This window comes from Suillus fuscotomentosus, assembly GCF_016647785.1.
Source record: "Suillus fuscotomentosus strain FC203 chromosome Unknown F5891scaffold_101, whole genome shotgun sequence".
In the NCBI taxonomy this organism is placed as follows: domain Eukaryota; kingdom Fungi; phylum Basidiomycota; class Agaricomycetes; order Boletales; family Suillaceae; genus Suillus; species Suillus fuscotomentosus.
The window spans coordinates 1-66,581 of record NW_024539613.1 but is presented as its reverse complement, the minus strand read 5'-3'; the positions used below and the strand labels follow the sequence as shown (position 1 = coordinate 66,581).

The 66,581-nt window shown below is 46.2% G+C and overlaps 18 protein-coding genes across 18 annotated transcripts in view; 9 read left to right on the top strand and 9 right to left on the bottom strand.

Annotated features, from left to right (window-relative positions):
- F5891DRAFT_1176486 (uncharacterized protein) overlaps positions 1–984 on the bottom strand; it is a gene marked incomplete at both ends in the record, with an annotated part of 1,910 nt that extends 926 nt beyond the window's left edge. Inside the window, 5 exons of the mRNA XM_041365765.1 lie at positions 1–35; positions 88–192; positions 247–635; positions 682–706; positions 767–984. The exon at positions 1–35 is cut by the window's left edge and continues 139 nt beyond it. Of these exons, the coding sequence (XP_041218937.1) occupies positions 1–35; positions 88–192; positions 247–635; positions 682–706; positions 767–984 (772 nt within the window). The remainder of the gene's footprint in view (positions 36–87; positions 193–246; positions 636–681; positions 707–766) is intronic.
- F5891DRAFT_1066861 (uncharacterized protein) lies at positions 924–2,225 on the top strand. Its single transcript, XM_041363122.1, has 2 exons — positions 924–946; positions 997–2,225. The coding sequence occupies exon 2, from the start codon at positions 1,346–1,348 to the stop codon at positions 1,727–1,729; it is 384 nt and encodes a 127-aa protein (XP_041218936.1). The 5' UTR covers positions 924–946; positions 997–1,345; the 3' UTR covers positions 1,730–2,225.
- Positions 1,803–2,230, top strand: F5891DRAFT_46105 (uncharacterized protein). Its single transcript, XM_041371906.1, has one exon. The coding sequence runs from the start codon at positions 1,920–1,922 to the stop codon at positions 2,172–2,174; it is 255 nt and encodes an 84-aa protein (XP_041218935.1). The 5' UTR covers positions 1,803–1,919; the 3' UTR covers positions 2,175–2,230.
- A 419-nt stretch (positions 2,231–2,649) lies between these two features.
- F5891DRAFT_1207551 (uncharacterized protein) lies at positions 2,650–3,294 on the top strand (the record flags this gene model as incomplete). The annotated part of the gene is made up of 3 exons (XM_041369074.1): positions 2,650–2,899; positions 2,951–3,177; positions 3,229–3,294. Coding segments are annotated over 3 exons (543 nt in total), but the record flags the coding sequence as incomplete, so codon positions are not given.
- A 28,325-nt stretch (positions 3,295–31,619) lies between these two features.
- On the bottom strand, positions 31,620–32,095 carry F5891DRAFT_985941 (fungal hydrophobin; the record flags this gene model as incomplete). The annotated part of the gene is made up of 3 exons (XM_041377672.1): positions 31,620–31,667; positions 31,727–31,888; positions 31,940–32,095. 3 exons carry the CDS (start codon positions 32,093–32,095, stop codon positions 31,620–31,622), a joined length of 366 nt encoding a protein of 121 aa, XP_041218933.1.
- Positions 32,096–32,398: 303 nt separating this feature from the next.
- On the bottom strand, positions 32,399–35,084 carry F5891DRAFT_46041 (general substrate transporter). The gene is made up of 13 exons (XM_041371904.1): positions 34,913–35,084; positions 34,783–34,855; positions 34,561–34,733; positions 34,345–34,510; positions 34,253–34,296; positions 34,155–34,198; positions 33,982–34,105; positions 33,553–33,928; positions 33,382–33,496; positions 33,277–33,331; positions 33,069–33,229; positions 32,934–33,013; positions 32,399–32,885 (listed from the first exon to the last, which is right to left on the bottom strand). The coding sequence occupies exons 1-13, from the start codon at positions 34,924–34,926 to the stop codon at positions 32,703–32,705; spliced, it is 1,608 nt and encodes a 535-aa protein (XP_041218932.1). The 5' UTR covers positions 34,927–35,084; the 3' UTR covers positions 32,399–32,702.
- Positions 35,085–35,809: 725 nt separating this feature from the next.
- On the top strand, positions 35,810–37,247 carry F5891DRAFT_963091 (MAGE-domain-containing protein; the record flags this gene model as incomplete). Its single annotated transcript, XM_041375966.1, has 5 exons — positions 35,810–35,995; positions 36,063–36,156; positions 36,209–36,403; positions 36,453–36,710; positions 36,769–37,247. 5 exons carry the CDS (start codon positions 35,810–35,812, stop codon positions 37,245–37,247), a joined length of 1,212 nt encoding a protein of 403 aa, XP_041218931.1.
- A 109-nt stretch (positions 37,248–37,356) lies between these two features.
- On the bottom strand, positions 37,357–39,199 carry F5891DRAFT_963108 (PLC-like phosphodiesterase; the record flags this gene model as incomplete). Its single annotated transcript, XM_041375967.1, has 6 exons — positions 37,357–37,525; positions 37,577–37,763; positions 37,814–38,438; positions 38,486–38,870; positions 38,924–39,006; positions 39,059–39,199. 6 exons carry the CDS (start codon positions 39,197–39,199, stop codon positions 37,357–37,359), a joined length of 1,590 nt encoding a protein of 529 aa, XP_041218930.1.
- Positions 39,200–39,535: 336 nt separating this feature from the next.
- On the top strand, positions 39,536–40,337 carry F5891DRAFT_1207546 (uncharacterized protein; the record flags this gene model as incomplete). Its single annotated transcript, XM_041369073.1, has 2 exons — positions 39,536–39,632; positions 39,850–40,337. The coding sequence occupies 2 exons, from the start codon at positions 39,536–39,538 to the stop codon at positions 40,335–40,337; spliced, it is 585 nt and encodes a 194-aa protein (XP_041218929.1).
- A 186-nt stretch (positions 40,338–40,523) lies between these two features.
- F5891DRAFT_1196492 (uncharacterized protein) lies at positions 40,524–43,108 on the bottom strand (the record flags this gene model as incomplete). The annotated part of the gene is made up of 9 exons (XM_041368308.1): positions 40,524–40,686; positions 40,733–40,775; positions 40,833–41,567; positions 41,623–41,700; positions 41,743–41,947; positions 42,006–42,332; positions 42,434–42,675; positions 42,727–42,810; positions 42,865–43,108. 9 exons carry the CDS (start codon positions 43,106–43,108, stop codon positions 40,524–40,526), a joined length of 2,121 nt encoding a protein of 706 aa, XP_041218928.1.
- Positions 43,109–43,801: 693 nt separating this feature from the next.
- On the top strand, positions 43,802–45,563 carry F5891DRAFT_1131296 (uncharacterized protein; the record flags this gene model as incomplete). Its single annotated transcript, XM_041364652.1, has 9 exons — positions 43,802–43,826; positions 43,883–43,997; positions 44,049–44,184; positions 44,226–44,556; positions 44,611–44,863; positions 44,914–45,013; positions 45,062–45,130; positions 45,195–45,224; positions 45,246–45,563. The coding sequence occupies 9 exons, from the start codon at positions 43,802–43,804 to the stop codon at positions 45,561–45,563; spliced, it is 1,377 nt and encodes a 458-aa protein (XP_041218927.1).
- Positions 45,564–46,811: 1,248 nt separating this feature from the next.
- On the bottom strand, positions 46,812–48,013 carry F5891DRAFT_1196490 (uncharacterized protein; the record flags this gene model as incomplete). The annotated part of the gene is made up of 2 exons (XM_041368307.1): positions 46,812–47,566; positions 47,617–48,013. 2 exons carry the CDS (start codon positions 48,011–48,013, stop codon positions 46,812–46,814), a joined length of 1,152 nt encoding a protein of 383 aa, XP_041218926.1.
- A 199-nt stretch (positions 48,014–48,212) lies between these two features.
- Positions 48,213–50,589, bottom strand: F5891DRAFT_1066834 (uncharacterized protein). Its single transcript, XM_041363121.1, has 7 exons — positions 50,502–50,589; positions 50,377–50,448; positions 50,260–50,329; positions 49,892–50,210; positions 49,492–49,840; positions 49,250–49,440; positions 48,213–49,197 (listed from the first exon to the last, which is right to left on the bottom strand). The coding sequence occupies exons 1-7, from the start codon at positions 50,548–50,550 to the stop codon at positions 48,424–48,426; spliced, it is 1,824 nt and encodes a 607-aa protein (XP_041218925.1). The 5' UTR covers positions 50,551–50,589; the 3' UTR covers positions 48,213–48,423.
- An 84-nt stretch (positions 50,590–50,673) lies between these two features.
- F5891DRAFT_1196488 (Prefoldin subunit-domain-containing protein) lies at positions 50,674–51,294 on the top strand (the record flags this gene model as incomplete). The annotated part of the gene is made up of 4 exons (XM_041368306.1): positions 50,674–50,766; positions 50,815–50,917; positions 50,968–51,080; positions 51,127–51,294. The coding sequence occupies 4 exons, from the start codon at positions 50,674–50,676 to the stop codon at positions 51,292–51,294; spliced, it is 477 nt and encodes a 158-aa protein (XP_041218924.1).
- Positions 51,295–51,937: 643 nt separating this feature from the next.
- On the top strand, positions 51,938–52,138 carry F5891DRAFT_963123 (uncharacterized protein; the record flags this gene model as incomplete). Its single annotated transcript, XM_041375968.1, has 1 exon — positions 51,938–52,138. A coding segment is annotated over one exon (201 nt), but the record flags the coding sequence as incomplete, so codon positions are not given.
- Positions 52,139–52,160: 22 nt separating this feature from the next.
- F5891DRAFT_1066832 (uncharacterized protein) lies at positions 52,161–53,478 on the top strand. Its single transcript, XM_041363120.1, has 7 exons — positions 52,161–52,255; positions 52,311–52,428; positions 52,492–52,619; positions 52,674–52,687; positions 52,736–52,803; positions 52,853–53,028; positions 53,078–53,478. Exons 3-7 carry the CDS (start codon positions 52,520–52,522, stop codon positions 53,182–53,184), a joined length of 465 nt encoding a protein of 154 aa, XP_041218922.1. The 5' UTR covers positions 52,161–52,255; positions 52,311–52,428; positions 52,492–52,519; the 3' UTR covers positions 53,185–53,478.
- A 1,627-nt stretch (positions 53,479–55,105) lies between these two features.
- Positions 55,106–55,927, bottom strand: F5891DRAFT_963076 (uncharacterized protein; the record flags this gene model as incomplete). The annotated part of the gene is made up of 5 exons (XM_041375965.1): positions 55,106–55,264; positions 55,318–55,398; positions 55,446–55,493; positions 55,541–55,671; positions 55,729–55,927. Coding segments are annotated over 5 exons (618 nt in total), but the record flags the coding sequence as incomplete, so codon positions are not given.
- Positions 55,928–59,798: 3,871 nt separating this feature from the next.
- Positions 59,799–60,419, bottom strand: F5891DRAFT_1196485 (uncharacterized protein; the record flags this gene model as incomplete). The annotated part of the gene is made up of 3 exons (XM_041368305.1): positions 59,799–60,026; positions 60,086–60,190; positions 60,246–60,419. 3 exons carry the CDS (start codon positions 60,417–60,419, stop codon positions 59,799–59,801), a joined length of 507 nt encoding a protein of 168 aa, XP_041218920.1.
- Positions 60,420–66,581: the final 6,162 nt, after the last annotated feature.

The following is a 66,581-nucleotide window of genomic DNA, read 5'->3' as shown; positions in this document are numbered from 1 at the left end:
TCTCAATTTGCCCCGGAGTGTCAAGAATTATGTGACTACGTGAGCGCACGTAAGAGCGAACATAAAATAAAAATGACAAGCACATACTCAACTGTGTCAGCCCTCTTCTCGACCAACTCCAGAACCTGATCAAATTTCGTCGTAAAAAGATTCAAGGCAGTCAAAATGCCACCGTTCGGTCCTAGGTTATACCTTTGATCCATTCAGTCATTCGTGTACTCCCGTTCAAACGGAGACGGCACGCACTGTTTCATGACTTCTTTGTAGTTTACAGTATCCCGGATATCAATGTTGGCCTCGAATGGCACATGAGTAACCGCTGGGTCAAGGTTTAGGATGTATGGCGGTTGTGGAGGATTTTGCGAGTGGAGGTAGGAGGTAATGCGCTGCACGAAGGTGGACTTGCCAGCCCCCGCCATCCCGATCGTGATGATGACATGTGGTTTTGTTTTCGAGCTCGTGCCCGGTTGAGCGTTCAGAGACGCGCTCATGGTGGTAAAAGGGAAGTCTTCCCTGGGCAGACCAAATCGAATTAACTGTAGAATGGCATATGCTGAGTAAGTAGCTATCTTGACGCGGCGTGACACGCATGTGACGCGGCATTGATGAGCCTTAGCTTCAAGTTGACGCGGCCACTGGAGAGATCGTCGTCATCCGCAAGCCGACTTGGGTAATACCAACCGTCGCGGTGTTATCAACCATACACCTAAGCAGCGCCCATCTTCAGGCAATAGGTCTACGAAGAAGTCTGTCGCTGAAGCTGTACCTGAAAGAGAGCACAGTGAGGCCAAGGTGCAAAAACCCAGAAAATCGAGCCAGGAGGCCAGGGGTGACAAGGATGCAGATATAGTAGTGGTCGATTCGAGCGTATTGGTACACGCCCTCCACCAGGTGAAGAAATGGTGCAGAGATGGACGTGATGAAATCGTTATTGTACCCCTTGAAGGTCAGTCGAGACGTGCGAAATGTTTTGTCGTCTGACATGAGGTGGCTTAGTCTTGAATACTCTTGATTTACTCAAGAAGGGAACGAGTCCTCTCGCCCAGCGCGCGCGGTCAGCTTCACGAATTTTAGAGGCTCAAGTTGGCACAAATCCTCGTATCCGTGTCCAGCGGGATGATGCCTTCGTTCCGTGGGACTGCATCGAGTTCAAAGACATGTCAGCTGATGATACTAAGGACAAAGCTACGTTACAGTCACTGCACCTCTCTGGTTCTCCAGAGTGGGTTCGGCGCATGATGATCACGTCGCTGAAACTTGTGCTTCAACGAGCGACAAACTCATAGTCGTTCTTGCTATCCTTTCCCCTTCTGCTACTCCAGCTCAGGTCTGTCGAACTAATGCAATGCCCGAAGTATCATCTCCGGTACCCCTTCCAGCTCCGAGTCCACACACTCACAAGTACGAGCCTCGTTTAGCTGGCCTGTTGATTAGATACTGGGCTACCCGAGCTGGTATCACTCTCTTAGAAGTGGAATCTTCCGCAGCACCACTTGTTCCACCTTCATCGAACCACCCTCGTAATCTTGATGATGACGATAGAGGAAAACGACAGGCCGGTCGAGGCAGATGTCATTCTCATACCGCTCAGGGGGGTCTTCCTGTCGCTCGAGGCACCGGGCTAGTGGAGCGCCCTGCTGCCGTTATGCAAATGATGGAAATGATCTTTCAGCCTAGCAAGGTCGTCCGCGTTCTTGCTTTGGGCGAGAAACTAGAACCAGACCCATAATCCTGATTATGCGGCATCCTTGAGTAGTTCAGTTTAACTCGTGGATGTTGACTACTGACCAATACAGTCGAGATATGACTGTTCTTCGGTTCCAAGGCTGTTCCAGCTCCGTCTCGATCAACGACGTCATGGAAAGTATTGGAAGCCTCACAGATCACGCATATTCGCTCTGCCTCTCATTCCTCAGAGCATGGATTCTGCAGGAAATGTTTCCAGGCATCTTTGTGTGGTCTCTTTGCTTCGAGTGTGCGGTCCTTATGAAGGTCTAACCACAGCAGTTACGGAACTAGTGTTCATGATAACTTTCTCTTGGTTCTCTATCATCCTACAAACACTTTGTTTCACTGTCTGCGGACTGTCCGATGTGCCCCTACTGTGTATGTTCTATGTCCTTATGGTCCCATTTCTCGAAATAAACTATATATTCATTTCCGTGGCGGTTTGATTCGACATCTGTTCTTTCGGACTGGTTGCAAGGGGTGAAAGATAGTTCTTTTTTTTTAGACAAGCGATATTCCCGCTACCTTTAGGTAGCTGGGTCTTTGTCGACCGTTCAAATGGAAAATAACACAGAATTTGCACTTTTGCAAATTCAATCGCATATAAATGGCAATATTTTCTCGTCTTGATTCGATGAAGTATTCTTTTCTCACGTTTCTCTAGGGTGTTTCCGTTTGTTTGTATCTGACCGAACTTCGAAATTGATTCTTTTAGCATTAATGCATCTCGTATTGCATCCAAGTCCAATGTCGTTGCTGTGCAGCTCTACCCACCTTGTTTAGTAACTGTTGGTACAACACCATCGTGGAGATCAACAACATCATCGAGACAGAGAAAGAGCGTGACGAAAGAAATGGAGAGGTACATCATATTACAATTCTGCTCACAGACACTCTCACTTGGAGAGTACACAGAGTTTCATCGTCAAAGACTGTCTCAGACGCTCGAGCTCTGACAACACCGATCCAGATGTGATCATAGTCCACACCCAGCGACTTTATGATGTCCTGCAGGACCTGTGTGAGCACAAGAAAAGTGTGGGGAAAACTTCAAGGATGCAAAAAATGACCCTTGACCCAGTTGCTTCGACATCTACATCCAGAAAAATGGCCATCAAAGGAGACTCGGCCATGATGCTGCAAGATGCAAGCCACAACAAACAGAACACAGGTGCGTTGTCATGTCCCATACAATGATCAATGATACTGACACAGCACACAGTCATTAGCGCTGACACCATGCACTCACTGACACTTCTGCCAGACTATGGAGGTCCAATCTTCCGTCACCGCCGAGCATCTCTACATCAACTCAACATCCGCGATAGCACCAACAACCTCATCACTCCTGACAAATGGTACAGTGAGCTCCGACAAGGGATGCTTGTCCTTTTTGCAGCCACGATGCATGGCTACATACAAAAAGACCCCGGACAGAAAGGGAGAAAGGTATGACATCATCTCAAACATCAACTCTACACCGAGGACACACCACCGCAGACTTGGCAACTTGTCGCGAAATCTATCAAGGTGATAGATCGATCGAATGAGGTCATGGAGCCTCGCTACAAAGTGGTATTGCCCACTGCCGAAAAATGCAGGGCAACGTCTTCAGCAGCACTAACAGACTTCAAAATTGAAAAGAAGGTCTGTGCCAAATGACAGTCGACTATCACCGTGAAAAAAAAAGGAGAGGCGCACACAAGCAGTAAACTGCCAGCCAGGTAATCAGTAGTACTAGGACTCGCATGTCATTCGAATGATATTAGTAATGAACGCATACCGACCACAAAGTAAAGACCTTTGTAAAGCCAAAGACGCCATACACAAAGATCAAAAGACCAAGAGTCAGATGCTGAAAAATAAACTCGAAGCGATCCCTCCGTCGTGACTGCAGGGCTTGCAAGACCACAGTCAGGTCTATAGAAAGCACACTGCACATGGTCAGCACACCTTTTCAGGCCTGAGAAGCTAGGAAGGAATCACAGAGTAAGAAAAGGACTCATCGTACACTGACATCTTATATATCTTCGCTACTAAGCAGTCAATCCGCTCAGCACGCAGCCTGGGCCTGATAAACATGGCAGTAGTTTGAAAAAAGAAACACGAGAAGTGAACCACACCATCCATTCCCACACATGAGGTAGCAGGCCCTGCCATGGATGTGGTCCTGCGTGACTTATATTGATGTAGCGACTGACAAAGTCTAGTTCTACAAGAATGCGCTATAGCAGGGTTCGGGGAACTCCAGTCCGAGGGAAAATGCACTTATGCACTCTCATTCTCATGGGGTGTGTGGGACTCTTAGACTACCTGGGGGCCTCGTTCACAGAGGGCCTGGGTGGTTTGATATCCACTAAAACCTCGAGGGTGGTGGCCCAGTTTTTGGTATTGGTTTGTCAGATGTTAGTACTTTAGTCCACGTGGCCGTTACCAGTTTTTCAAAGGATGGGGTACAGTCTATTTTTCTTGCTGTGATTCTGTCTATTTGCAGCCGTTTGTTTATTGTTGTTGTCCAGTGTTTTGTTATTGCTTGTGTCGTAGGTGAGGCACCATTTATTGTTCTGTCGCATCGCAGTACCCAGATTAGGTATGCTGATTCTGATATTAGTATTCTCATCAGCCTTGAGGCTCCTTTTGTGAGGGGTCTATTCCCTAGATTTGTTTGTTTGTCATCATTTGGTATTGGTGATCGCACGCTAATGTTTCCGCATCCTAGGATTGTGCCTATGCCAATCTGGGGCCAGGCGCCAAAGCTTTCAGGCCATATCTCTTTCGTTAGGAACCATATCGTGGTGTGTGCGTTATTGTTGCATTATAAAAGTATGTGTTCCATTGACTCCGAGTTGATGTTGCAGTGTGTGCATTTGGCGCGTTGCTCGTATGTGGGGATATTCAGCCAGTAGTCACCGATTCTGTAGGCGCCATGCATTGCTTTGAACAGGAATTGTCTTATTTTTTTGTTTAGGTCCTTATTCCGGCATCTGTTTCAGATGTTCATGTCGTTTTCTAAGTGCCCTGTCAGTTCTTTTATGGCGTATCTAGTTATTTTGAGGTTGATCGCTGTTTTGCGCCTTTGGGTTGAGTCCTTTCATTCTCTTATTCCTTTGTAGGCCAGGGCTTGCATGATAGCTGATAGTTTCGCTCCTTGTAGGTTGAATTCATTGGGGACTGATAGGTCTATGGGGTCAGTAGTCTGTTTGTTGGCTCCCTCTCTCACAAGTTGGTCTGCCTGTTCATTTCCAATTTGGCTGCTATGTCCCTTCACCCAGATGAAGGAGGTTTACGCTGAGCGTCTTCATAGGTGGTATACTGTTGCTTTGATGTATTTGCTGTTTGCTATACCTATCCATCCAGCATCTTCCCATCTCGCTAGGTGTTTGGTTAGGCTGTCTATGGCGTATTTTGAGTCTGTGACAAAGGTGATAGGTATGAATGGGTCAGTGTTTTGTAGGGCTACTAAGATTGCTGATAGTTCTGCGATCTGGTTAGATTGTTCTTCTCCAGGGATTTGGACTGCTCGGTTTTTGGGATGGTCTTCTGCTATCCAGATGCCACTGCCGCATCTTGCGTCGTGTTTTCCGTTTTCCAGGCAGGATCCATCAGTGTATATCATCAGTTTTTCGTTGAGGAGGTTAAGCCCTCTTGTTGGAGTATGTAGTTGATGAGCTGGGGTGAGTGAGGTGCATTTTGGGTTGGTGAAGATCCTGAAACAATCAGAGGTGCGTGATCTCACCGTGGTGGTAGGATCAAATAGGATTTCTCCATGGCATTGTTCGTGGGCTTGTTGGTTCTTTTCTTTCCGCCGGTGGGTGAGTGAGAGTCCATCTTTCTTTGGTTTTGATTTTGGATTAAATTTTGGGGCGATCCGGTGTAGGATTACATTGGCTATTTGCACACATTTTGGGGGGTTTGTGCACCCCTTGTTTTGGTCTCTGTTGCAGGAGGAGCAGCTGCAGTTTTTGGTGGGGAAGTGCTGGTTGTCTGCATTGATGCATCTCAGATGTTTGCTTACTTTAATCAAGTGTTTGATGTTTTTTGATCTGTGTGTTTCATTCAGACATCGGTTTTTTACTTTATTGTAGGTGTTTTTGGGTGCGCCTAGGTGGTACCATGCCGGGAGGCTCTTTTTGAGTTCTTTTGAGATTTTGATTGGGGCAAAACTTATGTTGAATTGTCTGATGGTTTTCAGGAGTGCTTGGGCTTCTTGGGGTAGTGAGCTCGTTCTTTTGCCTCTCGTGGGGGGAGTCCAGGAGGTTAGGAAGGGGTTGACATTTTCTACAGGCTTCCCGTTTGGACTTAGGTTATATAGGACAAGGTCCATTATTGATGCCCATATTGGTCTGGATGGGGACAGGTCCAGGTAGGCTTTGGCCCAGGTAATTTCTATTGCTTCATTTCTCATTCTGATGTCAAGTAGGTTGATTCCTTCCTCCCTCTTCTTTCGGGCGGTATAGTTGTTCCAAGCTGATGGGTGGGGATTTGACGTTGTCCCATAGAAACTTGCATGTCATTTTGGTGAGTGCCTGTTTGATATTCTTCAGCATTCCTTGAGCTTTTGTTAGAAATTGTGTCATTCTGCCGACAACCATCTGTATGATCAGTCTTTTTCCGTCTAAAGTTGGGTGGCTGGCTTTCCATCGTTTGAGTGAGGAGTTGACTTTTTCTAGTATGGGTTCCCATGGTGTCGTATTGTTTGTTTTGTTTCCAATCCATGCGCCCAGTGACCTGATGGGGTGTCCGTCAAGGGCAATTTTGACGGTAGGGTCTAGGGGGTTGTCTCGTATATTTAGTTGTCTGGTTAGTATGACTTGGTCGTGATGGGTTTTTGTTCCAATTGGGACCATCTCTGTTTTTTCTAGGTTAAACTTTGCCCCAGATGCTGAACACCATTTATTTAGGATGTCTTTGAGGTTGCCATAGCTGTCTGTTTCATTCAGGAAGATGGTGGTGTCGTCTGCATAGAGGTTCACTATGATTCTATCTGTGATTCCTGGTACGTGGTATCCGTTCAGTTTTTCAGAGTTTCTTAGGGTACATGCTAATGGCTCAATGGCTAGGTTGAACAGGAGGCAGGAAAGGGGGTCTCCTTGTTGGACCCCTCTTGATACCTTAAAGGGGATGCTTAACACACTGTTTATCGCCACTCTTGTGTGGGCATTTTTGTAGAGGGCTTTGACTGTGTTTATGAAGATTTATGGTAGTCTGAAGGTTTCCAGGGTTTCAAAAAGGTAGTCGTGTTTTATTTTGTCATATGCCTTTTCTTGATCCAGAGCTATCAGGGCGCTGTTCTCTTCGGTAATGTCGGCATAGTCAATCATCATTCTGGCTAATCTTATTGGGTCAAATATAGAGCATTGGGGGATAAAGCTGCTTTGGTCGGGGTGTATTAGTGAGTGGGATTCCCAGGCTAGTTGCATCGCTAGTGCCTTGGTGAGTAGTTTATAGTCAGTGTTTAGTAGCATTATCGGTCGGTAATTTTCTATTTCAGTATGTTCTTTCTTTTTATAGATTGGGCACATCCAGCCTAGGGTAAAATTTGTCCCTTCATTAATGCCATATTGTTGGATGTCATTTATTATGCAGGTGAGAGTTTTTATTATGTCGAAGCTGGGTTCTTCTTTTTTCTAGTCACTAATGTGTTTTTCGTGCAGTGTCTTCCATATCTCATATGGTATTCCGTCTATGCCTGCCATGTTCCCTGCTTTCGAGGTGTATAGAGCTTCTTGTATGTGATGCTCGTGTAGGAGGCTGTGAAGGGGTGAGTTGTCGTTCTGTAGCTTTTGTTGTTGTGAGATTTCCATCATTGTTTCTTGTCTTGTCTCCTCACGTTGCTCTTCCTCATATTGTTTGAGGTTGTCGTTTTGGATATTCTCATGGTGGTTACATGCAATTTTGGCTATCTTGTCTGAGCGGGCACAGAGTCTATTTGAGGTTGGATCTCTTAGTCTTTCTATTATGTCTCGCGGTTTTTTGTTGCTGTTGATCTTTGACCAGTACTTGCTCATGGTTTCGCCTGTTGCGGCCCATTTTGCTTGTGACTTTAGTTGTTTGTGTCTAATTTTTTTGTTTTCTAGGTGGTTCATTTCACACTCAATCCAGGCTTTATGTCTCCTGGTGTCGTCGTTCATGTCAATGTCATCCATTTCTAACATTTTTTCTAGGTCTTTTTCAAGTCGTTTGATATGTGATCTGATTTTGTTTAGGTGTTCTTTTGCAGCCTTTCTCACTTCTTGGCCTATTTGGTTCTTAAATGACACCCAGAAATGTTGGGGGTTCTCTGTTTCGTGCCTTGGGAGTTGGGGGGTAAGGATCTTTTGTTGTGCTTGCTTGCTGAGAGTGCTAATTGTTTTAATAAGTTTCTCGTTGTGCAGTAGGCTGATGGGCCAGGTCCAGTGTCCTTTCCCTATATAGGGAGCGTTTACAGGTGCGAATCTTACAGAGACCATTCTATGGTCCGATGGGATTGCTGACATACATGAGTCCCAGTTGTGTGTATTATGTTCGTGTGATGGTGCCATGTAAATGTGGTCTAGTCTCAATAGTGAGTTTGTATTGCTGTTGAATGTGAAGAGTCTTGACGTCGGGTTGTTTATCCTCCAAGTGTCTTGGACGTTTAGTTGGTGCCGCAGGTCTCATAGAGCTTCAGTTGCGTTATCGCTGTCTGGTCTTGCTGGGGCTCGGTCTAGGATATCCTCTGTTATGTTAAAGTCCCATCATGAAGTCTGGGCTCAGTAAGTTCTTCTCGTGCCACACTTGTGATATTTTGTTCCAGAACTCAGGGTGTTGTGCATGGTTATTTGGGGCATAGATGTTCAATATTAACAATTTCTCATGGTTATGCCATTTTGTTTTCAGGACCATGGCTCTGCCTGGTATTAATTCAATGGTTTCTATGTCTGTAGTATTTGCTAACTCTTTGTTTAGGATGAAAGCGATTCCTGCGGAGCTTCCAGGTCGGTGCGGGTCTTTGGAGTTGATGATTTCGAGACGTCGGGAGTATATTTTGTCGATTTGGGACTCATGTTCGGCTGTGAGGTGCGTTTCTTGGACGCATAATATACCTATCTTTTTTTCTTTCATTACTTGTTGGACAGCTGCCCATTTGGATATCTCGCTATTCCCTAGTAGTGGTGATGCGTGTCCTTTCATATTGAGGGACGCGAGGAGGGTGTTTGCTCTTGTTTTCTTTGTCTTTTGGGGGTGAGTGGTCTCGCTTTGGGGATCATTTGCCTGGTAGGGCATCTGTGGGACTCTGCCTCCAAACTCCTGTTCAGTGTCCTCTAGGGTGGCCCCGGCGGTTTGAGGGCTTCCCCCTCTGCTGCTCAGGAGGCTCAAACCATGGCCAGGAAAAAAACCATAAGGAGAGTTATTTTTTTGGAGTTGTTGAGTGGTCGACATACTACACCTCCCGAATGACCATCGGGGGGGTAAGGGCTGTCATATCCCGGGCAGCCACGGTGGATACATGTTGGCACATTTCAAAAGGCGAGTCCTGTCTTCGCTGATTTTCGTGCGGTCACTTCAGCTTCTCAGCATGGCTAATCCTTGGCCTAAATAGGCCTCCGTTTTGGCTTGCGCCTTTGAGGCTCCCAGTGGCTTTCCTGTCTTGCAGCTGCAACCAGTATATTTGGGCCATGGGTGGGGGGTCAGTAGATCCCGCCTCGTGGATCTAAGTGTGCATTTTGTGAGACTTAGTCAGGAACGAGCTCACACTGCTTTAGGTTTTTCGGGGTTTGGGTTGTGTTCAAGGCTTCTTTGTGGGGTCAGAAAGGACTGGGATTTGGTGTATGTAGACTGGGGTTGGACACTAGACTATGTAGGCGGCAGGGTACATGTATAGGCTGAGGGGGGGTTAGGTTTTGTTACATTGAGTTACAGTCAGGTGGTTAGGTACTTCAGCATGGCATGTATTTATGTGATGTATCAGAAGTTGCGTCCGGGCCTTCCATCTCTGCCTCTGGCCCTCCCAGGTTGGCATAATGTGTTTCCAGTGGCTCTATTTCCTACTTTTGGGCCGTTCCAGAGGGGGACGAGCGGGAATGGACATAGTCCTCTTGGGTGGGCAAGGGAATGGCATAGTTGGCATGTGGAGAGGGCTGTTGCTGCTCTGCAGCCGTCGAGGCTTGTTGGGTAGTTGAGGGCGCTCAGGAAGCATTGCAGGTTTGTCCAGGTTGTAGCGTCATTGGTGGGGCTGGAGGCAAGGACATTAAAGTGTGGGACAGATAGTCCTCCCATTATCTTAAAGTTGAGGAGTTCGACACGAGCAGACTCGATGAAGTTATGGGTGGCTATGTAGATGGGTGCACCATCGGGGAGGTTGCATTTAGAGAAGAGTTCTTTGATGCGGGAGCGGTTATCCTCGTTAGACCAGGTGTCATGGACAGTCTGCAGGATGGTTTCCACGTCTAGTGTCGTGAAGCTGGATAGACAGAACAGTAGTTCTGGGGGGTGGTTACAGCTAAACGGGAGGGCTTCGAAAGTCAGGTCTGTGGCGGACCAGATACGCTGGTTCAGGATCAGGTTTTGGGTCTCATCTGATACTTGGTGGATCAGGAAACTGGTCGGGAGGTACTTCACTTCTCTTCCTCCCTGGGGTTGAGGGGGGGAGACACGTACAGGGGGGGCGTCTTGTTGGATGAACTCTGCAATGGTGGATATGCTAGCGCGAATGTGTTCTGCAATGATGGCCGACGCTCCACTACATCTTTTCCTGAGTGGTCAAACACTCGTACTAGGAACTTAGGGTGTTCGACTTGGAACCAGGCAAGGAGGACTCTGTTATCCAGGTGATCAAAGATTTGAGCTGAGTGGGACATATGTACTGTTGGGAAGCCCCCGTTGGGTATCGGGTGAATTGGGGAAGGGTTGTACGATGGGTCAGGCCATTTTGGCTGAGTACAAACCTATTTGTGTCAGCCAAGGCTAGATGGGCTAGGATGGCTTGTTCTTCAGCGGTAGGTACATGTCCAGTGGTGGGACTTGGCAGGGTGCTCATAGGTTGGTCTCCTGTGGAGTTACTAGGTGCGTGGATAGAGCTAGCGAGGCCACTACTAGGTGGTTTGTCACCATCAACATTGGACGTTGTTACTTTAAAATCCTGGAATACAAGGAGGTCAGGTTAGAGTGGGTGTACGCGATCTGCCTGGGACGTGGGGGTGGGCATATCAGGGGGGGAATGCAGGCTTAGGGGGGAGGGAGGGGAAGGTGGGTCAGGTTTATATGGTATTAAGTCCATGGCTCTTTCTAGGTCATCGTCTTCCTGTAGAACGTTGGGAGGGAAGTACTGTGGTCCAGATTGGAGGGTCTGGGAACTAGGATGAGGAGTGGAGGGGTAGGGGCAGGTGGCTTGGGATATAGCCTTGAGGGAGGTAGGTTCCTTGTCTTTCATCGCTAGTTGGATGGGGAGAGTGAGTGGGGGCAATGGGGTTCTTATACTCTTATTTCATGCTTAGCTGATTGGGATTGGAGCTGTTGATTGGTTCAGTGGGGCCATCATGGCCAGGCTCATGTCTGATTCAGCTGTGGGGCATGTGTCTCATTAGGGGTTGTTAGTGTTGTGATTTCCCAAGGGAAAGGTTAGTGGTGCTGAGAGTCATTGTGAGGTATGGTGGGGAGGTGGTTTTTTATGTGTGGGTGTGGTGGTTTTTACGTGTGTGTATTCCTGATGTTATTTTTTTTGCAGTTTTGACGTATGTCAGCTGTTTGCAACGTTCAGGTGTTGTGTTCATTGATGGTTGGTGTTGTGCGTGAGGTGTGTTTTGAGCGTGTCTGGGGTTTTATTTTCTTTGTGGTTGGTACATTTGGTTGATTGGGAGGTGGGTATTCATATTCATGTTCATGTTTACTGAGGATGTTATATGTTTTTTGGCCAGTTTTTGCTGTGAGCTATGACGGCTCGACCTTGCCCGCAGTTTTTCATGTGTGGGAAAATCTGTCCATGGTGGTGGTACAGGATCAAGGGCCCCCCAAAGATAGTTCTTCCAACCCTACTGGAGCTCACATCTTTTCACATCTCAAGATCTCACCGTCCACCGGTCAATTGTAGTTGTTTATTTCTAAAGCCATTGCCAAACATAGTCAACCATATTCTATTCTATTCTACATATTGTAAGGACGGAACGATTTCCAATATCCTGTGACTCCCATGTGCATGCGCCACTTGAGCTCCACAGCTGATCTCCGCTCCCTCCTTTTGCACTGGCATGGATAACTTTCACTTTCAATCCACCGGGTTCGAGATGGACAGTCATTTGAAAGCAATTTCCATTGCATGCTGCTTACACTACGACGTTCAACGGAAGCCAAGCTAACATTACAGAAGGCGGTTCTCAACTTGCACACCGATTCGTTCACATATGGACAACTGTACACTGCGCTGTCAAGAGTGCATAGTCGTAGAGACATTCAGGCGCTGTTTCGAGAAGAAGAGAAAGAGACGACGGCCAACGTAGTATACAGACATCTGTTATTGTGAAACGAGCTCACACTCGTTGTGCCTTCGGCACAAATCAAAGGAGCGCTACACGCTCCTTCAGGGGAGGAAAATGAGTGTTGTTCCTTTGTCACAGGAAGCCAAGGAGGGCTATGCCCTCCTTTGGCTTCCTGGCCTCAGGCTGCGTCCTAATAAATTGTGCATTTTGAATTATTTTAAAATATATTTATGAGCAGCTTTCCAAAAAAACTCAAAGTACAATCTATCACACCACATAAAAGTACATAGTACATAAGATCAGTCAGTGCCATATTCTTTGAGCAGGATTTTGACCAATGTAAAAATACAATCTACTACACAACATAAAATTACAAAATATGTAACAGTATCATTGAATGTATCTATTTTCCCATTTTTCCCTGCCTCCCATCTAGGGATCAGCAGGGGTATGGGAAACCCTTGAGGGTAGGGGTAGGGGTTTGGATCTGAAGACCCCTGTACCCCTGGGAATATATGCCCAAATTGATTACCATAGGAGGGATGGATAAGTATAAAATTTTGAAGTTGTACATTTGCCTTCAAATGGTAATATATGTGATTGGAAAAAGTGTTACCCTGGGGTATACCCATGCTAATCCCATCTCCCGTCTCCCATCTCCTGTCTCCTGTCTCCTATCTCCCATCTCCCGTCTCCCGTCTCCCATCTCCCATCTCCCGTCTCCTCCCATCTCCCATCCTCTGGTTTTCTGGTTCTCCCAGTTTCCCATTCCCATTTTCCTGTCCTCCCAGTTTCCTGTTTTTGAGTCTCTAAGTGATCTTTTTCTCCTTTTTTTATTTTTATTTTTTCATAACCTTCTGTCATTCATCTCCCAATCTCTTTTATCTCATATTTGTTTTCCCCCTGTCTGCAATTGTATTGTATGTTGTTCCATTATTTGCTGTATGTATACAAATACTACCATGACAATTACAGTAGAGAAAAAACTCAAATCTAATCACATATCTGCCTTGCCCTGCTCAAACACATCTTTTTTCATTATTTAATGCCATGTACATATACAGTTACCAAGGTCATGCTAAGTTCCCAAAGGGCGACACTATTTGAGTCGGCGCTCGAGAACACGTGACAAAACCACGCGATGACCTGCACCAAACCGGTTCGGTGCATGGACGACCAATACTCTCTCATGAGTCATATACCCTGAAATACCACTATGAAACCCTTTTCCCTTTTATCTGAAGTTGGACTGAGGCTAAGGGAATATTTTTTGCTTTTCTTTTTATTTTTTCAAGTCTATATGCCAGCAGCCTGAATATTTTAGTACATTTAATTCTGCGATGAGTTTTGCTTAGTCAGCCATGGTGATGACCCAGACAAAATCCCACACATGTCAGGTGACTGTGAAAAATATTTCCCACATATGTTGTCCTGGAAAAACATTAGTAAACCCCTAAATACTAGGCTCGCGTCATTCTCACCCTTCAAACAAAGCAAAGCAAAGACAGCCACACACAGGATTCATATCATGTGACACTTCTTACTCTCCTTCTGGATTTGTCATCAGGGGTTGGACAGGTCACATGACTTAGCAAATACCCAATGACTCACTATGACTCACTATGACTCACCTTGCACATATGACTCATTATGACTCTTGATGACTCTTGAATACACTAGTAGCACAGCCACATTTATTGTGTATATAATGACCTCAGTTTTTGAAATAATAACAAGCAGATACCAGCAGGTAGTAGGGTGTTTCTCAGCCCAACTAACACTAAGTTGTGAAGTAAGGTGTGATAAGTGTCAGTACCAGTGTCAAGAACTGTTTCAAGACTGAGAGGAACACTCTCAAGAGACAGTAATACTGCAAGCTCATCATACTGAACGACCCGCTGTGAGCTCACTGTGTGCAACAACCAGCAAGCAAGGTACAGCCACACTTTTATTCTGATTTCTATTATTCTTTTTCTTTTCTTTTACTTTCACTGACCTTTGGTGTTCTTTGTCCAAAAAATACTGATCCAAAATATTCGTGTTGTCTCTACGTCCACCTAAGACTCAGTAGTAGCATAGTGGGGAGACTTTAGGAATTGATAGTGAAGCTTGACCTCACTCATCTGAGTAGTGATACTGAGCCAAGATATTCTGTGCCTGCTAGGCTTTAGCCATTGAAGAGGGGACTTGGTAGTAAACCCAAGGACGTCCGTTCCTGAGTCTGTTTGAATACTCAAAGAAGAGTTCTTTGACAGCAGGTTCAATATTGAGCTAAGAGTTCTACAATAAAGCATTTGACTAGTCTTGACCTTTGATTCTACCTGTTTTGTGCTGAGGGAGTTTATCATTGTAATTCCGCACCATTTCTTTTGGAGTATAGTTGGCACGAGGCACTGTTGTTGAAAGGGAACTTGAGGAAGAAACCCGTATATTCTTTTGGTCATCGCCATACTGTCAGGCTGACCATTGTTTGTTTGTTTTCCTGTCAAATCCAAAGATTGGATTGACCATCACATTACTGATCTTGCAGAAGTATCCTTAGCTGAACATACCTTGGGTAGTATACAACTAGCCACCCACGAACGACCACGTTATCAGTCATTGGTATTTGTCTGAATCGCTGACCGTGGAGATATTTGTTTTTATAGGTGTTTATCTATAGATCATCTATCTAAGAAGACAGCGAGATTTCCAAAAAGAGGTTTAAGCGAGGTAAGCAACGCAAGCGAATCTAAGCGCATCTAAGCGTATCTATGCGAAAGCCATGCAAGCGCACGACACCTCCCGAAACTGTCGTACTTTACTTCTTAGATTAGACGAGCTCACGCCCATTGTGCCTTCGGCACAAATCGAAGGAGCGCTATGCGCTCCTTCAGGGGAGGAAAATGAGTGTTGTTCCTTTGTCACAGGAAGCCAAGGAGGGCTACGCCCTCCTTTGGCTTCCTGGCCTCAGGCTGCATCCTAATAAATTGTGCATTTTGAATGATTTTGAAATACATTTATGAGCAGCTTTTCAAAAAAACTCAATCTACTACACAACATAAAATTACAAAATATGTAACAGTATCATTGAATGTATTCATTTTCCCATTTTTCCCTGCTTCCCATCTCCCATCTAGGGATCAGCAGGGGTACGGGAAACCCTTGAGGGTAGGGGTAGGAATTTGGACCTGAAGACCCCTATACCCCTGGGAATATATCCCCAAATTGATTACCATAGGAGTGATGGATACATATAAAATTTTGAAGTTGTACATTTGCCTTCAAATGGTAAAATATATGTGATTGGAAAAAGTGTTACCCTGAGGTATACCCATGGTATCTATCTCTGGTACCCTTCAAAAACCCACACTTACACTGTGGGTGATGGTATATTGGTAAGTAAGGGTAAGGGTTTCACCTCAGATACCCTAGGGTATACCCATGCTAATCCTGTCTCCCGTCTCCCATCTCCCATCTCCTGTCTCCTGTCTCCTGTCTCCCGTCTCCCGTCCTCTGGTTCTCTGGTTCTCCCAGTTTCCCATTTCCATTTTCCTGTCCTCCCATTTTCCAGTTTTTGAGTCTCTAAGTGATCTTTTTCTCCCTTTTTTATTTTTTTTCATAACCTTCTGTCATTCATCTCCCAATCTCTTTTATCTCATATTTGTTTTCTCCCTGTCTGTCATTGTATTATATGTTGTTCCATTATTTGCTCTATGTATACTACCATAACAATTACAGTAGGAAAAACACTCAAATCTAATCACACATCTCCCTTGCCCTGCTCAAACACATATTTTTTCATTATTTAATGCCATGTACACATACAGTTACCAAGGTCGTGCTAAGTTCCCAAAGGGCGACACTATTTGAGTCGGCGTTCGAAAACACGTGACAAAACCACGCGAGCTGCCAAATCGAGGTTAAGCGAGGTAAGCGAAAACCACATGGCCTTTGGCGAGATACGCGAAACATGCGAAATACGCGAAAGCCACGCGAGCGTGCGAACGTTTCCGAAAACCGTTGTACTTTACTTCTTAGACGAGCTCACGCCCGTTGTGCCTTCGGCACAAATCGAAGGAGCGCTACGCGCTCCTTCAGGGGAGAAAAATGAGTGTTGTTCCTTCGTCACAGGAAGCCAAGGAGGGCTACACCCTCCTTTGGCTTCCTGGCCTCAGGCTGCATCCTAATAAATTGTGCATTTTGAATGATTTTGAAATATATTTATGAGCAGCTTTTCAAAAAAACTCAAAGTACAATCTATCACACCACATAAAAGTACATAGTACTACATACAATCAGTCAGTGCTATGTTCTTTGAGCAGGATTTTGACCAATATAAAAATACAAAATATGTAACAGTATCATTGAATGTATTTGTTTTCCCATTTTTCCCTGCTTCCCATCTAGGGATCAGCAGGGGTATGGGAAACCCTTGAGGGTAGGGGTAGGGGTTTGGATCTGAAGACCCCTGCACCCCTGGGAATATACCTCCAAATTGATTACCATAGGAGTGATGGATCAGTATAAAATTTTGAAGTTGTACATGTGCCTTCAAATGGTAATATATGTGATTGGAAAAAATGTTACCATGGGGTATACCCATGCTAATCCCTACTCCCTACTCCCTACTCCCTACTTCCTACTCCTGTCTCCTGTCTCCTGTCTCCCGTCTCCTGTCTCCCATCTCCCGTCTCCTGTCTCCCGTCTCCTGTCTCCCATCTCCCATCTCCCGTCTCCCGTCTCTGTTCTCTCAGTCTCCCATCTCCTGTCTCCTGTTCTCCCATTTCCCCATTTTCCTGTCATCACATTCTCTGGTTTTTGAGTCTACATTGTCTTTGTCTCCTTTTTTTATTTGAATCTTATTGTCACGAGTTCCAAATACAAACCATTATTCGTTCCTTAATTCTAAGTCCTTTAAGCGCCCAGTCACAGCACCTGTTCCTAAGAATATGTTTACTGTTGAAGAAGTTCCTATTATTGCGTCTATTGTAGAATTACCAGAGTCACGTGATCGATCGGACAATGCCGAAGATGTTGACGTCATGCCTCGCGACACTCTTGGAATGTTCCAGAGTCTTACTGCGGCTGCGGCACATGTTATGACATCATAGTTATATATAGAATCGTACGATACCTTTAATTATTCTGATTGGTTAGTTAGTTCATACTCAGTTTCGATCTCAGTTTCAATATGTGTATATAGGTAGATCGTCGTAGTCAGTAGTTCTTTAGTTCAAACCTCTTGTATCTCCAAGTGAGCAATCCAAGACGTACCTGCTGCCTTATCCTCTTTGTGATTATCTTGTTGTTTGAGTCCTAGTCTCTGCCCTGCGTTAATTTGTTTAAGGGGTTGTGACATTAGGTTTGAACTATAGGAGACTCCGACTCTCGCGTTACACTCTCGCATCTCTTTCTCTTTCGCCTGGTCGTGTTGGTAGTCATCACACCATCAGCCGAAACAGAACCATTATACTTTTGCCCGGCTTAACCGCCGCGATCCTTTGTTTTATCCCTTTGCTCATTTGAGCACATTTCTTTACCTATCATCTTTCGTAGTTAGTAGTCCTATACCAGGCCCTGTCTTACCGCAGCCGCCAGTATACGGAGGTGTTCACGACATTAGGCGTGTCACTGCAACTTTGAGTGCTGGCCCAAAACCCTGCCTGCTCAACGTTACTATAGTTTCATTTTACCTATTCCTTTCTTCATACGCACGTAGGCATTCGTTTCGAGTCAATAGCGGAACTGTCTAGACGACAAACCGTGCTTTCGACCTACGAGGATTTAGCGACATACCCTAGTGAGACTCGCACTTGTAAGCTTCGGCTGGAAGAGTGATAACTTGTCCTAGGCTTGTACCCTCAGAACGGAGATTGCATTGTCCCTAGTTTTTCCCACTCGATCGAGTATAGTTACGTATTCCTTTTAGTTAGTATTAGGGAAGCATCGGTTGGGTTGATTAAAGAACCCTTCGATCCTGAAGTACGTGGTAGATCCGATCAGATATCGGGGACCGCTTCAGTTTTCCATTACATAACTTTCTTCTTTTCACCATCATTCCCTTTCGGAAGAGCCCTTACGAGCAGCTCTTCAACAGACATCAGTGAATCGGGTTCCAGAACACAACTGGCACTATGTCTGAATTACCAAACTCTCCTACACAGTCTGCACCGACAGTGATATTACCATCTAGTCCACAAGAAATTGTTGACTACATTCACATGTCACTTGCAAACCAAGCGGAAAGCTTCAGGGTCAGAATCACAGAACTAGAAGCCAAGAATGCGGCTCTAGAAGAAGCAAACAGACTCCTGGGCGTACGCCTAGAAATGCAAGAAGACGAGACCGTGAAAATACAGTCTCAACAACCATCCTTCGGCTCTGCAGGAGCTAGTCTATTATCATCGAATTCCTCCCCATCCATCAAATATTCCAAGCCCCAAGACTTCACTGGAGAAAAAGACTCCATAGAACTCATGGTCTGGATATCCCAAGTAGCGCTATACACGGCGCAATGGCCCAACATCCAAGAAGGCCAAAGAATTGGAGTAATGCTCTCCTTCATGAAAGGCACTGCAGCCAAATGGGCGCAACCTTACATCACTAAACTTGGAAAGACCGGAGACGAGAAGTTGACCGTGGAGAAATTCCTGGAAGACTTAGAAGCCATGTGGGGGCAAGAAGATCGTGAAGGAAAAGCGATCAGAGAACTGGAATCCCTTAGACAAGGATCTTCCTCAGTTCCAGAGTACGTGGCCGCTTTCAGACAAAAGGCCACACACACTTCATTTTCCGACTATGACCAGAGACAGAAGTTCAGAATGGGACTTCAAGACCGTGTCAAGATACAGCTTGCTCATGTCCGTTACGAGGACAAAAACACCATGAAGAAACTGGTGGAACATGCGATCCAAATCGGACGCAACTTCGAAGAGCTAGACGCGGACAAGAAGAAGACGACCTGGTGGACCCCTAAACAAGGCCCCAGGATCCCTGAATACAAACCTGGTCCAAGCAGGGAAAGCGACGCTATGGACGTCGACGCCAACAAGCAGCGAGGTGCTCCAAAACCTCAAGGAAGGACTGGATCCTTCAAATGCTACTGCTGTGGAGGTGAAGGCCATATGGCTAGAAACTGCAAAGACGCAGTCGCACCAAAGGTGCAGGTGAAGGCTACTACAGTGCCAAAAGAAGAAGACCCTATCCCGAGTTGGTTCAAAGCTTGGGTCAGCTCCAAGGAAGGCAAGGGTTTTTAGAAGGGTCGAAGTCAAAGTCTGCGAACTTAGACCCGAACAATCGTTTCTCCATCCTATCTACGTTCTCGGATGTATCAGAAGTATATATTAAATCCAAATCTGAACATTTTTACATTCCGATCACGTTGAAGGGAAAGAACCGACAAGCAGATGTGAAAGCACTGGTAGATTGCGGTGCATCGACATTATTTATTAGCGAGAAGTTTGTGAAAAAGAACGAAGTCCGGTGCCATAAATTATTAAGGCCCATTCCAGTTAAAAATATTGATGGCTCGTTAAATGCCGCTGGATCGATGACTCATTACGCTGAATTAGGTCTAAAGATCGGTGACCATGTTGAGGATCAAGCAGCCTTCATGGTTACGGACTTAGGAAGCGATGATGTTATTATTGGCATAGATTGGCTAAGATATCACAACCCGGAAATAGATTGGAACGCTGGACGTTTTGCACTTTCTCGTTGCCCAGTTAAATGTATTACTAAAAAAGAACAAAGACAAAAAAATAAAGAAAAAAGAAAAGAACAAAAAAAGATAGAAGAAGTACCAGACCTGATTCCCACAGAAGAGGATGACGAAGAAGACATGGCGATGAAGAGGGCGACAGTTGAGGAAATAGAAGACGAAGAGTATCCTGGAGAATGGATCAAGTATAAAGCCTCGGTTGCCACGGAGCAGAAGGTTGCAGAAGAAGCAACGAAGGTGAAGAAATCGGTCGAAGAGATGGTTCCCGATTGGCTTCACGAGTACCTGGGAGTTTTCTCAGAAGAAGAATCTAAGCGCTTCCCTGAAAGAAAGAAATGGGATCATGCGATAGATCTTAAAGATGATGGCGATCTTCCGCCGAATGCGAAACCTTATCCCTTATCACCCAAGGAGATGGACACTTTGAAAGATTGGTTAAAAACCGAGACTGCACTAGGATGTATAAGAAATTCACAATCTCCAGTGGCAGCACCTTTCTTCTTTGTGGCCAAAAAAGATGGCAAGTTGAGACCAGTAATGGACTATAGAAAGCTCAATGAGAAGACGGTTAAAAATGCATACCCACTACCGAGATCTCAAGATTTAATTGATGCTTTAACTGGTGCCACAATGTACTCCAAGATGGATGTAAGATGGGGGTACAATAATATTCGCATGAAAGAAGGAGACGAGTGGAAGGCGGCCTTCAAAACGCCGTTTGGTCACCATGAACCAACCGTGATGTACTTCGGTTTAACAAACTCCCCTGCCACGTTCCAAACCATGATGAACGAGATATTCAGAGATTTAATTGATGGAAAGACCGTAGTTGTCTATATCGATGATATCCTCGTGTTCACGAATGGCAATAGGGAGCAACACCGAAAAGTTGTACGAGAGGTACTGAAACGACTAAAAGAAAATGATCTGTATCTGAAGCCTGAAAAGTGTAGCTTCGAACAGACAGAAGTCGAGTTCCTCGGGTTGATAGTGGAGAAGGGTGGTGTTCGAATGGACCCTGTGAAAGTAGAAGGAGTAATGAAATGGCCTGTACCCAAATGCGTTAAAGATATACAAGCATTTATGGGCTTCGCCAACTTCTACAGAAGATTTATCTTCGGGTTCTCAGACATCGCTAGACCAATGAATGATTTACTACGGAAAGATGTCAAATGGGATTGGACGGAGAAACAGCAAGATGCTTTTGATGAACTGAAGTCAAGGTTTACATCAGCTCCGATCCTAGTAATGCCTGACGTTGAGAAGAAAATGAAAATAGAAACCGATGCTTCTGATTACGCAACTGGAGCGGTTCTATCTCAACTGATGGAAGATGACCTATGGCACCCCGTGGCGTATTACTCTAAATCAATGAACGATGCAGAAAGAAATTATGACATCCATGACAAAGAGTTACTCGCAATCATTCGAGCGTTGGAGGAGTGGAGGCACTATGTGCAGGGAAAACCTCATCATGTGGAGATCTGGACGGATCATAAGAATCTCGAGTACTTTATGACGAGCCAAAAGTTGACAAGAAGGCAAGCCAGATGGAGTCTGTTCCTGGCGGAGTATGAATTTACGCTCCAACATAAGCCTGGTGTAGTCAACGATAAGGCCGATAAGCTTTCTCGGAGAGAAGACCACAGAGGGGGGGTAGAAAACGACAATTCTGATCGTATTTTGTTAAAACCGGAGTTTTTTACTGTAAAAGCTGCTAAAAGAGGTCAAGTTCTAGTGCAAGGAGAAAAACAATTGCTGAGAAAGATAAGGCAATGCACAGAACGAGAGCCCGAAGTCGCTAATGTTACGAACTAGGATAGTTCTTTAACAACAAAGGCTCGACAGAGCGTTCACGTTGTTGAGGTCTTGTATAGCTCTTCAGATAAGAAGAGGTTCGTGGACTTTAGTCAAAGGAGTGCTTTGACAAAGAGATCGGTTCAGACGTCTTAAGATTGGTGGTCTTAAGCGAAGGAAGTTTTCAGGGTAAAACCTAGTAAGATTGAAGTGACGTTTCTAAGTAAAGTACACGTGCTTAAATAGGGAACTATATGCGCACGGACCAAGGCTACGGTGAGATAATAGTACAGAGGCCGAATGCGGAAGTAAGACCAAGAAAGGAAAGCAAGCTAAACTGCTAAGAACGTAAGGCATAATGGCAGATACGTGAGAAGTAAAGAAAGTAGAGCGATTGTAACATTACCCCCTTACTAGGGTTGAAGCCACCGGATTCAATCATCCTGGTTAGCGTAGTAGATAGGATCGTCCGAGTAATCGAGGGCATCTGGACCTTCGTCTGGTCCGGCTTTCATGCGTTCTAACTCATAGAGCGCTTCTTCTTCCCTACATTGGGCGGCATACGCGTCATCCAAATCATTCTCCCAGAGTGCGAGGGTTCGGTAGAATCCATCGTCCTTCCAGGTTAAGGAAGTGGGGGATTCCCCAGTGTAGTGCGGGCAGTAGAGCGAAAGATGGCCTGGAGATAATTCTCGACAGACGCGGCAATAGTATTCGGGACAATGAACTTGCCTATGCCCGAGCGTCTTGCAGTATCTGCAAACGCGATTCTCATCGGGGTTAGAGGAGGTCGCTCGTAAGGGTGATGGACCCGGTTTAGGGCTAAGTGCTTCATCGGCGCTGGTGGCGCGTTTCTTCCCCTTATCAGTACGGGAACGCTGGCCTCGTACTCTCTTTCTGGATGGGGCGGTTCGTCGTATAGGATGGTGGACGGCAACATCTTGTTGCTCTGCCTCCGCGATTAGCTCAGCGGAAGTGGCAGGTTGGGTTCTTCCCAACGCTTGTATCGGTACGATTCCATCCGTAAAGGTATGCGAAGATAATGAGTTCGGGATGACGAGTGGGGGATGAATATGGAGTGTAGCCAGTGCGTCGGCTAGATCTTGCACCTCGTAGTGTGAGAGGTACTGATGATTTGGGTCAGCAGCGATTTCTTCGCGGGTGGCGGAAAATGCAGTATAAAGATGAGGAGGATGTTCGATGGTTTCTACGGCGGGAGCGGGGACGGGAATTGCTTGGGGATTTTCTTCTCTTAGGGATGCCATTATGGCTTCCGTTGTCTGCGCAAGATTATTGACCGCAGCCAATAGCTCATTAGGAACATTAGCGGGAAGAGTAGGTACGGCGTCTTGATAAGAGGGAGGAGGGACTCCATCTGTGGTTGCGGGGTTCGTAGGAGAAGGCGGGCGAGCAACTCCTGCGGTCTGCTCTGCAACAACGTGGATGACGGTTCTAATATCATCCTTAACTTCCTCAGGAATAAGACGCAAAGCAAAGTTGCGTATGCGCCTCTGCATATGCATGAGGCTGTGGCGAACTGTGTTGTCTTCGACGAGGCGGCAGACTCGCTCGATGATTTCGGTGGCTCGGATGATGTTGATGAGGAGGTTAATGGAATGGGCGTTTCTTCCGAAGAGAACTCTGGTGAGTTCGATAGCATGTTGGGGGCAGAGGAGTGCTGCCTCGATGAGGGTGAGGTCTTCAGCTTGGGTGATGAAGGTCTCGTATCGTTCGTCATTGGAATCAAGGGGGGCGGTATCGAAGGTGGAGTGGTATGGGAGCGTGTAGGTGGATGTGGGGAAGGGCATTCTGTTTGTAGGTTTTGTATTTGGGTAAGAACGATGTCGTCGAGGTACTGAGTAACCTCAAAGCGCGTTTCTGGCTTTATAGGCTCTAAGGGTCTCTTCGGCATTTTCCAGATTCTTTTCGGGGATCCACTCGTTGCTAGCCGAAGAATACCCTTTCCATGATACCAGATATCGACGGCGATTTCCGTTTCCTTTATGTGCGAGGATTGCTTCTATTTCATATTCTTCTTCTTCTTCGAGAATATCAGGTGGTGGTTCTAGGAAGTTCGGACCGTGTACGTCATTTTCGCGATAGGAGGATAGTTGCGAAGCGTGGAACGTAGGGTGGATCTTCCATTGCGGCGGTAACTGGAGTGTAAACGTGATAGCGGATAGTACAGCCGTGATAATGAACGGGCCGTATCTCTTGGGTGCCAGTTTCCGGGATGGGAGCTTTAGTCTCAGATTGGCAGCGGACAGCCATACCTTATCTCCGACTTTCCATGGTTCGTACTTCTGTCCGAAGGATCTTTCCGCCATGCGTTGCATAGCAATGTTATGACAGGAGACGGCTTCTTCTCTTATCTTTTGAAGAATTCTGACTCGTTCCTCAGCAGCGGGAACGTCCGATTCCGGGAGTAAGTATGGGAGAGCTTTCGGCTCGTATCCCATCATGATAAAGAAGGGGGATGCATCTTTTGCGGAGTGTCTTCTGTGATTGTGAACAAATTCTGCCATAGGGAGGTGTTCCACCCATTCAGAAGGATTGTTCTGGCAATACATTCGAAGATACGTCTCGAGTTCCTGGTTTAACCGTTCGGTCTGTCCGTCGGTTTGTGGGTGGTAGGCAGTGGAGGGGGCTAAAGAATAATCTAGGAGTCGTGCAAGTTCGATCGAGAATCTGGATAAGAACTGTGGTCCACGATCGGAGATTACTTTGTCATGGAGACCAAATCGTTTGAAAATGTGTTTTAAAAATAGCTTCGCCACTCCTTCCGAGGTAATTGTTTTATGGCAAGGAGTAATGATCACCCCCTTACTAAGTCCGTGGTCTACCACGACCATGACGCTATCAAAGCCAGATGAAACGGGGAGATCGGTAATGAGATCGACAGAGATCTGGGAAAAGGGGCGAGTAGCCATAGTACTGATAGGGTGTAGGGGTGGGGTTACAGGGTGAGTGTCCACCTTCATCTGTTGGCACGTAGCGCAGCCATCGACGTAATTGCGGATATAAGTGCCCATACTGGGCCACCAGGCTTCCCGCTTGACGAGTTCTTCGGTTTTAAAGCGTCCGGGATGTCCTGCAGAGGGGTGATCATGATGCTTCCGGAGTAACTGCGGTCGATGTGCGGGAGGGATATAAGCTCTATCTTTGTAGAACAGAATATCATCGGCGATACGCCAGTCGCTAAGCGATGATTTCATAGGAGGCAAACATAGGCCATTAAGGGCATCTTGCGCGGCAGAGAAGAGGGGGTCGTCGAGGGGTGCGGTGGAAGCAATAGCTGCTCGTAATTCATCATCGATTAGGCGGATAAACATGGAATCGGGAAGGAGGACGGCGTCAGCATTATCTCCCGATCCGTCGCCATGGTCCGGCCGGCGAGAAAGGGCATCCGGAACTGCTAATTTTGTACCGGGAACATGATATAACTTTAAGTCGAAAGAAGTGAGGAGTAGTTGCCATCTGGCCTGTCTTCTAGATAGGCGCTCTGCTTTTGCGAAATAGAGGAGGTTCATATGATCAGTAAATACAATAACCGGTTGTGGATGTCCTTCGAGGTAGTGTCGCCAATGGGTGAGAGCGCAGATAATAGCCAACAGCTCGCGATCATGAATGGGGTAATTTCTTTCGGCAGGACTGAACGACTGCGATAGGTATGCACACGGGTGATAGACGCCATTAGTGTCAGTCTGCAGCAATACTCCTCCTGATGCGACAAGAGAAGCATCCGTAGCGATGGCGAATTGATGGTGGGGATCAGGGTTCTGAAGAACAGGGTGTGAAGTGAAGCATTCTTTTAGCTTCTCGAACGTTTGCTGGCACAGGGGCGTCCAAGAGAATGAGACATCCTTCTTCGTTAGGTCGATAAGGGGTCGAGCTATATCCGAGTAGTGGGAAACGAAGGTTCGGTAGAAGTTGCAAAAGCCCAAAAAAGATTGAACATCTTTTACTGTTTCCGGGGTGGGCCAGTCTTTGATGCCTGCCGTCTTCCCTTTATCCATTTCTACGCTTCCTGGTTTGATAATCATTCCAAGGTATTCCACTTCTTCCGCATCGAACGTGCATTTCTCCGGTTTAACAAATAATTTTTCTTTTCGAAGTTTGTCTAGAATGATGCAAGTTCGTTGTTGGTGTTCTGTGGTTGTTTCGGAGAAGATGAGCATATCGTCCATGTAGATGACGAGCCATCCTTCGTTGAGTTCAGCTCTGAACGTATCGTTCATATACGCTTGGAAAGTGGCGGGGGAATTGCATAATCCGAAGAACATGACCGTGGGTTCAAACAGTCCTTCTTCCGTGATGAACGCGGCTTTCCACCTGTCATCCGGATGAATCCGAATGTTATTGTATCCGGATCGAATATCAATTTTTGTGAATATCTTTGCGCCATGTAACCGTTCAACCAAAGATGATGGGAGTGGCAGGGGGTACGCGTTTTTGATAGTCTGGTCATTCAAGAAGCGGTAGTCCTGGCATGGTCTAAGTTCTCCGCTTTTCTTTCCTACAAAAAAGAATCCGCTTGCTTGAGGGGATTTAGATTTCGTGATGAACCCCTTGGCAAGGTTTTCTTCGATAAATCTTTTTACTGCGCTTCGTTCGTTGTAGGAAAGGGGGTAAATTTTGGACGTCTTGGGAATAAATCCGGGCTTCGTTTCGATACAATGGTCGATACCGGGTCTCTCGGGGGGTAGTTCGTTCAAGCCGTTTTTTGCGAATACGTCAGAGAAATCATGGAGATACTTTGGTACCAATTCTTCAAAAGTTTTTTTCTTCTTCTCTTTTTCTTCAGAGGCGAACTCCTGTGCTTTGTTACTAAACTTGGAAGATTTTTCGACTTGTCGGAGATATTCTCCCTCGTCCGTAAGTTCGGTTAGGGATGATGGTGACGTACTCCAAGCGTCTTCTTTTGTATTGAACTTCTTAGTGAAGAAGGTCTTCTGTGGTCGAGAGGTTTGCTTGACATATTTTTTGATTTCGGCAGATTTTTCTGTTGCTGGAAGGGATACCGTTTGTTTGGTCCAGTCTATAGCGGGGTTCATGGCTCGAAGCCAGGGGATCCCTAGTAGGATCTGGTCCTTGTCTCCTAACTTGGTAATGTTGAATTTTCCTATCATCATCCTTTGGTCGATTTGGACGATTAGCGTGCAGTACCGTTCTACTGGTCCGCTGCTGAAGTAGCTTCCATCGGCGGTTTTAATGTAAAAAGGGTTTTCGAGTTTCTTGGTTCCAATGTTATGTTTCTTCACGAAGTCCTTGGAGATATAGGTTCCCGATGCTCCGGAGTCAATTACTGCGGTGGTTTCGACATTTTTCTGACGCGTTCGGGATACGAGGGTTATGGGGACACGAAGTTCTTTCTTTTCACCAACTGTTCGTATCAGGCGTACAGGTTTTGCTGGAGATGCTATTGTCGATATAGGTCTCCTGTTTAAAAATCCTCATCAATTCTTCTAGCTTCTTCTTCTTCCTCTACCTTCCTCACTGCTGGGTAGGGGGCTTTCTTCTTCTGCGGACATTCCCGTGCCCGATGTCCGATCTGGTGACAGTTGAAACATTTTCCTGTCCTCATGTATTCTTGCTTGGCTTCGTCGGTGATCCGATCAATAACCATGGCATCCCTATCTCTGGCTGGGATATATCTTTGATCTCCGCGACCGTTCTTCTTCTGGATTTGTTGGGAAGGAAACCTGCTTCTCCGAGCTAGCAATCTTGCGTAGCAATTATCCAGATCGACTACCGCAGCGATGTAGTCATCGAGGTTCTTGGGTACCCCTCCCGCGTTGAACATTTTGGTTAGAAGTCCTCCGTTGAGGCCGTTTTCGAAATGATAGATCATCATATGTTCTTCTTTGATCTTTGCTTGGGCAAGCAACCTTTTGAAGTCTGCAATGTACGTCTGCAGGCCTTCTGAGCCTTGTTTTAATTCCAGGAGTCGTGCCAATGCGGTCCCGGATGGGTCAATTGGTCCGAAGGCTTTGTCAAAGCTTTCGTTAAACTCTTTCAAGGTTCCATAGCCCTTCTTTTGTCCAGTTGAGTCGATGAATTGGGCTTCTGCGAGGAATTCTTCTTTCCATGACCTAGCATTTCCTTCGTTCATGAACGAGGAGATGAAGATCACTTTCTGAGTGTCGGTTTTATAGATTTACGAGTTGATATCAATGTAAGCATTGCATGAGAGCATGAATGACTTGGACTTGTCTCTGTCGCCATCAAATGTAGGAGGATGGTTGATCTTGAATTCTGTTGTCTTGGATGAGGCCGACATGTTCAATGGTGGTACAGGAGTACCAAGGTTCAGGGCTTGGAAGGTAGGGGTGAGTGAAGTCAGGTTGTCGCCTTTTTTCTTCGCCTGCACTAGCTGTCTTGCTCAGTCAGGATCTTTCTGTTCTGGTTTCGAAGTTTCTTTGACACGTATGGATATAGGTGTCCTTCTGACTTCAATCTTTTGTTACGAACTAGGATAGTTCTTTAACAACAAAGGCTCGACAGAGCGTTCACGTTGTTGAGGTCTTGTATAGCTCTTCAGATAAGAAGAGGTTCGTGGACTTTAGTCAAAGGAGTGCTTTGACAAAGAGATCGGTTCAGACGTCTTAAGATTGGTGGTCTTAAGCGAAGGAAGTTTTCAGGGTAAAACCTAGTAAGATTGAAGTGACGTTTCTAAGTAAAGTACACGTGCTTAAATAGGGAACTATATGCGCACGGACCAAGGCTACGGTGAGATAATAGTACAGAGGCCGAATGCGGAAGTAAGACCAAGAAAGGAAAGCAAGCTAAACTGCTAAGAACGTAAGGCATAATGGCAGATACGTGAGAAGTAAAGAAAGTAGAGCGATTGTAACAGCTAAAGCGCTACAAACGCTAAAAGCAGCACCGGTACAATTGCGTAGAGGAGTCGAAGAGTGGAATGTGGAGGATGGATTGGTGTTATTCCGAGGACTGGTTTACGTTCCAAATGATAAAGAGATCCGTCGAGAGATATTGGAGTTGTTTCACGACTCTCCACCGGCTGGACACCCTGGACGTGCCAAAACCTTAGAATTGATTTCCAGAAATTATTGGTGGCCTTCAATGACGAAGTATGTCCACGATTACGTAGATGGCTGTGATAGATGCAGAGCAACGAAGATTCACCCAACGCAACCACATGGTCCGCTTAAACCAAATGAAATACCAGCGGGACCTTGGCAATCAATCACTTGTGATTTGATAGTAGATTTGCCTAAAAGCGAAGGGTTCGATTCTATTTTTGTTGTCGTTGATCGATACACGAAACAAACGCACATCATGCCTACGAAAAAGGAAGTTGACGCTCGAGGAATCGCGAAACTTTTCCTAGATAACGTATGGAAACACCATGGAACTCCGAAACAGGTGATATCGGACAGAGGAACACAATTCGTCTCCAAGTTTATGGGACAAGTGTCGAAACGCCTAGGCATAAAATGGAACATGTCAACGGCTTATCATCCTCAGACAGACGGACAAACAGAGAGAATCAACCAAGAAGTAGAGCAATATCTGAGAATGTTCACGTCTTACCGCCAAAATGATTGGGTAGACTGGCTTCCGATAGCAGAATTCGCTCACAATAACTCTGTCACTGTAACGGGTCATAGTCCATTCAAAGTACTCTACGGATACGATCCAGAGTTTACTTTTTCACCAATTTCCAATTCTAAAGTACCTGCAGCTGATGAACGAGTGGATGTAATGAAAGAGGCGAAGGAAGACGCAGAAAGTATGCTGCGAATGGCGAATGAGCGGATGAAGAGATTCTACGATAGAGGAGTAAAAAACGCACCACAATTCAAGAAAGGAGATCTGGTTTGGCTCAATGCCAAAAATATCCGTCAAAAAAGACCAAATAAGAAACTCTCCGATCGACGACTTGGTCCGTTTGAAGTGCTAGAGAAGACGGGTGATGTAAATTACCGCCTGAACCTTCCAGCAAAATATCAGATTCATCCGGTATTCCACGTAGAATTACTCACTCCGCATTCCCCCTCAACCTTAGTCCAAAGACTTCCACATCATCGTCCGCCGCCAGAGATCTTATCAGAAGGCGATTCCGAATGGATAGTACGAAAAGTCCTAGACTCGAGACTGCACAGATCAAAACTCCAATACCTAGTAGAGTGGGAAGGATATCCGATAGAAGAAGCGACATGGGAACCTGAGGAAAATCTTGAGAATGCACGGTTGAAAGTTCAAGAATTTCACCGGCAAAATCCGAAGGCATTAAATCCCCGCAAAATTAACAAATCGGTGTTCGAAACCCAAGAGTTTTTGGAATGGCGCAAGAAGTTTATTCGTCCTAGTTTCATTCGCGATGACGCTCATCCTAGAGAGGGGGTAATGTCACGAGTTCCAAATACAAACCATTATTCGTTCCTTAATTCTAAGTCCTTTAAGCGCCCAGTCACAGCGCCTGTTCCTAAGAATATGTTTACTGTTGAAGAAGTTCCTATTATTGCGTCTATTGTAGAATTACCAGAGTCACGTGATCGATCGGACAATGCCGAAGATGTTGACGTCATGCCTCGCGACACTCTTGGAATGTTCCAGAGTCTTACTGCGGCTGCGGCACATGTTATGACATCATAGTTATATATAGAATCGTACGATACCTTTAATTATTCTGATTGGTTAGTTAGTTCATACTCAGTTTCGATCTCAGTTTCAATATGTGTATATAGGTAGATCGTCGTAGTCAGTAGTTCTTTAGTTCAAACCTCTTGTATCTCCAAGTGAGCAATCCAAGACGTACCTGCTGCCTTATCCTCTTTGTGATTATCTTGTTGTTTGAGTCCTAGTCTCTGCCCTGCGTTAATTCGTTTAAGGGGTTGTGACACTTATCTCCTGTCACCACATTTGTTATCTCCCTGTATGTAATTGTATCATATGTTGTTCCATTTATGTACATATACAGTCACTACTAATAATTGCAGTAGGCAAAACACTCAAATCCTGTTGTCCCCCTGCTCAAACACATTATTTAATGCCATGTACACATACAGTTACCAATGTTGTTGCGCAACATTCCCAATGGGTGACGTTGTTTGAGTCGCCGCTCGAAATATACATGAAAACCACGCGAGTTTCCAAATAGAAGTTCAAGCGAGGTAAGCGAAAACCATGTGGCCTTAGGCGAATCTAAGCGTATCTAAGCGTATCTAAATGAAAACCACATGGCGCTACGCGAAAACCACGCGAGCGCGCGAACATTTCCGAAACCTTTCTCCCTTTCTTCTTAAGATTTCGGAATGCTTGTATGTAGTAATCACCACATGTCTTTATCTGAAACTAGTATCAACTGAAAGGCGACTCTCACGCGATGATACCCTAGGCTTTTGAGACAGTCTCCTCTGCACACTTGTCTGTAGAGACTACCATCAACATATATCCGCCAGCAAGTGATGTCATCAGACTAAGTCTTGATATCCTTAGTTTTTCGCGCTGCTCAAATTTCCTGGAACATCTTGGCCTCCATCGATGCCGTTGATAATAGAAATATGGTTCTTGGCCAAGCTCTCCCCCTGCTATATATCTTGACCGCGGTTTGTCCGTGACTGGGTGCTACATTCGGCGATGAAGATCCTGACCGGCGATTCGTGCTATCTCGGACTGGTCTTTGCCTTTGCGAGGAATCCAAAACTGGCGCCCCCGTTTATTTGAGGCTCGCCATATCGATCGATGCAATAGGATGATTCCAAAGTACTGTAACACACTCACACCGCATGCATTTTACTTGGCTGGTATCTTCCTCCGAATCACACCTAAACACTCGATGGTTACATCCTTCGATTTTATTACAGTAGCTGTGGTGGGACGTAAAACCGCGCAAAGGGACCTCAATTACGATATAACATAAATTAGGCCAAACGCCACAAAGAGTCAACGACAGTGGAATAAATCGCTCTTGGCGAGAGATTCGGGTATCACGGTTACAGGTAGATGTTGATCGGTGAGCAACCAATGTTGATGAGGCCGTACTAGACACAAATTTTGTCGGTCAAGGTGCATACTAATGCGGGAGCAGCAAACCACTCACGTATGTGTTGCCACTGCAGCAAACGGGCTCCTGGTTACACTCCGCGCCGCTACCAGTACCAATGACGCTGATGGGACTGCAACCCATTGCAACGTTGCCCTCGACAGGGTCAAGGGCAATGTTCAGTACGCTTAGGATCCTGCTCAACTCATGGCTGTTGGACTAATCAGGAGTCAGACATGACTAGGACTAGGTTACAAAGGAACTACGCACCTTATATGTGGTATCACAGCAGGAGACGGTGCCGGTGTTGCACTGCGCACCCGTACTGCTGCAAGTGCTGTTGTCACGAGCAGATAGGGTGGGTACAGCGCTGGTTCCTACGACGAATGCGAGGAGAGAGACGAGGGGGAGAGAAAGAGCGAACATTTTAAATTTGTGGGGGTGGGTTGGGACAAATGAGTGACGAAGTAAATGATAAAAGAAAAATTATTACCGCGGTTTCCTTTATACTATCGGCCGTCACTGCAGAGTGTACGTCAAGGAGGTAAACTTTTTGAATTTGGCGAAGTAAAGGCCTAGATTGGCCTGTACAAGTACGTACGATGCTTCAAGGAAGCTTGAAGCTTCTTCGTTGTTTGATTGACGAGCGCTTGACAATTTCCTAATGTATACCGATCGATACATGCATTTGTGAATTTGGAATTGTCAGACGTACTTCCAAGCATGGAAGGTTTCGACGAACTGCAAACCCAACAAGTGTCTGATCAGTGCGATGCTCGCTCTAACCGAATGATGTGCCTGGAGGCATGTCCGTTATTTACCTCGGCCATGGCTAGGCTTACTTGAGTCCATGTGATACCAAGCGGCGGTCCCACATCACATGTCAAGCGTCGTGTACCTGGCAGGAAACGTCAAGAACGGATGCTGGTGCATCAAAATAAGTATGGAATTAAAATCTGCGATGGGGATCGCAGAAAACTAAGTATGTAGCTCATATAAATGAAGTGTGTCTGCTCAATGTCATTCATCTCGACTATGATCCGTTCGCAGAGGGCTCAGAGGATTCCTCGATCTTGCCTTTCTCAAGTGCGCTGGACGCGAGGGGTTTATGCGCCTCCGCGGCTCTGGTTCGATCGATAAGATCCTGGCGCGAAGAATACCCAGGTGGAGCCCATTCGCGGGAAGTCCAAGGTTTGCAATTAGGGTCAGTATACATCTGATATCAAGGTTTAGATCGATACACCCGCAAAGAAAAGACACCTACCATGTTCACACTTTCTAGTGAGAGATTAGATGATTCGTAAAGGAAGAAATAGACGACCACGGCTCCCGTCAAATTGCATGCTGGATAATAATAAAAATTAGTTGCGTGCTGTACTGTTAATGGAAGATGTCATACCCGCAAAAACAAAACCGTAGCGGTAGCTTATGGCACTACTGATGAAGGGCGTAAAGAACGCCAAAAGGAAATTCCAAATCCAGTTTGCCGCGGTCGACAGACTACCTTGTTTGGCACGGGTCCGTGTAGGGAACGTTTCTCCAATGAGAATCCAGACACCACTGTCGAACGTCAGTCGATCACAAAAACCCAGTATGCAGATTCTTACGGAGCCCAGGTCATCGCATAACCCCAGATAAACATGCAGGCCGACACGATCATCACTTAAGATGCCTAGTCAGCAACACGATACCCAGAGAGAATGACATCTCACATTTCCCAACGCCAGGATGAGTCGTAGGATCTACAGCAGTTCCAGCAGCGGCGAACACGAAAAGCCATGCTGATTGCCAGATTCCTCCAATGATCAGAGGTCTGCGACGCCCAAACTACATGCGCTGTGAGAAACGGCGCTCTCCACTTATAAACGAACTAGGTCGCTTACCCTTTCGAGGACATACATTCCGCCGAACGTACAGACAAAGTTGACAGTGCCAAGAATGATCTGAGTCACAAACGAGTCACTGAGACCTACTGCTTCGAACACAGTTGCACCATAGTAAAAGAAGTAATTGGCCCCAGTGAGCTGTTGAAGGCTCTGTAGACTCATTCCAAGGAGAGTACGGTAGAGAGTCTTGTTTTGTGGCCTAAAGCAGTCGATCCACCCGCCACGAATCTGCTTTTCGTATTCGACAGAAGACTTGATTTCCTCGACCTCGCGAGTGATGATGTAGTGGCTCTTCGCCTCTTCCTTTGGAATACCGCGAGAACGCGCGAGAGAAAACTGAGCGTCCTCCATTCTGTCATGCGCGGCAAGCCATCTAAAGGGATGATTAGACAAACGAAGGAGACCAGATCGATTACCAATACCGACCTAGGACTCTCTGGCATGAAGAGGATGCCGATACCGAGAATCAGTGCCCACAGGATGCCGATGCCAACAACGATGCGCCATGAAGCAGAATTCGACATGTCCCGTGTTCCAATCGAGATACAGTCTATACAGGAGGTTAACAGCTGACAAGGAACTTGGTATCGTGATCTTACAAGCAACCAGGATACCGAACGTGATGAACAGTTGATAAGTTGCACTAAAGGAACGTCAGCGCCGTGTATGCCACTGAAGAGGTGTGTGGATATCATACGTCAAAGTACCACGGATCTGAGATGGGGCTGTCTCGGCTTGATACTAAGAAAATCAGAACGTGAGCAAAAAGAATGGCCGCAGAATAATCACCATCGGGACGGCAGCACTAAGTGCCCCAACACCCAAGCCACTAACAAGCCGGCCGACAGCAAATTGCTGCCAGACATGGTTCGAAGTTATCTGAATGATGACTCCGATAGTGAACACCACACACTCCACGGACATGGCATAACGACGTCCTAGAAAGTCAGCAATGCTAAAAGAGACCTTAGCGAAATGCGGGTACAGATATCGCGTGCTGCTTACGGTGCACCCAGGAGCGCGCCGACGAGGGTTCCGATGGAGAGAAGGGATACGATGAGACCTTCCCGTACAGTGGAAAATGAACAAGTCGATACATCTCCAGGTGTGGAGCAGGTGGCAAAGCGAAGTAGGAAATCATCCATCAACAGGATATCTGATATCTGACCAGTGTCATACTGACATCCGTACGTCAGCACAGATGATTAGGGTAATCATGCAACTTACTCCAAAGATGAAACCACCCATTGACGCCAAAAGTGCCAGCATGATGGCCACCCATCCTATGGGCAGTCCGTGGCTGTAAAACAGGGGGAATTAACACAATTGTGATCCTGATCGTACAGCGAGAGCTCACAAGTAGAACGCCATGATGTATGATTAGCCCACTGTGCAAGTGTGCGTAGCTGTGAAGAGACGGAGAAGAAGAGATGCTTACGCGAAGTATTTTAATGGAGACTAGGACTGGGGCCTAGGCGAAAGTCCCGGGCATCTGAATCTATTTTAGGTTTTTGCGCCCACAATGGGATACAACTACGTCATCCCGAACGAGTCGCAGAGGAACTTGACCTCGTGTTCAATCAATTCGTCCAGCAATTCGCCTGGGAACTCGGACGTGCTCAAGCTGATTGGAAATCTGCTCGAGGTGTAGCAGTATGCGAGGCCCGGATCAAACATCACACAGCATCAATGTCATCTTAATTACGTTCATTCGTGCTTGAAAATTCAACTTGCAAAGCAGTGGCGCATGGAGGAAGAGCCGCGGTTATCAAACGGTCTGTAAATTGTCGATTCAAAGGATGCCCCACGTTTCGCAAGATAGCATTAATGCCTCGACAAGGCTGAACCTGGAGCATCATGTTTGCCACAGTTGGTGATACGAAAGGAGGATTTAGGAAGTGCGACAGACAGGTCTGACGAACCTGGTGATACGCAATAGCTGAAAGCTGTATGATGGCGGCCGGGGCCAAAACATCGGATATCTACGGCCACATTTATGTTGGCCGGACCCTGCTCGACGGAGCACTATCGATATGGAACTTTTATTCAAGGAAGATGGTACACATGCAGCAGAAGCGCCTATAGGTTCTCAGCTTCCTGTAGAACCGGGTAACAGCTGGTCGAAGAGTTCTTGTCGACCCTGGACTCTGGAGGTTCTAAGTAAAAGAAGGTGAAACGCGCTCGGTCACAGTCACGCTTCCATTATGTCACACGTCGCGTTTCCGGTCACGCTCATCTCATAACCAGAACCAAAATGGCACGCGCAGGACCAAGCAGAACACAGAGGTCACAAAGGGCCCCACAGCCCTCCCAGTCTCAGTCGCAACGTCCTGCTCGAGGTAGCAGAAGAGCACCTGTTGAAGAGGACGAGGACGAAGATGCGGAAGGTGATGATGACCAAGACATGGACATCAACGGAAGGCTCGATGATGCAGACGCAGTAAGTGGCTCGCATCTCCGGTAGTGATTTCCTGGTATTGGAGAGTGCTCGTTGATTCGCTTCTCAGCAACTTGACAGAAAAGCGAATGATCTCGTAAGATTCGCTCTTTTTATGGAACAGAGGCGGACTCTTATACGCCGAGAGGATATTAACAAGAAGGGTACACCGAACTTGCAGAGCTCATCCACTTGAATACTGAAAAGAAACATCAGTGCTGGCCTCTAATTCGCGTTCATTCAATTCCGTGTTTGAAAGAGCGCAGAAGCTCCTAAAGAAAACTTTTGCGATGGAACTCGTAGAACTTCAGTCGCGAAACTATCGGGAGCAAGATAATGTCGTAGCTGGTGACGACCTTCAAGAGGCACGCAATGCTATCGGAGTAAAAAAGAAAAGTATGTTGCAGCCATGTCTCCCATGTCTCCTAATGGCCATGACAATTTCTCTCTCTCTCCATAGCTGCGGCTGCAGGATCAAAGACATATATTCTTCGTTCTGTTCTTGATCCCGTCATTATAGAAGCGTCAGCACGGACGGATGAACGGCTGTACGAAGAACAGATTGCTGACAGCCAAGAAAATGGCGATGACGACGACGACATGCCAAGAAGCTACGGATGCATAATCTCTTGGAGCACTACAGATCAGGTCGGCGCCTTGGGTGTCTTGCATGTCATTCTAGCAATAATTCTTGCCAGCGGACGATCCATGACCGACTGTGCGTGCCATAGCTCATCTTGTAATTCATCAAACTAAATCACGCAATATGCGCTCAGTGGATTTACGTGCCCACTTGAAACGCCTCGGCCTCGCATCGAACGAGTCCATATCCATGAACACCCAGTCTACGCACAAGTCTCTTCCTATAGACACATATCTTGGCCAGCTGATGAAGCAAGGATACCTAGACCGTATCAAGCTGGGCGACACGAAAGCGGCTGGCGGCAAACGGAGTCGCGCTCCTGCAGCGACTCAAACCAATCCAGATGAAAATCAAGCATTTGAATGGCATTGGGGCCATCGCTCATATAGCGAGATCGGAGAACAGGCTATTGCTACATTCATCGCTGAATTTATGGTGGAACGCAGCCGTGATGATGACGCCGAAGATGATGATGATGATGATGGTAAAGCTGCGCGGAGCAGGGGTAAGGGAAGAGCCGGGGCTGAGGATGGTAGTAGAGACAAGAAGCTGAAGAACGTGTACGGAGCAATTGAAAGGGCAGCCGGGGGTAACCTATCGGATGTTAAATGAGACGCTTCCTCTTAGCGTCCTTGGTATATTCATTCTGTATTTTGATGTTATCCCACCTGCTGAATACTTTAACATATGCCGTACTATGCTGTATACTACTAATTGTCTCCTATATTCCACTGATTGTAAATCGAACTAGCAGCGTTGCCCCAGTGCGTCTGCCATCCATCGATAGCAGGTGAATGAACCTCCAGCCCTCCTCAAGGTCGTGGAGACGAGCACAGAAAACCAACATTTCCTCATCCCTTAAGAGTCCTCTATGGCAAAGGATACGTAAGCTGTACAACATCAGCTTGCCGGTTGACATTACTTTATTATCGTTCGCTCACCGGATAAATGTCAAGTCATCCTCCTCAAATTTCCATTCAAAACAGCCATTCCACGTGACGTCTACGCCATCCTCTGGAACATCTTTGCACTCAATGTGCTCGGATTGCCAATCTTGGTTCTTCGAAGAATTAAAAAGTTCCGCATGAACATACGGTGTAAATTCCGTGTGTTCTTTCGGGCGAGGCACTACAGGGGAATAATTGTCAAAAAGTTGAGGGTTCACCCAAATGACTTACAGGAACTGATTCCGATAACGTTGCATGTCACCTTCACATTGCGCTCGACTCCTGTCAAACGTCTTGGCTTCTCGACCCAGCCAGGAGTCCCAGCAAACATGGCTTCATTAAGCTGCATACCATAGTCGAAGTTCTGCCAATTGAGACACACAATCTGGGAGCCGTTGCGCCATTGCCTCAACGGGTCAAGATTACTCGAGCTCAAACGTACACCACGAGGATAGATACGTCGAATTCGATGCAGAGAATGTTCGATCAACTCTGACAGTGAGTGCGGGAGCATAGATAGCATGCACGATTCGTTGATGTTCATCAGGATATTTTGGGGATATGGGGGACTTGGTAACTCTAGAGGAAGATATATAAGCACGAATGAAGCGACTGGTGAGCACTTGCCTTCAGTAAGCCAGTGTTTGATCGGTTTCATACTTCTTGCGTAGAAACCCAGATCGGCCAGCGAATCTGCAATCTTTGCATGGGCATGATTCGCCATCTTAAGCACAGGGTCGATCTCATAATGAAGTTCGGAAATCTCATCATACTCGATGCTAGTACACGAGTCATGATCCAATGCCTCAGAATCTGCGCTGATCTCCTCGCAATATGCGTCCGGATAATACTCCACCTGAAAACGACAGTCAGAAATAACCTAAACCGACACCGTCTACATACCATTAGTAAGATTTTTCCTTTCAGATCCCTTGGAGATATACCATCACCGCTGACACCTTCCAATGGTTCCTGCACCAACTTATTGCCCCATGTATCCTTCATGATATCCACGAGTTCGCCTTGGTGGGCTATCGGCACGTGGCACTCTAGACTGATAATAACAGGCCAGTCTTCGTCATGAATTGCTTCATCAATAGCCTCGCAGACTGCCTTGAATGTGACGCTTCGACTAAGCGTATGTCCGTGGGTGACAATCGGACCCTTGGAAGACCACCAAACATCGATCTCAACGCAGCGTGCGTTCTTGGAGAGAACATGTGTGTAGCACTCGGAAGACGCACGACCGAGGACTTGCCATGCGAGTAGATATGTGTTATGCGAAGAGCTGGTAAATGTGTAACATTGCATATATGCATCGCTGAATTGATCTTGACATACGAAACGAAGTAATCCCTCAAAGGTCGGGTGTCATCGACGACCCGCAGACGAACAGCAGGAAGTTTCAGGAGCTCACGGGCATCCTATTTAACCGGGGTCGTTGAGCGCCAAGGCAGAATAATTCAAAGTACTCACCAAACCGTTCTGCTTCAGAAAACTAAGGATATCAAGACTTAGTCTTATGGCATTACTCGCTGGCGGATATATGTTGATGGTATAATTAGTCTCTAAAGACAAGTGTGCAGAGGAGACTGTCTCAAAAGCCTTGGGTATCATCGTGAGAGTCGCCTTTCAGCTGCCCTCGATAACTACTATATAGTAGCAAAAAGAGTTAACGAGCTTCATCATGATGTATATATGGAAAGCCGGACGCGCGCGCTCCGTTACACGATGTGACATGCACCAAATGAGGTAGTCACACGATTGGGACACCGGACACCTCCTGACACCTCCCACGCAAGAAAATTATATCCCTTAGTCACATGATACAAGCCACATGGCACTTTTTCCTTGAGTGACGTCAGCACTCAAGGAAAAAGTGCCACGTTTTCTTGGTCATGTGACAGCGTCTATTAGGATCATATCGGAAAACATGACTCGCACATCTGAATTATGTCTGCATACATATACAAAATAGTTCTGATTAGACTCTGCAAAGAATATATACAAGAGGTCCTAGGGATCCACGAAGGGTGCGGGTTTTTGGGAGGTATGGCCAGCTCGTACCCTCACCCGCACCCGTGCAGGGTTTACCCATGGGTAGTACATATAAATATTAAGTTAGAACTATGAAAAAAAATGATTGTGAAAAAGAACTTACTGAGACATTGTGAACGGCAGGGAACGACTTGGATCAGCATGGCTCAAGCTTGAAGCGGGATCGACACACTGACAACCTGCAAATGGTGGGAAACGACTTGGATCAGCATGGCTCGAGCTCGGCACAGGACCAACACACTCACAAGCTGTGAATGGCGGGAAACGACTTGGATCAGCTTGGCTCGAGCTCGACGCAGGACTGACACACTCACATCCTGCGAACGACAGATTCAACTTGTATCAGCATGGCTCTTGCTCAAATGAGGATCGGCACACTCACATACTGCAAACGTTGGGCGATGACTTCAATCAGCATGGCTCGAGCGCGACACGGGACCAACACACTCACATCCTGCGAACGATGGGAAACGACTTGTATCAGCATGGCTCTTGCTTGAATGAGGATCGGCACACTCACGTTCTGCGAATGTTGGGTGCAGGCTCGGAGCACAAGACACTTCGCCTGTGGGACTTGAAGACAGGTGTTGTGTTGAAGAGGATGGAGGGGCATCACAGTGAGGTGTTGGAATTGGCGGTATCACGAGTTGGGAATTTGATAGCAAGCGGTGATAGCAGAGGAGAGAGGACATTGTAATGTGGAACTTGAAGATAAAAACTCACTTCGCTCCAAGCACAACCTAAACAGACGTCGAAAGGTTGAATTTGTGAGGCTGGTTAGATGTGGGATAACAAGTATTTGAAGACAATAAACGGGAGTTGGAAAAGACGTGCTGACGAAGTTGGAAAAGTGTCTGTTTACATGCGTTGTGATAGTAATTATCTAATTTTCTACAACTAGTGCTTCATCGTCATTTGCCTCCTTCACGAATGTTTCCAGCCCAAACCATCCACAGTACTCGTTGCAGGCATGCTGGTCTTCAAATTTGCTGACAGATGCCTCAATATTTCCCTCACCAAAAATATCACATCCATCGCTGACGGACCTATCCCAACATCAGTATTGAGTCTGAACAAATGAAAAAGACATACGGATGAGTCAGGACCTGAGGATCTGTGAGTAGTACTGTACTACCTGAATACATTGGGTCATTCAGCGCTGAGGATTGAATGTATCGAAAATCGGACATACCCTGATAGTCGGATATGAAAGCGAGCTTGCCGGTCTTGACATACTGGACATGCTGCGTGAAAACAAAGAATTCGGCCATGTCGTAGCCATAGTCCAATTCATCGAGCAATGGATTGGCGTCCATATTGTGGATGAATTTGACAAACATATCATCACCGCCCTCAATGAGCTCTTCAAGGAGAAAGACAGCCCGTGTTGACCCTGTCTTTGCTCCAGGCTTGCTACCCCCTTGGTGGTGGCACAATGCAAGGCCAGCTTCTACAAATCGAACACGTGGGACAGCAAACGGCGGGGGTTCAGGTGAGGATGCAATGGAACGATCGATGAAGTCGTATGTGAGCTTTAATAAAGACTTGGACCAGTATAGGACGTTGGCCTCTCTGAATAGCTTCTGTAGCTCGTCGACGAGTGAATACCGGCCAACTTTATAAGCTCCAACCTTCATAGCAGTCGGAAATACTTTTTCGAATGGCCGTTTGACCACGACCTTATGACGAGCCACTGATCCGAGACCAGTCTTGGGAGGAGCTGTGAGCGTGAGCCATCCAGCGTTCGCAGTCTTGAAGCCACCAATTCCAATGAAGCCGTCCGTCGATGTATCAATAGTCAGCTGTCCAATGGAAGATTCAGCCGTGTCCACCAAAAATGAATGATGCTGTTTGTGTAGCAAGAGGTCGGTGATATCGCGGGTAGGGATTGGGTGAAATTGCACACTTTCACTATGTAGTCCAAAGACTATAAAATACTAGTAAGTGCTAATGCAATTTGAGAAATCCATGAACGAGCATACCTTGCTTTACATTTAAGTTGGCACCTCCGCCGATCTTCAAGACTTCTTTGAGCAGATCACGATCAGGTGAATGAAAAGCTGTGGGAGGTGGATTCTTCTTTCAAGGTGGAGATGAAGTACCACTGAGACTGCTAGAGCTTTCAGCACGCTGGTGGGCTCTCTTGGTAGAGACCGTCACAGAATTGTTGGTGGCCACGGATGGTAAGAAAAGCTCATTTTCAGCGAGCGAAGTTGTTGCTGATGAGGGCACATTGAAACTGACGGCTGTGTGAGCAGTAGCATGTTCACTAGACTGAGTGCAGCTCGTTCGGATAGCTTCAGCTTCCTGGACCGCAAAACTAAGGTTAGGGCACTAGTAAATAGACAACATAAAATATACATACCATTTCCGCACGAAGTTCCAACCAATTCTCGTATTCATTCCACTGGGCCTCCAGGACAACGACCATCAGCGCAAATTGTTTAGATTTGAAGGTCGATTTGGTGCCTTTGCGAGATGGCTGCAGGCACTGATCATAGAAATAGGGAACCAATTGTGGGTGATTGGATAGGTCCACCCATGCAGCATCTCGGATTATGAACTCCTCAACACGCCAGACAAATTCTCCATCGAATTTGCGTAACTTTGGGACGACAGTCTCCAAAGCTAGCTTGATGAGCCCAGATGCGTCAATTCGAGCATCAACATCCTTCCTACCCTCACATATGTTCTAGTAAGCTGAAGTGTAAGTAAGTCACAGCACATTTTAAGATGTAAACATACTCCAATAGGAACACCTCATTTTTTGCGCGCTCCGGCACCTTCGTGAACCACAGTAATTTCAAGTAAAATGGTCTCTGCTAGAGATGAAGCGTATGCCATTTTCCCCCAGCGGTCACGCTCAGCAGCATAAAGTGCGTGTTGCGACGAATACCCAATGGCACCTTGTTGTGACGAATGCCGGATGGATGATGAACCTTGCGGCCCTTGCCATGATGTAGGGATTCTAATATCTGGCCCTCTAGGACGAAAGCCACCAGGTACAGCAATGACAGGAGGCGGATTAGGTGTCGCTGTGATAAATCAGATCATAAATCTCCGCAGTAACACAAATCTTGACTTACATCTTCGTTGTGCCGCATTCACCAATTGTTGTATTGTACGTGGATCAGGAGGGGCGCGGCCTTGTGATTGTAAGGTTCGATTACCTGAGTCAGTAGTCTGTAAGCCAGCCACTTGTCAATTAGATGGTGATCGCATACCTGTAGGTCTCACTGAAGTAGCTCGTTTATTCTCATAATGCAAGTGGCAGGATTCACACACATAGCGCCCACGTTGACCTGGCTCGATGGTCGCAACATAAAAACATGGCTCTCCAGTCCTAATGTTAGCCATGCAAGACGGACGATCGCAAATTCGATCTTCTTTGGCATAGGCATCCTCGGTGTACTGGGTGAGAAGTTCATAGTCTGACATGGCGCTCTGAAGGTAGTCTGCCAAGTGCATGCTAGACAGCTTAAATATCTCATGACCCGGAGATTTATGATGCGGTACATTGGGTGGTGACAAGCACTTGAGGAAAGTCTGTATCATCATGAGGAACTGGCGCCTCCAGAGACACTAAGGAGCAGTTTGAAAGAGTTAGATAGAGAATCATGAATCATATGGAACCAGCACCTCAAAAGACACTATGGAACAATCTGAAAGAGTTGAATCTGAAATGCGCAGCCCAAGAATGTTTTGGCGCCTCCAGAGACACTAAGGAGCAGTTTGAAAGAGTTAGATAGAGAATCATGAATCATATGGAACCGGCACCTCAAAAGACACTATGGAACAATCTGAAAGAGTTGAATCTGAAACGTGCAGCCCAAGAATGCTTTGGACCGCGGACAACATTTCTTAGTTCAATTAGTGGTAGTTGCAAGCCCTGACTCACTGAGAATCAGAACGTTCAGAACGTTTGGAACGTCCAGCCCAAGTAGTTACTGAACTTGACTTAGGAAGATGTGAGGCACAAGGAGGGCATTAGTGGGACGAGCGGGGCATGAGTGGCGCAAGGCCGGGCACGAATTCCGTGAATTCCCATGTTGCCGCAGCACGAACTTCTTCTAGTCAGGGGCCACTGAACTAGGTAAGTCCAAAGGAAATCACCGTTAATATAAAGTGTAACCCTGCAAGCCTCAGAGTGAGCACGTTGCAATGCCCAACCAGAACAAACCTACACGTATGTACCTTTCAACTTGAAGTCACTCCCACTAGGCATCTGAACACTCTAAGCAGCCCCGCTGGACGAAATCGCACCTCATATCCTTCGCCTCTGGAAGGCCCGCCAGACCGATCGGCAGATTATCCAGGAATTGCAAAAACACATCGACACGACTCGCTACGGTATCGGGTGAGTAGTGTTTAAATCTAGTTATTTAAGTGTTAAATAATTATACACTAGGCTTACCACACTTTTGAAAGTTCGAAAGACGATGGGTCTTCAACGTACCCGTCAACAGCGTCACACAGTCGAAACCATTCGTGATGCAATGCTCGATTTACGTGCTACATATCCGAATGCTGGTGCACGTGAAATGGTGAGTTTACTATACCATGAACGGGAAATGAGTGTTGCTAGGTGAGTTATCTTTACATTGTGAGGACCAATTTTACTGACCTACGAGTTTCGCATCCTAGGAGGGTTGTGACAGAGTACTTTGCTTTGTATGAACCGGAACTTGTTCGTCAGCGCAAGGCTTGTCGCCTTCGAAGGAGACGCTTCTGGGCAGCTGGCGTGAATGATTTATTCGCAGTCGATCAGCATGACAAGTGGCTCAGATTCGGTCTTGGGCTGCATACTGGCATTGAGCCTTTCTCTGGTCGTATAATGTGGATTCGGGTCTGGCATTCCAACCGAAATCCGCAGCTCATTCTGAGTTACTACCTTAACACAATCGAGGCTCTCGGTCGTAAGTGTTTCACATTTTAAAGCACAAACATACTAAGTTTGACTTAAATTTTAGATATGCCAATGGTCACTCAAAGTGATCCGGGGTCCGAAAACTATGGGATTGCAAACGCGCATACCATGCTGCGACAGTATCATGACAAAGCTTTACATGGTACGCTCCAGCATCGTTGGATGCGAACGAAGAAGAATGTTATGCCAGAGATCGCATGGTCTCAACTGCGCCGGCGGTTCACACCTGGATTCGAGAATCTTCTTGATCATGGCGTCAATTCTGGTTGGTATGATTCAAATAATACCCTTCAAGTGTGCGTCATTTTTCTTCTGTTTGAGTGTTAGTTGTCATATTTGTTTGCAGGATGGTTTTCCGTTGGGTTTTCATACCGTGGCTTCAGCAGGAGCTCGATGCATATCAGGATCGTATTAACAATACTGCCAAGCGGCACAACCGCAACAAAGTACGTGCCTGTGGTTTTACTCTCAATAAGCATTGACACGCCATCCAGATTCTTCCTCATGGAGTACCCAATCTTATCTACCATTCAGCTGAAGATTTTGGAGCATTGGATTTCAAGGTACGTGCTACATCAATTTGGTTGTTGTACTGGCAATAGTACTCTAATATTGGTACTATCATAGATTCAAATCGAACCCGAGGCCCTAGACTTCGTCTGAAGTCTTTACATCAAGCCCTCTCATTGCGTGTTTGACCTGGTCCCAGAGGGTTTCGGCAAATGCATCCAGCATTGCTACAATGATCTCGGTCGCCCAGTTATCACACGACAATCAGTCTGGGACACATATCGGCTTCTGCTAGATGCCCTCCAGCTCGCTGACAAGTTACCAGGCGAAATTCAGCTGCAGGATGATGAAGATGAAGATTTTGTTCCACTTTTAGATGACTATCAAGACTTACCTTCTCGCGAGGATCCCAATGGCGCCTATTATATGGGTGGTGTGGGCGGAGGACTTGGCCTTGGTTTGTCGTCTCCAATCCTGACAGTCTAAACACTGATGTATTTGCTAGACACTGAACACTGTCGTCAACTAGATGTTCTCTCACACAGTGATGAGCCGGATATCACAACAGGGATTGACGAAAGCTTGGTCGGTCTTGATCACGCTGGTTTGGTGGTTTGGGAGTTCTCGGATTGCGAAAGTGACGATGAAATGGTAGATGGATGGTGATTTTTCTTCGTCGTGTATATATCTAGTTACCTACACCTCTTGTTCTTGGACAATTTAAACTAGGAGTACACAGGGTCCTACTGCCTATTATGGATGTGTGACGCTTAATAATGAGCGCGCGCGTCCGGCTTTCCATATGTATATATATAGAACACGGAACCTGTCTCATTTATTTACTGAAATAATGATCCGGTTACTGGACGCGCCCTGAGCCGGTTTTCAATGAGCAAAATTCTGATAAGCGCAAGAATATTGGCGTCGTACGAGAACGATTTGAACGCGGTGGTGAACCAAGCCGTGATGAGTGTGAGTGATGTCCCACTTACATGGGCGAACAACAAACGCAGGACCAATACGAGGTGACTCCGGTGATAAATAAAAGCGTATAACAATTATGTTTATTGGCTAATTGTGTATTAACCATGGCCCCATGTCATCATAGTTCCCACCACATATGTCACCATTGACTATATGTTTGGCCAAAGGCTTCAGAAATAAAGGACTATAACTGGTGGACCACTGTAGACGGTGAGATGCGAATAGATGTGAACCTCCAGTAGGGTTGAAAGAACTATCTTCCACCCCTGGCAACCAGTCAGAAAGAACAGATGTCGAATCAAACCGCCACGGAAATGAATATATAGTTTATTTCGAGAAATGGGACCATAAGGACATAGAACATACACAGTAGGGGCACATCGGATAGTCCGCAGACAGTGAAACAAAGTGTTTGTAGGATGATAGGAACCAGTAAAAAGTTATCATGAACACTCGTTCCGTAACTGCTGTGGTTAGACCTTCATAAGGACCGCACACTCGAAGCAAAGAGACCACACAAAGATGCCTGGAAACATTTCCTGCAGAATCCATGCTCTGAGGAATGAGAGGCAGAGCGAATATGCGTGATCTGTGAGGCTTCCAATACTTTCCATGACGTCGTTGATCGAGACGGAGCTGGAACAGCCTTGGAACCGAGGAACAGTTATATCTCGGCTGTATTGGTCAGTAGTCAACATCCATAAGTTAAACTGAACACACCTTGTACTCAAAGATGCCGCATAATCAGGATTATGGGTCTGGTTCTAGTTTCTCGCCTCGAGCAAGAACGCGGACGACCTTGCTAGGCTGAGAGATCACTTCCATCATTTGCATAACGGCAGCAGGGCGCTCCACTAGCCCGGTGCCTCGAGCGACAGGAAGACCCCCCTGAGCGGTATGGGAATTACGTCTGCCTCGACCGGCCTGTCGTTTTCCTCTATCGTCATCATCAAGATTACGAGGATGGTTCGATGAAGGTGGAACGAGTGGTGCTGCGGAAGGTTCCACTTCTAAGAGAGTGATACCAGCCCGGGTAGCCCAGTGTCCAATCAACAGGCCAGCTGAACGAGGCTCGTATTTATGAGTGTGTGGACTTGGAGCTGGAAGGGGTACCGGAGATGATACTTCGGGCATTGCATCAGTTCGACAGACCTGAACTGGAGTAGCAGAAGGGGAAAGGATAGCAAGAACGACTTTCAGTTTGTCGCTCGTTGAAGCACGAGTTTCAGAGACGTGATCAACTTCCCAACGGGCGCAACAAATCATGCGCCGAACCCACTCTGGAGAACCAGAGAGGTGCAGCGACTGTAACATAGCTTTGTCCTTAGCATCATCAGGTGACATGTCCTTGAACTCGATGCGGTCCCACGGAACGAAGGCATCATCCCGCTGGACACGGATACGAGGATTTGTGCCAACTTGAGCCTCTAAAATTCGTGAAGCTGACCGCGCGCGCTGGGCGAGAGGACTCGTTCCCTTCTTGAGTAAATCAAGAGTATTCAAGGCTAAGCCACCTCACGTCAGACGACAAAACATTTCTAACGTCTCGACTGACCTTCAAGGGGTACAATAACGATTTCATCACGTCCATCTCTGCACCATTTCTTCACCTGGTGGAGGGCGTGTACCAATACGCTCGCATCGACCACTACTATATCTGCATCCTTGTCACCCCTGGCCTCCTGGCTCGATTTCCTGGGCTTTTGCACCCTGGCTTCACTGTGCTCTCTTTCAGGTACAGCTTCAGCGACAGACTTCTTCGCAGACCTATTGCCTGAAGATGGGCGCTGCTTGGGTGTATGATTGATAACACCGCGACGGTTGGTATTACCCAAGTCGGCTTGCGGATGACGACGGTCTCTCCAGTTTCCAGATGCTGGCCCACGTGTAACCGATTTTTCCAGCTGTTCGACTTGATGGCTTAGAAATGCAGCCCCGAGCGCTCGAGACATGGCGAGCTTGTTCACTGAACCGCCGGTAGTTGTAGGACCCTGCAATATGCCACAGTGACAAAAGGTGAGGAGATGCTCAGCAATCTCGTTGAGCTTACCTTGCTCTCTGCCATTCACTTTGCGACTAGATGATTATTACAAAGAAGAAGAGGATAGCTTTTGATGTAGGCTGTTGGCCGGTCGTGGGACAGATACAGCTCGGAATTCTAGTGCGGCCGTGGCATGACTTGTACTTAGTCAGCACACTGTGGAGTTTAGTGACTGCATAAGTAATTAATGTTAATGAAGCCTCAAGGCAGTGGACTGGTCTAATAGGGTCTAGCACTACATTTCTGTTGGGCATCAAGCCGCCAACAAAGCAAAATGATAAATATAAAACACCGCGTCTTCTCAGCGAGAGTCGATGTTAGTCAACCAAAGCCAAATATCATTCCAAACAAATCCTTCCATCCCCTCTTCACTACTATCTGCGACCCTGCACCATACTCGTCAGCTAACCACTCTAGGTAACGGGCATCAAGAGAGCTTAGAGGGCCAAGCTCGAATGATATCATATCTTTTGGAGTAATGTAAATCACCGAAGTCTCTGGTGTACCGGAGGTGACAGAAGGAAGTAGATCAACTAGGCGAGAGAGTTGGAAGCTGGTGTTGGCGTGAAATGTTTGAAGTAGGGCGAGTGTCGTTAGAATCTGACGATCATGTCGTTCGTTGGTTTCTGGATCTGTGTCATTACCATTATTGCATAACTGTGGCATAGATCGCGTAGCAGCGGAAGATGACGAAGGCTGGCGACGGTCAAAGCCAGTATTTCCAACCGGCCAAGTCATGCCGCTGGTCCTTCTCATTCCCTTTGAGTTTGGGCTTCCACCAGGACACCCTTCAATCCCCATACCCAGGTTACGCACAAATGTTCCGTCAACGGTAAGATCATCGTCACCTTCTAATCTGATGCTGCCCCAGTTGGCGAGGGATCCGTTGCCAGTGGAATAGGACGCAACTGAGTTGCCACGCCAGGACCCCATCCAGAGCCCAGCACATACAATACACACATCTTCATATATTCTCCAAGGGTCTGTCCACGAAGATGAGGGTTTATTTCTGGCATTGATTTCAGATGAGGGGCGGCAGCATGGCTGTGCACATTGATCGCCATCCAGCTGCAGAATGCGTTCAAGCTCGTTCCACTGTCAGGTGTGTTCAACACGTATACGGAGACATGACTGCAAATATATGTACCAGCCTTATATCACTCCACGTGAAACGAAAAATGGCTAAACGATGTGTGGGCCCTTTAGAACCAGGTGGCTGCGGCTGCGGCTTTGAGAGGTATAAGGTCGGTCGTGAAGTTTTGGAGGGTGTAGATGTCGTTAGATCGATCAAAAGGTCGTAGTAAGATGGTTTGTCCAGAAAAATGGCATCAGTCGTGCCTTTCAAACAAGAATGAGGGGCACGCCTAGAGCTATATTATCATCACTTACAAGCAACCCAACCTCGACCAGTTTTGCCCTCGCGATCCATCTTGTCAAGGTCATTGAGAGTAACCATGCCAAGCACATGAATAGCCTCTTGTGTTTTACCCTTAAGCCTCGTATAATACTGCGTCGCCGGGTCATTTTCATTGATGTCATTAGTTGATGGGTCAAGTTGAGCTGCGTAACAGATATCTGCGGCCACTTGGCACAGTATGCATGCGGCTTCAACCGGCGGGAGCGTATATATAAGTATCCTCTGACGCCCAAGGACATGCTTGTACAACGTCAATGCCGAAGGTCCTAGGATGCGCAACAAGTGTGAGAGGTGGATGGTAGGATTAAATTCTGAATCCGGCTGTATATTGGGGTCAGAGAAACATAAGGTAACGCTCATGCTGCATCGCACATTATCAAGTTCATGACTCCAACCATACCATTTGCCAGCACCACTGAGATCTGCTCGTCGAACCTTGCGTTCTTCGAAAAAAATACGAGCGGGTTCCCAATCGCTTTCAGATGGCTCTAAAACACCTCTGGTTTCTAACGAGAGATAGATGGAGTCAGCTAAAGTCCGAAGGGCAGCGACATGCCGCCATGGACGAGACCGGGTAGATTTGGCCAATAGAATTCCAAGAGACGTCAGCCGGAACCCGCGGTGGCCTTGTTCAGCGGTCCTCCGCCGACGGAAAACACATATGCCGGAATGGGCATCCTTCGTGAAGTATCTATTAAATTCTGATAAGTAGAGCTGTGGTATGGGTGCAGGGCACATACACCACATCCTGGTCTACAAGATGGAGACCACTGGGGAGGGTGCTAAATTCAACACCATCGAGCTCAAGGTCTGAAGCACATTTAAGTCGCTAACCGATATGAAAACTGCAAACAGACCATCGCTGGCCTTCAAACACCAGTCCACTAGATTACCCTTCGTTGGGTGAAACGAAGCGTGGAAGATAGCAACTGGACAGCGGGGTATCAGTTGAACTCTTGCGGCTTTAGACTTAATAACAGACCTATATCCTGAGGTATTCTTCCTCTTGAGTCGATGGCATCGATGGACATGGTTGCAGCCGCATGCACAGGCTACTGCAGGCAGCAACCATTTAGAGTCTCGCATTGTCTCACACTATTAATGTCACGGCTGAAGGGACCATCGGTCACACTCTTGTCACGCTCAATCCAGCGATGGCTTCAACCACTTCGTCGCAGCCTCAACAAATCAATGTTGCTGATCTCGACCTCCAACAGCTATCTGATGTGCGCCGTCAGCTAGAGGAGGTACTTTAATGATATCACTGTTTTTCTGCGTCTCTGATTGTGTTGTAGGAATTGAACCACCTCACAAACTCATTCGCTCAGCTGAAGCAGGCACAAGCGAAGTTTAAGTCATGCATTGAGAATGTCAGAGAAATTAAACCTCAAAACAAAGGTACACCGGAATTTTCATCTTCAGGCTCTAACTTAATTCTATCTGTGCAGGAACGACTATCCTTGTTCCTTTGACCAACTCCCTATATGTGCCTGGTCACTTAAGTGATGCGGAGAATGTGATCGTCGACGTCGGTACAGGATATTACGTGAAGAAGGCATGTGTGAGATCTTATGTTACAGGCCACCGCTGATTAGATGACCGTACAGTCTCGGGCACAGGCCACCAAATATTATGAAACAAAAGTGGAATATATTCGCACTAATCTCGATACGCTACAAGAAACGATACAAAAGAAGCAGGAGAATATGAGCTACCTCATTAATGTAATGCAGGCTAAACTACAGCAGTCCCAGACACAGCCCACCAAGGTCTGAACTTTCGAGTTAAGGCAAGATTACATTTGCAACCTGCCCTTCCCCGCTGATTTCTCCTTTATAATAGATTGTTAGCTGTAACATACTGAATGCACAATCTTGCGTCTTCATCGTGCATGAAACGTTTGTTACTTCACTTGGGTGACAGATCCTAGTTAATGGCCTGAGAAACGCGGTTTTTTCACTGCCGGAGAAGGTTGCTCTGCGTCGTTTGGGCTTTTACCAATCGTTATGATATAGTATCAGGGGGCAAATGGAGCTGGGTCACGATGACGGCAGGCGTTTATCGCTTGTCCAACCCGATAATATATTACTCGGCTGTCTATTTTAGGCACCCCCGCCCTCATCTCCCTTCCCGCCGGGTTCCTCACTGCCCACAGAACTCCACACGTCGCCGACCACGACGAGCGCGCGCTATTTGGGGTCAGCGCCAAGCCTACGTGCGCTTAGTCATCCTCCCCGTCATGCCCCGTGCCACACGACATAATAAGCTCCTGGCGCTTTTCGTGCAGTTATAACTCAATGTCTGTTTTGCGCCTTTGGTATCTATACGTACCCACGCACTGCTCTAACCTAGCCGCACTCGAGCTGCGCGTTCTTCTAACATTGTTCCATTTAATCATTATAGATTATAGGCAGGTTTGGTTGGTCGGTCATTTTTGCGTTTGCAGGCTATGGTGATGAATGGCGTCGTTGCCGACGACTCTTGCACCAAACTTTCCGTCCTGACTCTGCACCCAAGTTTCGTCCAATGCAGATCAAGCGCGCGCATGAGATGATCAATCTAATTAATGACCCTCATTGTCACTTTGCAACGTCAGTCTATGTGTTTGTAAACTACTAACCTGGATTCTCGACATCAATTACGATATCAACGACATACGGCCGCCAAACTAGTCCTCGTGATGATCCTCTGGTTCGAATCCCTAGAGAGCAATTTTGCTCAAAAATTTTCCCTTCTGTGAGCTAAGCTATTTTTCTCGTGAAAATAGCTGACACTCTGTACTCTGACGCAGTACTGAAGTTACCTGACTGGTGCTAGGGATCTTCAATCAAACGCGATGCTCTCACACTTCGGTCAATTGCACGAGAGAAATGACCGACGTGCCGTTTCAATGTGCACAGGAGCATATGGTGGGCATCTTTCGTTTTGAAAGATATTAGTTCATTCTAGCTATCAATCACATGGTCGTCAAGGCCGAAAACTTCCCTTGGTCAGTTTTCGATGGTAGCAGAAAATCTCCAACGAATCGAGAAGCAAGATCAGACATCCAGACCATTGTTTGAGGGTACCTTAAAGAAAGCAGCTACTACTGCTATTCTGGGTTCGTAATCTTTTTACAAGGGATGGTATACTTCATTGATACATATCTATTCAGGTTCATACGAGACGGTTAGCCGATATCCGACCCAGCTTGTCAACTGCTGAAGTTTCTTACAGATTATTTCAGTCTTGATGGTTTTTGCTCTCGCCATGGTGTCTTACCAAATGTTCAAAAACGCGCACAAGTAGAAATCGACTCAGTGGTTGGGTGGGATCGCTTACCTACTTTCGAAGACAGCGTCACTACCATACGTTGAATCACTTCTACGGGAGACTTTGCGATGACGGCCTATCGGACCCATTGGTAGCCTTCCTTGGCGAGAGATCAAGCGCCTGCACTGAATATGATATTATAGCGCCACGTGCCACCTCGAGTGACGATATATATGACGGTCACTTCGACTCAGAAGGTCTGCCATTTTCATCTAAGGAGCAGATCACATCTAACCCCGATTGCAGCACTCCAAGAAACGGTCAAAGTTTGTGCTCAAGAAAACGGAACTTGCCGTGTACCGGCTCTACCAGCCGCTGAAGATACCAGGAGGTCAAAACGACCATGGACGTAGGACCTTTGCGATTTTGACCCAGGCTGGAAATGGAAAATAATTTTACTGTCAATGCGCAACATGTGCAATATCGTCGATACCGGCATCTGAAATGGACATGCAGGAGATACCAAAGCTACCATCACCGTCAGGGAATAAAACAAAGACCGTGATTGTAATGACGACCCAGGCGATTGCGTACTGCGCTGAGGGGCTAGACTCGTGACCAGTCTGACGTACGTCACATGAGAGTGGAGAATTTTTGACGTGATCTCGGAGAAATTTGGCAGGCGAAGCACGGAGTTCGAATTTTAGCAGGTGCCGGTTGTGCCGGGTGTTGTCGTACATAATGCATTCAGACATTGTACAGACACTACTGTTTTGCTACATCTCTATGTTATGACCATGAGTTTCAATATTTGCCTATGTCTATATCAGCTTTGAATGCTCTCAAAAACCTTCCAATGGACTTTACAAACACGATCACAATTAATCATGACACTCCTCATGACAAGACTCTGGAGTGTACATGAGTGTTGCCTATTGGGCAGTATTTGTATGATCTTCCATGCAGCGCATGTTCAAAGGAAGTTTTGGCAATGCAGTACTCTATGCCGTGCGCGAATAAAAGTTTCTGAGTGATTGATAGTTGATAGTAACTATGTAGTGTTATTACTTCAACTGGCATGACTGGCACCTGCTAAATTGAAACTCCATGCTTCACCTGTCAAATCTCTCTGAGATCAACCAGCCTGGCTATGCCACTTGACTTGTCTGTGGTTATATAAGCCAGGCTGGTCCCAAGCCTATGGAGGGGCATGAATAGCCATATATAGCCTGCATGGCCTGGCACTCGTGATAAGCGCTGGGGCTCAATGTCATCACTGAAAATCAAGATATGTTACCAACCGTTATATCCACCTTATAATGGTCATAATGTCTGCAATCAGGTAAAATATGGCAAGCGGTTATATAATGTCATATCTACCTTTAAACATGTAGCCTCCTTGACCAATTTAAATAATAATAATACATATTTGTGGGACCACCAAGTATGGCATGTAAGTGAAGAAATTATAATTCTTTTTGTGCAATACACTGTCTTAAAACTACACAACTGGGAGTCAGACATTAAGCAACAGGAACTGTATTAGAGACCATATATGACTTTAAACACGTAGCCTTTGTGGCCAATCTACATAATGATTTTGTAGGCAGATACTTGCAGGATTGGTACGAGCAGACACACTATATTATTCTAAAGTTCTAATATATTGATGTGACTTGCATTGCGAAATGAGGTGCTTAGAGACAAAATTGTCATTATTGAGCTGGTGGCCCACATGTATCAGCGCAGTATGCGCTACCAGAGCTTGCAAGTCAGGTGGATGTGTCCCTGACCACTTGCAACACCGTTCTTGACACAAGCACGACCAATGTTCAATACTGCAACACCACGCACAACTCGTTACCTGAAGTCACATAAGTGTCATATTCGTGTTGGCTGCTAAATACTAGATGGGTGAAGAAAGTGAACCACTCGTCTCAACCATATGGTGGTGCAGAATGATTAAACAAATTATCTATCATTCAACATTTGCGCAGAAAAGGGTCTTAATGTCATTGCTGAGCACTGAATCCTGATCGCACTACTCGGATCTCACTCGGCACGATGTTGTGGCCAAAATTGATCATTATACAACATAGCTGAAATTGTACAATATAAAGTTTAATACAAGGAACTCCCACTTAAGTACTAGTAGGTTCCAACCCAACTAAGCTATGGGCAACGTCACTTGGCCAAAGTCATGGCAACTGACATGTGGTTTGCCTGCTGCGGGCGATAGTCAGAAACATGTTTTTGACCAAAAACTTTTCTAAAAAATGGAATCCCAATGTGTCAATGCATCAATGGAAGGCAGTGTAAAGACACCAAGGCTACTCACCTATTCCACCAAAGTAAGAGATCATCCACTTCTTTCGCTGCTTCAGGTGTTGGAGGAAATTCAAGATAGTCAACTATGTTATCATAAAACTCTTGATTGTTGAATTCGTCATCAACGACGCGCCAAGATCCTGAGCTTGACAACGCAAATCTTAGCTAAACCCTCTAATCAGCAAAACATGGATACTTTGAATCAAGTAGTCTGATACCTGAACAGATATGTAAGCTATGGCTTGAGGTTGGATAGATCGCATATTGACTAGTGTTGAAATGTCACACCAAGTGCGACACTTGCCACTGTTCCTGCCAAGTGCGGAACGACCCATTGAGTCAACACTTGTTCCTCATCTGTGGAACTCGGAGAGGTGAATACACGTTTAAATACCTGCAGACAACATTCGGTATAACTTCTGTCACACATATTAATCTCACCTTGACTAGTAGCTCACCTTTAAACAGATCCTTTGTAGGGTTCTGGGGGTTGTAACATCCATCCTTGTACAGGAACAAAGGCCAAGAGCAAGCAGTGATGTGAAAATCGGGATGGTAGTCTCGAATGGATACTCAAACACTTTGAAGGTATAAGTTATCTGTGGCGCAGCTCATAAAAGAGCACTTACATTGGATTGCTCCAGTTACTGTATAATCAACTGGGCACAAGAGTTCGCCCATCACGTCATGGTAAAATCCTCGACCAGATTTGTTTTGCTTGTGAATGGGGGGATTTGGCGTGGGGGTACGTTCCATTAGCCAATCAGCGACAGCACGCTTGAGACCAGCAGAGTCGTCTCCTCTGGCCCCATCAGAGCTTTCATTCAGCTGGATGCAAGATACAGTGATGATTCATCAGTGATTTGTTTTGGAGAATCTCACCTTACTATATGCAAAAGCAAGAGTTTCATGCTTGGCAGATGACTGTAGCAACTTACGAACTGAGGGACACCATGTCATAAGTTTCTTGAAGGAGCAATACTGTCTATTCTCTCTGAAACACAACCTGAGAGTTAACCAGTAAGATTCGGGAAAACACTTACTCTGGGTTATCTGAGTCCATTATATCAGCATCAGATTCATTGGCAGCGCCCAGTCCAATGTGCCTATCAAATTCTACCACTAGATCTTCAACGTGCTCGGTTAGGCACATGAGCCTTCGAATTGCTCGGCCATAATATACATTTGATTCACTGTTTTGATCGCATTATCAATCTGTTGTACCGTATTTTTAAATATTAGACATACTATTTCTTCCCAGGGAGCCGACGGACTTGAAGGTCTGCATTTTCTTCCTCAAGTGCAGTAATTCATCTTTTAAGAGTGACTAGAGGTTGAATGTTGCTGTTGTCTGATTCAGATTGAGATTGGGATGAGGATGCCATTGCCCACAGATAAGAATGTTGAGTGGGAATTTGGAAGTGGGCATGTAAGTCAATTTAGCTGAGGAAACATGAAGCATGGACCTCAAAACAGCTAGTTTCATGACATGTACCAATCACAATGTCATATATAGCAAAGATCCGACACCTTTTGAGTTTCGGCTCCATACATTCTTCATATCTCCATGGACAGTGCATTGCGTACATGTTGAGTCTGTGATTGACTAGTAGAGTTTGCTCCAGGTGATCCTATTGATCAACACAATTAGATTAAAGATGACTGCAGCCTAATCAAGTTAATGTGCTCACGGTGATTACATAAAACATTGTGGTCAACTGGAGTAGTAAGGGTGGAACAAGAAAAAAAAATCTTGAATAAAATGGAAGAGCGGGGACACTAAACCAATGAGAGGTGGGGACACCAAACCAAACCAGATTATAACTACCTGGATGAAATAGAGACTAAAACAAATGTACGGCCAGGTCTTTGTTCACTATTTGCGCTGGTGGGCAAACCAGATTTGAAAGCCCCTACAACAAATGTCAGAACATCATTGAATCAAATTGAGACCATTTGAATGAAGTAAAAATACCCCTGCTAAAGGCCTCTGTATAGCCCCCAAAATGCCAACTCCATGTCATCTATACTTACCAACTTGGAGCTTGAGACTGACCCCCGCATCTTTTATCCTTCTATCAGTGATTTTCTGGCCAAACTCGATAAGGCAGAGCCACAATGCGGTTGGACTGAAACATTTCTCCATCCACTGACATCACTGGGAGTCAGGCTTTTTTTTTATAGAAATCATTTCACCTGAATGCCTTACCATTTTTCACGGCCTCTGTCCCCTTATGGTCATGGACTTCTTCATTCACATCATCAGTTATCTTGATGAAGCTGGCGATTCACATCAGAGCACTAGTTTTGGATCGTAACGTGGAAAGCGGCTGGAAACAATACTAGGTGAGAATTTAGCGTTGTTCAATGCCTGTATAGAAGGCAAACCTTTATTTTCAGCAGCCCCGGAGTCATCATCTGCCACAGTACATCTAGTACATGGTGGAGTAGATGTCTTTGGCGAGAGACAGGAGAACACAAATCATTACACATACCCAGATCCTTGAGACATTGCATAGGATGTACTGTTTACTATAAGATGTAGTTTAGCATCATGTATAAGTCTCAAGTGTAATGCTACATACAATTAATGATACTAAACTTGGAGCACAATGAACATGAACTTGAGTACAGGAGGTGGCAGATGGGCATGTAATGAATGAACTCGAGGTCGCCGTCTCTTGATGCTGCGCATTCGCTTCTCCTTGCCAGACCTGGTCTAATCTTCTTCTGCCGTGACTGGTGCGACTGAACTCTGTCACGAACCAAAAAGATGACCCGCCATTCTCAGTATGACAAATAAGATTTTTGGTCAGAATATGTACATAGATCCTTGTGGAAAAAAGTAAATGCATCCCCTACTCTGAGGTAGCACATCAAAGTCCATACATCGCTCTGAAGATGATTATCTATAGAGCCACAAAGTATGTATCACAATACAGAACTGACCCAGAGGTACTCAGCAATGCAAAATGTCAGATGACGGTATGCTAAAAGGCCCTCCTATTGAAGGCATTAGCTGGTCATAGTGGATTTTCAGGATAAAAAGACATGCCTTGGGTGCGCCTCAAATCTACTACTTGATCAGTGCCCTTCCAGAGAGACATGTCGCCACCTCCAAATTCACCCCAGGCAGTGGGAACTTGAGATGCCAGCACGATGCAAGGGTCACTAAGGGAACTAGATTCCAGGAATGTTTCGACTGTATTGATATCTTCTGAGATGTGGAAGACAACTACTTGGAGGTGTGGCAGAGTGAGAAGGGACACCACCAATTTTGGTTTAGTCCTCTGTGTATGGATATGTAAACACAAGTGCGCCAGTCCATGAAGATACTCCAGATCAACTGTAGAGTTCCATAGCACCCAGCCGTTGAGAATTTCAAGGTGTGTCATGGTACTGAAGGCTTTGAAAGCAGAAAGGGAGACCAACTGGGTGTAACGGAAAATCAGAGATATACTAAGTGATAACAATATTAGTGGGAGGTCATCTAAGGGCTGTAGCAGAGGATTTGTTGTTTCATTCTTAAAGTCCGATGGTGCGATCCATAATGCAAGATTGGTGGTACCATTGCACAGGGAAATGATCTCTGTGGCTGTACTCAGAAATACATCACCCTCGATACACAATGATTTCACTGCCCCTCAAGTGAAGTCACAGTGACAGGACCGAATATAAAGTGATGAAAGAAAGGAGATAGCAATGCTTTCACTTGACAGAACAATTTTTCGGTAAAGTAGCCTTTTGATCCTACAGCAGTATTCAGTATCATTGTGCTCTGCCTCAACCCTTCGGAATTGCTCACCAGTAATGCACCCTCCGTGAAACAAACAAGAATGAGTAAGCTTGCTGCATGCAATCAATAGCAAGAGTGATGATCTCTCTCTCAAGTTCGATGGGAAGCGCTGGCACTGACATGAAGGTTTGAACACTCGGCCAGTGTGGCGGTGCAGCGGCTGCAACCCAAGTCGCGCCAAGCCAAAGTTCATTCACTATATTATTGCCTGAGATTACTTAATTTTGTCAAACCAACTTACTATTCTGCTCGCCTGGTCACGAAGCTATGCTCCATTTGTCGATTTCATTCCTGCGTATTGATTGCACAGTCCTGGACTACGCAAAGCAGGATATGGAGTGCATAGAGGTAGCCTGTGCTAGGTACAGCAGGGCATTTGGCACTATTTAGGACTGGTAATCAATCTGTGCAAATCGTAGCCTGAGAAATTCAATTACATTTCTTCAGCAGTACTAATCTTCGTCAATAGTAATGGACCCACAACTTGTTATGTGGATAAGCCATAATGCATGATGACCTAATGGTCAGTCTTGATTCTTCTGCAACCAGAATGCATAGTGTGGTTGTTTTGTGTAATGCCGGTGACCTCATAAAGCTCAAACAAACAGAGTCGCATGTGAGATGCCAACCCTGCACCTGTAGATCCAACCATATCATAACTGCATGAAGAACAGAAGCATCAGCCTGAGTTTCAAGTTAAACTAAACCAACGGTGGCCTAGTGAGTGATGAAAGGAGATAAGCTTTGATGCAACGTCAAGCCAAAGCTGCAGGTATTTGGAGCAATGGATTTTTTCAATAGCAGTCTACTAGTACATAATCTTGTGTGAAATGCTTTCCATCAGGCTTGAATATACATCATGATAGTATAGGTTTACAACAGAAGGTATCATAAATGATAAGTTTACTTGGCACTGCCCTCCAGAATGCGATAAATCTTGGACAGCACCTCTGTTTGCCTGTCAATGGCAGCTTCAAGGCATTTCACAACACTAAGTTCTGAGGTTTCATGGGTCATGCTTCTATTCAATTCGAAGGCCTTTCCCAGCTTCCTACACTTTGGCACTTCAAGTGCTGGTACTGATTGAGCGTGTTGGACATTGCTCAGGTTTCGCCCAAAGTGATGTGGTGTCTACATCAATATAGCCATTAACAACTGATGTGAAAAACGAAATGATGAGTCAAGCTCACCATGGGGTCAGACTCAGAGGCTGTCTTTGACCTCTTGCGCTTCAGGGGCCAAATTTCTGAGTCACCACTACGGCCTCCAATTTGTGTGTTCGAACTATTGACATCCTGGAACAATAACCATTAGAACCGAGTGTATAATATCTTGAGGTGGCCATTGTACCCTTTTAAGTCCCTGGTGTTCAGATACATCTGCAAGTGCATCTGCGAGTGCAAGTGTAGGTTCAACTTTCATGTGACGGTAGCACCCACAGCTGTATACAGGGGCACCTTGGCCATGCGCTTGGCCACTGAGGCATGGCTCAAAATCATGGCTATGTGGAATGCTGGATGTCATAGTGTCACCTTCACACAACTCCTCAAGTCTAGCAACTATGAGGAGAGCTTCAGCATCGGTCAAGCCAGATGGGTGTGAGTCTGAGTCAGTACTGGTATAGGATATGGCGAAATGTGGTTATCCAGGCTCTTGTGATGGAAAGGTGAATCAGGTCGATTGTTTCATTTCTCCACTCCATAGTTTAAACATATTTTGAGAACAGTATTTCATATCAATGATAGATCTAACTAGTAATCTGGTTCCACTCACCAGCGTAAGTAAGATTAGGTGGTACCAGCCAGATCATGTTACAATTGATGAGGAGCTTGGAGCTGTCAAGCACTTTAGACTGTCCTGTAAGGAGTTATAAAAAATTTCAATATTACATAGAAACAACCCTGGAGTGTGGCGGAGCTTCGTGACGTCAAGTTAGAGGAGCCCCTTCAGTGACAAATTCCGTATTATACGGGCCACCCGACCTCCATAATATCCCGTATGAGACGGGCCAGCTGATCATGGGCCCATGTTGTGTATATTCTCGATGATGACGGATGGGCCGGGACTCATATTATTTCCGATGGAGACGGGTGGGCCCATGTATGCCAATGATATATATATACTTAATGTTGACGGATGGGCCGGGGGAATATGATCATTCATGGAGATGGGTGGGCCCATCTGGGTAATATGTAGAGTAGGATATTATAGACAGCTGGGCTGAAGAGAGATGTAAGGCAAATATTGTTATATAGACGGGCAGGCCAACGTGGGTGTATTACATATATGGGTGGGCCGAGGTAGGGGAATATTACATAGACGGGTGGGCTGACGTAGGGTGTATTACATATACAGGTGGGCCGACGTGGAATGTATTACATATATGGGTGGGCCGACGAAAGAGATATCAAATAGACCGGTGGGCCGAGGGTGCTATAAAATATTTATTACATAGACAGGTGGGCCGAGGTGGGGTATAATTATATAGACGGGTGGGCCGATGTAGGATGTATTATATAGACGGGTGGGCCAACATAGGATGTATCACATAGACGGGTCGGCCGACGTGGGGGATAATACATAGACGGGCGGGCCGACGGGGGTGTATTACATATATGGGTGAGCCTAGATATGTTCCATCAAGACATACAGCTGATGTAGCCACCGGCGAATCAAACACATAGGATACATGTACACTATCAGTGCATATACCTACCATCAACCACCAAATCTAAACCCCTAAGCACAAAAACATGAATCTATCATGTGTGGCATTGACCAATAATCCAGGACTGAAGTGGAAAAACCCCACACCTGAACCCTGGTGTGCAACAAATCCTATTTCTAAGCATGGACACCAGAAGCACAACACTCACAAAAATATATATGTCAAATTTTCAGTGCCAAACCCCAAACCGAGATGTACCAACCCCCGAACCCCGAAACCTGAGAGTGCCGGGTCTCGGGTATCGGGTGTCCGGAACTCGGAACTTGGGAGAATTTGGGGAGATCAATACAATTTAATTTACAATCGAGTTGATTGACAACACATTGACTTACCCATGTTTGCAATATATTTTTGTTTAGACATACCGAGTTCCGAGTTACCCGAGACTGCCGGGTCTCGGGTGTCCGGAACTCGGAACTGGGGAAAATTTGGGGAGATCAATACAATTTGATTCACAATCAAGTTGATTGACAACACATTGAATTAACTATGTTTGCAATATATTTTTGTTTAGACATACCAAGTTCCGAGTTCCGGACACCCGAGACCTGAGACCCGGCAGTCTCGGGTCTCGGAACTTGGTATGTCTAAACAAAAATATATTGCAAACATAGTTAATTCAATGTGTTGTCAATCAACTTGATTGTGAATCAAATTGTATTGATCTCCCCAAATTTTCCCCAGTTCCGAGTTCCGGACACCCGAGACCCGGCAGTCTCGGGTCTCGGGTGTCCGGAACTCGGAACTTGGTATGTCTAAACAAAAATATATTGCAAACATAGTTAATTCAATGTGTTGTCAATCAACTTGATTGTGAATCAAATTGTATTGATCTCCCCAAATTTTCCCCAGTTCCGAGTTCCGGACACCCGAGACCCGGCAGTCTCGGGTCTCGGGTCTCCGGTGTCCGGAACTCGGAACTCGGTATGTCTAAACAAAAATATATTGCAAACATGGGTAAGTCAATGTGTTGTCAATCAACTCGATTGTAAATTAAATTGTATTGATCTCCCCAAATTCTCCCAAGTTCCGAGTTCCGGACACCCGATACCCGAGACCCGGCACTCTCGGGTTTCGGGGTTCGGAGGTTGGTACATCTCGGTTTGGGGTTTGGGGGTTAGTAAAATGTTTACAGATATACATAGGTTGATTTAAACATGTCTGGAAGATGTCGTTCGTCTAAAATGTCAAATCCTGAGTTCCGGGTGTCGGGACTCGGTACCCGGCACCCGGGACTCGGGGTTCGGCACTAATAATTTGACATTCAGGTGTTCGGGTTTTGGGTGATATCTACCTCAATCTGCAGTTTCGAGTTCTGGATATCGGGAGTGATCATTGAATGATTCAATTGTGGCATAGGTAACATGCATGGAAAAACATTTATGTACATCTATCACTGAGCAATTATGTAGCCATGTCAACCTCCTCACCAGGAAGATCAACCTTTCCCTCAACATCCATCTCCTCATCAGAAGAATCATATTCTGGCAGGAGGTTACCTGGTTTATTAGGGACCACAATATCGCCGGGGGATTCTGGCAGGAGGTTGCCTGGTTCATCAGGGAGATCAATTTCACCAGAGGATTGTGGACCCTCAGGCTGAACTTGGGTGGGCTCAACCATGGGACCTACCACAGCAGATTCATGCTCAGGCGTCAAGGGTGTAGGTTGCATGACTGAAAAGTCCAAATCAATGAGGTTGGAAAGTGCGGAGGGGAGGGGTGACATGGACGGGAGGGACCTCCTTGACCAAGCAACATTATTCCATCGGCCGGTGTGTCTGGAAGTGAAAATGAAGGGTGCCGGTCGACCACTGTGCGCCGGAGGCTCTCATGGAGGCGTTGCAGGGTATCAATCTTAGCGTCCTGCTCCTGCACCTGAGCCTCAAGAATAGCGATGCGAGCTGCACCATCCCGAATCGCAATTGCCATGGAATGGAGATCCGGCATGGGAACATCGAGTGCTGCACGAGGCACTGCGACGCTGGAAGACCTGACTGCTAAGTAAAAAATTAGGTCAGCCGGTCATCAAAAGTATGGGTGACTTACCAGCTGGCGCAGGTGCAGGGACAGGTGCAGGGACAGGTGCAGGAACAGGTGCAGGTGCAGGTGCAGGTGCAGGTGCAGGTGCAGGTGCAGGTGCAGGTGCAGGTGTCTTCTTGGTAGTGATGGTCTTGCTGCGACCACGTGACTGCACCTGGGGTGTGGTTGCAGCAGGGATGGCCGGAGTTCGGGAAGGGCCACGAGATTGACTACGAGTTCGGGCCCTTGACCGGGAGGGAGATGGAGCATTGGATGGAGCAGGGGCAGGTGTCTTGGAACGCGTCCGGCCGGTGGTAGACTTCCCTAGGGTCCGTTTGGGCGGCGATCCCAGAGATGCAGGGTTGCATTTGATCTTCTTGGTGGAGCAGCGGATGCAAGACAAGCAGGGGAGGCTGGACCTCTTGTCCAATCGAGTCGCACAGGGCCAATTTTCCTTGACACAATAATGGCAGGGGTTGTTCTGTAGTATCCGTTAGTAGATGGACTAGAGGGAATATATTTGAGTACTCACTGGGCCGGGAATGGTGATATCAAATGTGGTAGTGGCCGGCGGGTCACCATCCGAAGCACTGGAAGTATCATTGGACTCCTCCTCAACTTCCGGTGTCTTCTTAGATAGATGATCTATAGATAAACACCTATAAAACAAATATCTCCACGGTCAGCGATTCAGACAAATACCAATGACTGATAACGTGGTCGTTCGTGGGTGGCTAGTTGTATACTACCCAAAGTATGTTCAGCTAAGGATACTTCTGCAAGATCAGTAATACGATGGTCAATCCAATCTTTGGACTTGACAGGAAAACAAACAAACAATGGTCAGCCTGACAGTATGGCAATGACCAAAAGAATATACGGGATTCTTCCTCAAGTTCCCTTTCAACAACAGTGCCTCGTACCAACTATACTCCAAAGAAATGGTGCAGAATTACAATGATAAACCCCCTCAGCACAAAACAGGTAGAATCAAAGGTCAAGACTAGTCAAATGCTTTATTGTAGAACTCTTAGCTCAATATTGAACCTGCTGTCAAGGAACTCTTCTTTGAGTATTCAAACAGACTCAGGAACGGACGTCCTTGGGTTTACTACCAAGTCCCCTCTTCAACGGCTAAAGCCTAGCAGGCACAGAATATCTTGGCTCAGTATCACTACTCAGATGAGTGAGGTCAAGCTTCACTATCAATTCCTAAAGTCTCCCCACTATGCTACTACTGAGTCTTAGGTGGACGTAGAGACAACACGAATATTTTGGATCAGTATTTTTGGACAAAGAACGCCAAAGGTTAGTGAAAGTAAAAGGAAAAGAAAAAGAATAATAGAAATCAGAATAAAAGTGTGGCTGTACCTTGCTTGCTGGTTGTTGCACACAGTGAGCTCACAGCGGGTCGTTCAGTATGATGAGCTTGCAGTATTACTGTCTCTTGAGAATGTTCCTCTCAGTCTTGAAACAGTTCTTGACACTGGTACTGACACCTATCACACCTTACTTCACAACTTAGTGTTAGTTGGGCTGAGAAACACCCTACTACCTGCTGGTATCTGCTTTTTTTTATTTCAAAAACTGAGGTCATTATATACACAATAAATGTGGCTGTGCTACTAGTGTATTCAAGAGTCATCAAGAGTCATAATGAGTCATATGTGCAAGGTGAGTCATAGTGAGTCATATATTCAGAGGGAGTCATAGTGAGTCATTGGGTATTTGCTAAGTCATGTGACCTGTCCAACCCCTGATGACAAATCCAGAAGGAGAGTAGGAAGTGTCACATGATATGAATCCTGTGTGTGGCTGTCTTTGCTTTGCCTTGTTTGAAGGGTGAGAATGACGCGAGCCTAGTATTTAGGGGTTTACTAATGTTTTTCCAGGACAACATATGTGGGAAATATTTTTCACAGTCACCTGACATGTGTGGGATTTTGTCTGGGTCATCACCATGGCTGACTAAGCAAAACTCATCGCAGAATTAAATGTACTAAAATATTCAGGCTGCTGGCATATAAACTTGAAAAAAATAAAAAGAAAAGCAAAAAAATATTCCCTTAGCCTCAGTCCAACTTCAGATAAAAGGGAAAAGGGTTTCATAGTGGTATTTCAGGGTATTTGACTCATGAGAGAGTATTGGTCGTCCATGCACCAAACCGGTTTGGTGCAGGTCACCGGACGCCTGCCGGAGGTTGCCTGACAGATTGTTAATACACATGAGTTTCTGGAAAACTTCTAGGACTTACCCGAGCCTCCGGACGACTGATGGGAGATTTCTAATGTAATGGGAATGAGTGGGAATTATACATGGGAGGTCTGGACATGTCCAAACGACTCACTGTAACCTCCGGACGACTGCCGGCAGTCAGCTGTGGACACATGAGCATATATTTAAAGTCCAAACGAAAAATGCAAACTTACCGAAGTAGGCCCAAATGATTGCTTCTTGGGGGAACCGGGTGACCGAGGCGACTGGGGCTTCCTTACCACAATGGTGCGCTGGGGAAGGACAACCTCCAGCACTCCACGCGAAATCGGCTGCAACAAATTGAGAGCATGTCAGAAATCAGCCAGAACACATACCTGAACAATTGGGTTCTCATCATCTTCCGACTCCACAAACAGCTTCGACTTGGGGAGTTGACTTGACTTGACACGCTTGCGAGCCTTCAGCGCCGACTTTGGAGGTTGGGAGGAGTGTCCCGAAATCATTGGAGACTTCCTCTTGTTGCTCCCCCCAACTTCCGGCAACAGGTCGACGGAGGTGGCCTTACCTTTTCCTTTGTCCTGGACCTCAGGGGTCGTCTTGCCGGAAGGTCCGGCGACGATCGGAGGTGAGGGAATGACAGGGGTGGGGGAAGGGACAAGTGCAGGTGAAGGGATAGGTGGAGACGGAAGGTTGACAGTCAGTGGGCCAGTGGAAATGTT

Coding starts and splice junctions, on each gene's coding strand:
- F5891DRAFT_1066861 (XM_041363122.1), top strand. CDS start 1,346: ATGCCCGAAGTATCATCTCCGGTACCCCTTCCAGCTCCGAGTCCACAC.
- F5891DRAFT_1066834 (XM_041363121.1), bottom strand. CDS start 50,550: ATGTCCATCGATGCCATCGACTCAAGAGGAAGAATACCTCAGGATATA. Junction 50,330..50,376: donor GTGTTTGAAGGCCAGCGATG/GTCTGTTTGCAG, acceptor AATGTGCTTCAG/ACCTTGAGCTCGATGGTGTT. Junction 49,441..49,491: donor TGGTCGAGGTTGGGTTGCTT/GTAAGTGATGAT, acceptor CTTGTTTGAAAG/GCACGACTGATGCCATTTTT.
- F5891DRAFT_46105 (XM_041371906.1), top strand. CDS start 1,920: ATGGATTCTGCAGGAAATGTTTCCAGGCATCTTTGTGTGGTCTCTTTG.
- F5891DRAFT_46041 (XM_041371904.1), bottom strand. Junction 34,734..34,782: donor TGGGTGGTTTCATCTTTGGA/GTAAGTTGCATG, acceptor TACGGATGTCAG/TATGACACTGGTCAGATATC. Junction 33,014..33,068: donor CTACGGTTTTGTTTTTGCGG/GTATGACATCTT, acceptor ATTATTATCCAG/CATGCAATTTGACGGGAGCC.
- F5891DRAFT_1066832 (XM_041363120.1), top strand. CDS start 52,520: ATGGTAGCAGAAAATCTCCAACGAATCGAGAAGCAAGATCAGACATCC. Junction 52,804..52,852: donor ATGTTCAAAAACGCGCACAA/GTAGAAATCGAC, acceptor CTACTTTCGAAG/ACAGCGTCACTACCATACGT. Junction 53,029..53,077: donor CGGTCACTTCGACTCAGAAG/GTCTGCCATTTT, acceptor CCCCGATTGCAG/CACTCCAAGAAACGGTCAAA.